This window comes from Staurois parvus, unplaced genomic scaffold (assembly GCF_062004578.1).
Source record: "Staurois parvus isolate SC_StPar_1 unplaced genomic scaffold, SC_StPar_1.0 ptg000096l, whole genome shotgun sequence".
Lineage (NCBI taxonomy): Eukaryota > Metazoa > Chordata > Amphibia > Anura > Ranidae > Staurois > Staurois parvus.
In genome coordinates, this window is record NW_028317892.1 from 5,609,916 (window position 1) to 5,682,004 (window position 72,089).

General features: G+C 42.6%; 1 protein-coding gene across 1 annotated transcript; it reads right to left on the bottom strand.

The window, feature by feature from the left end:
• Positions 1 to 3,972: 3,972 nt before the first annotated feature.
• Positions 3,973 to 51,822, bottom strand: SRP72 (signal recognition particle 72). The gene is made up of 19 exons (XM_089670867.1): positions 51,662 to 51,822; positions 49,125 to 49,245; positions 44,923 to 45,046; positions 42,836 to 42,979; positions 40,628 to 40,739; positions 36,838 to 36,869; positions 33,537 to 33,661; positions 33,393 to 33,450; positions 33,175 to 33,306; positions 31,918 to 32,046; positions 23,047 to 23,119; positions 22,905 to 22,969; positions 17,457 to 17,552; positions 10,244 to 10,347; positions 10,088 to 10,165; positions 9,828 to 9,962; positions 5,808 to 5,845; positions 5,561 to 5,720; positions 3,973 to 4,466 (listed from the first exon to the last, which is right to left on the bottom strand). The coding sequence occupies exons 1-19, from the start codon at positions 51,774 to 51,776 to the stop codon at positions 4,283 to 4,285; spliced, it is 2,025 nt and encodes a 674-aa protein (XP_089526993.1). The 5' UTR covers positions 51,777 to 51,822; the 3' UTR covers positions 3,973 to 4,282.
• Between the last annotated feature and the right edge of the window lie 20,267 nt (positions 51,823 to 72,089).

Genomic DNA, 72,089 nt, shown 5'->3' on the forward strand with positions numbered 1-72,089 from the left:
ACTACCAGAACAGACTTTTTTTGGTGCACGTTTTTCCCCACTGGATAGAGCTTGGCTATGATTTTTGGAGGGAAGAAAATCTTTCCTAAATTGACCCAATCGTCATCAATTGCTCATTATATTTATGAATGAACTGGGAATGTCTTTTTAGATTTTGCAGGTCTCCTTGTAGCCACAGGGACATGACAAGAGGGGTGAGATCAATGCTGAGGCTTTTCACTCAAAACAGAAGGGAACCTTTTGGCATGCACATTTTGTGACCCTATAACATAAGGTGCATAGTAGCCTGAGGGTGCTAAATCTTTTGTGACATCCTTGAACACCTTTGTTGGTATTCTTAAGTTTCTTCTATGTATGCCTCATTTGTTACCCTGAGCTTTTGTTGTGGCTCCCTTTCCCCTGGTTTCTTCTATTACTACAGGTGAGGTTATTCCCCTGTAGGGTACTCATGGATTGGAGTGTCAAAATAGTAAATGAGTCCAAGGTGGAGCAACAACTCAAGAGCAGATTGTCCTGTAGCAAAGTCCTCATGGGAAATGTGAGGAAGTGTACATTTTATAAAGGCCTCTAGGGGGAAGAAGCTGCAAAGTGTGCAACCTGTGGTGTGGTGTAACACCTGGTCCTACCCCTGAGACTAAGATCTGAGAGGTTTTTATAAGAACGGTCAGCAATACAGGATGACCCTGTCTTACCTGTCCACAAACGGTCTTATATAGAGTGCAGGCTTTGCCCTTCACAGTGGGCATACCCCCCGGAGGGGGGTCTTCAGTGTCCAGGTTTCATAGGGATGGACCATTGTCCTGGGCCTGTATAGCAACTACACGTGTTTCACTAAGGTGAGCACCAATGCAGGATTCAGTTCCTGAAGCAACATTACATGCCATCCCCACACCGTATAGTTCATGTATGGTTCCCAAGGTTGCACCGGGCCAGATGCACTGTTTTTATTAGAAGAGAAAAAAAATTAAGCTAAGAGTTTTTTCTCTGTGAGGGAGAAAAGGTCCATCACCTTAAGACACTAACAAAAAAACTGAAGACTCACGGTGTGGGGTAGGGTTATAGGGGGGGCAGGTCAGCAAAAGCTTGCTAGTGTCCAGTCACCTGACGGTACTAGCATATTGCCCAGGGTCTATGAATGCTCAGCCTGTGTCACTCCAGAATCAGATGGAGTGGAAGCCTGGATTCAGATGACTTTTTCCTGAACTTCCTATGCTGAGGCAGGTATATTCTTGATAGTAATATCAAGAATATGACAGATGAGATGGCATACCTCACAAACTAAGTAATTCAAGCCATTCTGGGATGAATATATGATCTGCATCCTGGTATCTTAAAGATAGTGCTCCGTGCATCTGTATGGACATCAGACCCATATAGGACACACGTTTAGAAGCTTAGAAAACAGGCTATCACAACTTAACTGCAAGGCTTCAACCATCTGCTCTATTAAGAAGGGGTCTACCCTGGCACTGGAGGGAACTTCGTAGGATCTAACCCATTCGGTCATAGTTTTACAGACTGGAGTCACAGCCAAATTAGGGCTGCCAGAGAAAAATGGTCTAATGACTTCCCTTTTAGGATGGTTCACTGGCAGATCTGCAGTGGGTATAGATCACCTGAAAACAAATTCCAGCTCAAAAGGGAACAGTCCCCACACTCTCATGTAGGGCTCAGGACACTTCAGGGTGCTTCCAGTTCTCAAAGAAAAGTACATAGAACAGTTAGTATAATAAAAAATCCTGGGAAGCTGTAGAAGCTAAAAGATCCAAGGCTGGAGTCAGCACGGTGATCCTCAAGGAAGTGTGTACTGCCTCAATAAGAGCCAAAATAACCTATTATAAGTCTGAGGTGACTCATTGTGCCTCAATAACCAGTCTCAAGTGTGAGAATGGGAACTTTGGGTCTGAGTCAGAGAAGGTCACTGCCACTATCACTCTGGCCTGTTCCAAGGCCTCAGGAAGACCAGAGATTAAATTCTGTAGGGGGGGAGACACAGGAGTGTACTGAGAGCCCCATGGTCAATAGCCACAAAGATTCGGGTGAATTTGGCAACAAATGTTTCAGTAAAGGCCCATGTGAACAGGGTAGGAATGTAACCTCAGCTGGCAGAGCTAAGGGAGACTCCAATGAGGAGACCATAGTGTCACTGAATTTCAGGCATAATTATCTTAGAGTAAATGTCCCTGGGACCACTAGAATGTGTTCTAGGGTCATCCATAGCAGAGGAGACTTTCCCCTCAGTGTCTGTATAAAGACATGTTGCAACTAAACTTAGAGTTTGAGGCAAAAGGTGGCAAGGGTCACTATATGCAGGCAAGAGGAACTGACCAGAGATTGGAGGTCTCATGGTTCCTGTGCAAAGCAAGAACAGCAGTCCAACAATGCTTTCTCTATACTAAATGGGTGAAGCATTCCACCCAATCGATGACATCAGTACTCAGTTTCTCAACGTTAACCCCTTCCTCTGTAAAAATGGGACTAGTGGGAAAGTCCAAAGACTCCCTGTTCACAGCCTGATCAGCTAACTCAACAAAGTGAATCTTTATACATAGGGCAAGTGCCAAGGCAATTCCATGGTTCTGGCCCTGGAAAGTACTCTGCAGCACATTTTTACCAGTACTTGGTCTGGAAAGCGCCACAAGTAGAGCCCAGTGCCCGAAGGTCATTTCTGGGCTAGCTCCACAATGTCCTTTCCAGCAGTGTCTGGGTCCTGCACTCCAGAGCTAGACTGAGGAAAGGCTGATCAGACAGCTGCCAAGAAGAGACCAACTCAAGCAGCAGTGCAACGATGAATGTTGATCTACATAGATTTAACAAAAGTAAAAAAAAAATTATACCGACAGTATCTTCATTCGTGGATACACTGAACGTATCTATGCTACTACTACAGTGATTTATAGAGCAGTGTCTATCTATACATACATACATACATACAGGGGTTAAACAACAAAACAGAAACACTACAATATTTACAGGTGTGAAAGTGACATGTTTCACATTGAAAGTGGAAGTGAGGTAACATTCTTCTGCTTCTGCTCTGTGATGAGACACCTAGTCAACAGGTAGAAATCCTCACTTTCATCATGCACGGGGACGGACATTGAGCTCTGCAGTCACTTTTGCAGCAGTTGTTTTCTTATTCTGGGACACAATCCTGCGCACTGTCCTTTTGTTTCTTTCGGTAGGTTGAGCATGTTGACCACGCTTTTGCTTATCAGATGACGTTTTACCGGAAAATGTATAAGCTGTCATAACCTTTAATGCTGTACCTCAGGACAAGACAAATAAATTAGCAACTTCAGCCACAGAGGAGCCAGCTAAGCAGGCACAAACAATTTGCCCTCTTTGAAGCTCAGTAAGGTCTAACATGACTCCCTATTACTAGCAGCACACGCAATGAATGACAAAAGGCTTCCCACCTGTTAGGTGGCTCATCACACAGCGAAAGCAAAAGAATGTTATATCACTTCTGCTTTCAATGCGAAACGTCTTCACTTTCACACCTGCAAATCATGTAGTGTTTTCATTTTCTTTTGTCTAACCCCTGTACATACCAACAATCAAAATTAAATTTTACACTGATCTCACTGCAATAACCAAACAGTTTCTGTGGGTTAGTGCAGTTTGTCTCCTATTCTGAAATTACAAAATGTTTATAAAACTGCAGCCATTTCTAAGTCAGACCTTTGCAGAAAGGAATACTTTATTTGTTAAAAAAAAAAAAAAAAAAAAAGGATACTTCAGTGTGGATCAGTCAAAGCAAAAGTTCTGATTTTAATTTTCTTTTCTGATTCTATCTGCCGTGATGGTTCAGCAACAATACTTTAGTATATATAAAATCAATTATACATCAAGCCCTTTAGCTGTTTGTACAGAGTCTGGCCTCCAGCAAAGACCATAAATGTCACTGATCACGCATATATTTTTGTATGCATAGCTTTACATGTATGACTTAAAAACAGTACAACAGACTTGGAGAATGTTTGCATTTAATGCATAAATTAATGAACACACCTTCATACAACTGATGCATCTTCCTCATGAGAGGTGGTCCTAATCTTTAAATCTGACCAGATCAAGCTAAAACAAAGCCAAAATAAAATACCAAGAAAACGTAACTGCTTGTGATTGTTGTAGAAGTGAAAAAAAAAAAACTGAAAAATACAATTCCAAAAGGGAGATCCACCTGTTTAATGCAATAAAGTATGTGTCTCAAATTGCACATGGTAAGACATAAATAAGAGTTGGTGGCAGTTATTTTGAATTATTTGCCATTTTCCCATCACCAGTTGTTTTTCCCTCCTTTCTTTTTCTTTTGTTGCTGTTTTTTCTTTGTGCCAGCAGCTCCCACGGGCTTTGACTGTCTGGGAGGGATGACATTGCTTGTAGAGGATGAACCAGCACCTGCTGCTGCCACCCCAGGCCTTGGAGAGGTTGGAGGACTACTAGCAGTTTTACTTGCATCCCTAGGATTAATAAAAACAGAATTCTTATAACTGAATTAAACAGAAAACAAGCAGGGAAAGATGACAACCATTGCAGGGTCCATACATTGAATTCTGTGAAACCATGAGCTTACATAAATAGAACAAGGTGTTAATAGGAAGTTAAAAATCAGCAATGTCTGCTGAGAGACTTCTATCAGTAAAGTTGGTCATACATGGCCTAAAAAATAACTGATTATTATACTAAGTGGTGGAGAGTGTAGAAGAATGCATTGGAGGTCAGTAGGAGTGGCACAGCATGTGGCAGTAGAGTGGCAGAGTGCTGTGGTGTGTGGCAGAGTAGGGGCAAAGAGGCAGACAGTGTGGTGGTACAAGATAGGGCAGTGGCAGAAAGTGTGGTAAAGCAGTGAAGGCTGTGCCATAGGAAGTGAAGAGGGTGTGATAAAAGGGGCATGCAAGTTAGCTCAATGTTGTATAGGAAAGGTCAATGGAATCTTGCAGGAGGTGCTCTGTGAACTAGGGTTGACATTTAAATGAACCATGGCGCAAACAGGCATGGGTGTGAATATGCTCATGCAGATCAGGGCGGCGGCTGGCAGTAATGCAGACACACAAGTTCCCAGGCTTTAGGCACACACCCCAATCAGAAAAACCCTCCAGTCCACTATAGTGTCAGGGGAGGTCACTTCCCTGCTGTGCTAAAGGGAGTGACCTCCACCTGCATCAGAACTACAGGGAGTGTTGGGCAAAGATCTGCTGACACTTCCTGTGAACATACAGTACTGTTCAAAGTGCTTGTGGCCACCATTGCCATGAAACCCTTTCAACATGTCCTGAACACTTGCGGCTCTTGGTTGCTATAAAGCAGCCAGGAGTCACAAAACCGGATGCCGTTCTGGCAATTGCCCAAGACGAGAGAGGGAGGAAGCAGCAAGCTATCCATCCTTACTGCCGAGGTTTTCCTTTAAAAAAAACAACAAAAAAACCCTATAGGATGAAACAAAAGACAGCTGATAGGGTCCTGGTAAAGTAATATTTAAAATATGCAAAAGTGTTAGAATGTTTTTTAAAGCGTTTTTAATGCTCACGTCACATTCAGTTCACAGAGTACTTACAGTTCAGCTGCTGCAGCTGATGTGGCCCCTTGAGTTCCTTTTCCAATCTGCTCCTTCTTCTTCCCCTTCTTCCTACCACGGTAATACGAACGCTCTCTCATGGGAAGCCATCTTTCTGGATCTGGAGTGACTTTGGGATCACAATTCTTCGGTAGTTTACCTGTATTACAGAAGTAAAAGTACAGATCAAGGCAAGGCACTGCCTAGTTATTTTATTACTTTTTAAGTAATTCTGTTTTCTAAATACCTTTCTTCTTTTTCTTCTTTTTCTTAAGGTCCCCTTGTCTGTTACAAAACAGAGAGAAAAAAAAAAAAAAAACACTTTACTGTTTAGTAATTTTTTTTTCCGTATTAGTAGTTTATGTCTGTAATTTATGTACTGAAACCTTAAAATAAGCAAAAAGATTATCTTATACTTATAGGGAAAAAATACAGGAAATAAAATAGAATTCTTCATTTCCTACTTCGTTTCAGCCTGATATAGAAATTATTTTCAACTAAAAACAGCGCAAAACACACCAGAAAGCAATTTATAAAATCCCCACCCTATAAGCAATATTAATGCACATTAATACAATTTATATATAAGTGTCAAAAAATTTATCACTGGACTTTACTATTTTTTGTTTTTTGTATGTGCCACAAAATATTTTGTTTTTTTGACACTTAATGTGCATTAATATTGCTTATAGGGTGGGGATTTTATAAATTGCTTTCTGGTGTGTTTTGCGCTGTTTTTAGTTGAAAATATTTTTTGGTTTTATACTTATGCACAGCAGCATCTCACGTGGTTAAGTGTGTGGGGAAGGAGGTCCTGGGCGCTGAGGTTTTTTCTTTTTATTTGATATAAAAATTACATGTCCAAAATAATGACGTTGAAAGTTCAAACGGTTAGGAGAGTAGTGATGAACTGTAGTGTTGTATTGCAAATAAAATGCATATCCTTAAAAGTGTGTGTTTTTTTTTTTTTTACAGAAATTACATTTGGGATGTTGGACTAGAACAGGGGTGGGCAAACTTTTTGACTTGAGGGCCGCAATGGGTTCATATATTGGACCAAGAGTAGATATAGTAATTCATCCCCCATATATTAATTCATCCCCCCTATAGTAATTCATTCCCCATATTAATTCATCCCCAATATTAATTCATCCCCAATATTAATTCATCCCCAATATTAATTCATCCCTCATATAGTATTTCATCCCCCATAGTACTATTCCCCCCCAAGTAGTAAGCCAAGTCCCCCCTGTGTCAATTTACTTACCTTTGCTCCGCGCGTTCCTCTCGCCGTGTTCCCGCGCCGTTCCGGTCTTCAGGGCGGACTGTGAGAGGAGCCTAGCTCCCCTCACGTTCGTCACGCTGCCCTGCCTACACACATCCTGACAGCCATCCTGACAGTATCACGCTCCGCGGGCCGGATTAAAAGGTCCGCCGGGCCGTAGTTTGCCCATTGCTGGACTAGAACATATCTGTTACATTGGAGGGGTTCTGTAGCAATAGAAGTGGTGGGCAACTCTTCCTCCATACTTAACCGCTTGCCCGCAGCCCTACAGTAGAACTACAGCTACAGGGCTGCGCAAAATCACGTAAATATACACACGTGACTTGCATTTCCGGGTAGGGGGCATGCGCTGCCCTACCCGCGCTGCCATTGGTGGCTAGGGATGTCAATCACCGGGTCCTGGCCGGAGATTCCCCGCCGACACCAGGCTTTCGCCGAGTAAAACTGACAGGGAAGAGACCTGTGTGTAAACAACACAGGTCTCTCTCCTGCCAGCAAGGACATGTTGCTGTGTTTTTAATACACAGCAGCATGTTTGCCTAGTAAATTACACACAGCACATGATGTAAAACAGCACACAGTTAACCCTTTGATCGCCCCAGATGTTTTCCACTTCCTGCCCAGTGTCATTAGTACAGTGTCAGTGTTTATAATTAGCACTGATCACTGTATTAGTGTCATTGGGATGTCAGTGGCAGTTAGTTCCCACCCAGTGTCAGAATTCCTGCCACAATCCCGCTATAAGTCGCTGATCACCGCCACTGCTAGTATAAAATAAATAAAAATTCCAGTATATATACACTGCCATTTGTAGACCCTATAACTTTCGCGTAAACCAATTAAATTTACACGTATTGGGATTTTGTTTTTTTTTTAGCAAAGACATGTAGCAGAACACATTTATTTTGGCCTAAATTTATGAAGAAATTTGATTTTTAAATTTTTTTTACTGGATATGTTTTATAGAAAAAGGTCAAAAATAATGTTTTTTCTTTCAAAATTGTCAGTCTTCTTTTGTTTATAACACCAAAAAAAAAAAAAAAAAAAACCACACCGGTGATCAAATACCACCGAAAGAATGCTCTATTTGTGGGAAAAAAGGACATAAGTTTCATTTATGTACAGAGTTGCATGACCGCGCAATTGTCAGTTAAAGTAACACAGCGCTAGATCGCAAAAAAAAAAAATTATATAAAAATCGTCTGGTCAGGAAGAGGGTATGTGGTTAAAGTGGTTGTAAAGGTTCAAGGTTTTTTACGTTCATGCAGTACAGCAGCACCCCCAGCCCTCCTAATACTTACCGGAGCTCCCTCTTGATCCAGTGATGTGCACGGAGGCTCTCCCAGGTCTCTCTCTTCTCATTGACTGAGACAGAAGTAGCAAGAGAGAACGGGGGCAGGGCCAAGCCGTACTCCATGTGTGATTGGATACATAGAGCAGCGGCTCGGGAGTGAACCTGTTCAGATGCCCCAAAGCAAGCTACTTGCTATCGGAGCACTCGGCAGAGGAGAGGGGCCAGGAGCGCAGGCAGGGGACCCAAGAAGAGGAGGATCAGAGCAGCTCTGTGCAAAAACATTGCACAGAGCAGCTAAGTATAACATGTTTGTTATTTAAAAAAACAAAAGAAATTCCCACAAAGCAACAAACCTTTAATATCACTTTAATATTAAATAAACCCCGCACTATTAATGTATATATACAAATAAATTTGTGAATACATAGAATGAGAAAAAAACATAAGTAAAAATTACTACATGAGAGCTGCTACCACTGTACAGTGCAGTTACAACACAATGTAAAATATAACAATCATATTTCAATCTATTAAAAAATGAAGCACTCCACCATATATCAATGTGAAACTACAAATCTAAATCTTCACGTCCACTATTTAGATTAGTGAAGTGCACAAAAATCATGTCCAATCATTGCATAGTCCCATACACAGTCCACTAAGTCATGACCAATTAGCGGAACCCCCCCCCCCCCAAAAAAAAACAATATGCTGCTGTCTCCGCAGCATATAAGGGGAGCAGTTGGGGTTGGTAAAAACATGCTTCAAACCATGTGGTTTTACAACCCCCAATCTCCGCATGACCAAGTTCACATACGTGCAGCTGCCCATTTATTTCAATGGGATGCCCTACCTGCAGAAACTCAGGGAAGTAAGTCCCTTACCAGTTTTTTAAAATAGCACCGCACCAAGGTGAAGGTGCTAATAAGAATTAATGGCACTACTGCGCACTTGCTAAATAGCATGCACATTTGTTGGCATGTCGGGAATGCATGTGACTTTTGAGTATGTTCACGCAGTATTGTGAACCAAGCCTTAGACTGGGGTTCCTCAAACCTGAAAATACTTGTCAAGGATGCCTTAACTGCAAAAAGGTTGCCACTGCAGTGATCTACTCTCCTATATGTTCCTCATTTAACAAACAGACACACTTTTTGCTAGTAATATATTAAAATGACGTTTTCATTTCTGCATTTTTTACTTAGCAGAACCTGTTTTTCAGCTAGACAAGAGCTTGTATAATAGCTTGGCGCTGACACAGCACCTGCTACAGAATGTATATACATTCTATTGTGAATACCGTCTCATATTACAGAAATCAGAACAGTCTTCTCTGTACATGTGTTCAGGTGCATTAAAAGATTATATTCATGAATGAACACCAAAACTTTAAAAGTTATGCAATGGAAACTTTTAAGGCTTGCCCTCTACAATTTAATAGAAATCTGTTGAAATTTGAATAACGGTAAACATTTTGTATATGAACAAGCACCAAAAGTTACTTGCAAAAAGCTCAACTCTTCTATCTACAGTACATTGTTAGCTTTACGAATAAGCCCAGTCGGAGTGAAATATGTCAGAGGGCTTGGCTTAGGGCCTGTGTCGGAAGCCAATTGCTTTGATTAAAAAAAACTTTCCTGTGAGACTTTATGGATTGCGGCTTTGTCCTTTGTTTCAAATCAACATACCCTTGTTCCTTAGCTTGCTCTCCAGCAGCTTTAGCAGGCTTCTTTCGAATAAACGTGACTCCAGCTGAGTTTTCTAAGGCATCCACATCCACTTTTAAGCGCATAGTGTCTGAAGAGGGTAAATGTTCGCTTAGACTGCATTTGTTTATGTAAGGATAGAATAGAAATAGTTCATGTAGGAAAAGAGGGATGAACAACTGGGAACATGTCACAATACTAAAATAACATTCAAGTTCAGAAATAAAATATGGGAAGGATACACTTTTGCTTTATTAGCATCCACGAGTGAGTATGCAGAGATGAGTTGAGCCAAAGTATGGGTATCCTTGGGATTCTGCCTGCAATGCGCAAAAGCAATCAGTTATGGCTTGCATCCATTACAGAAGAAAAAAATTATACCATATCAAAACACCTACTTCCATATTTGCTCGAGATCATTGATTGCTTCCTTCTTTCGTCCATGCTTCAATTTGAAATTAGCAGCTTCCCTTATTAATGAGAGGTGAGCTGGAGAATTTGGCTGTCAACAAATTACAAAACTGTTACAAGAACAAATGTGTATTGTTTGCAAATGAAGCTACAATTCTCTCTGTTAAAAGTAAAGAATAAAAGCAAGACTTAGCGTAAAATGATAAGTTCACCCATATTCAGGGTGTAACAAATTACATACGGACTGGCCCCTGCAACCCCCCTGCATCCCTATTGTGACAGCGGGGGATGCTCTCCCCCCCCCCCTGCCACCACTAGCTGTCACAATTTTTTTTTAAATGTGGGCATGTCGTGCATTCACAGTACTCTGTGAATGAGAACACTACAGGTTCCATCAGCCTTAGCGGCTGTCGGCTTGTGGTTCTCAATGAAATACCATGACGATGTAGAGCCGTGGTAGTTCAAGTCTTCCTGTTAGTGTGTATCTGCTTGCCCGTATGGGATGTTCAGGCACACAGATACACAAACAGGTCTGCAAGAGACCTGCACAGCACAAGCGATCAGCTTGCATTAGAGGCTCCAGAAACAAAAAAAATAATAAATGCACTTTTTTTTTGTACAATGTACATTTATTTTTCTTTGTAAAAAGGTGAACTTACCTTCTCACCAAAAGGTGCCAGTCCTTAATGGGGAGTGGGACAAAGGCTGAAAGCGGAACTTTCCCTTTTGGGTGGAGCTCCGCTTTAAGTTTCGCTCATTTCAGGGACTATATGCTAATAGATTCACACAGCTGTTTTGAGTCTTTAATATGTTTGAAATGTCAATTTATGTTTCCTATTATCATGAGTTCCATCTAGTGGCCACAATGCATTGTCTGAAAATACAGCATTATGGCCACTAGATAGAGCTGAGGATCAGTAATAAACAGAAAATGAGATTTCACATATACACTATATTGCCAAAAGTATTGGGACACCCCTCCAAATCATTGGATTCAGGTGCTCCAATCACCTCGATGGCCACAGGTGTATAAAATCAAGCCCCTAGGCATGCAGACTGCTTCTACAAACATTTGTGAAAGAATGGGTCTCTCTCAGGAGCTCAGTGAATTAAAGTGTGGTACTGGAATAGGTTGCCACCTGTGCAATAAGGCCATCCATGAAATTTCCTTGCTACTAAATATTCCACGGTCAACTGTTAGTGGTGTTATAACAAAGTGGAAGCAACTGGGAACAACAGCAACTCAGCCACGAAGTGGTAGGCCACATAAAATGACAGAGCAGGGTCAGTGCATGCTGAAGTGTACAGTGTGCAGAAGTAGCCAACTGTCTGCAGAGCCAATAGCTAAACTATTTGTGGCCTTCAGATTAGCACAACAACAGTGCATAAAGAGCTTCATGGAATGGGTTTTCCATGGCCGAGCAGCTGCATCCAAGCCTTACATCACCAAGTGCAATGCAAAGCATTTGATGCAGTAGTGTAAAGCACGCCACCACTGGACTCTAGAGCAGTGGCGACGTGTTCTCTGGAGTGACGAATCCTGCTTCTCTGGCAATCCGATGGACGTGTCTGGGTTTGGTGGTTGCCAGGAGAACGGTACTTACCTGACTGCATGCCAAGTGTATAGTTTGGTGGAGGGGGGATTATGGTGTGGGGTTGTTTTTGTCAGGGGTTGGGTTTGGCCCCTTAGTTCCAGAGGAGGGAACTCTTAAGGCATCAGCATACCAAGACATTTTGGACAATTTCATTCTCTCAACTTTGTGGGAACAGTTTGGGGATGGCCCCTTCCTGTTCCAACATGACTGCGCACCAGTGCACAAAGCAAGGTCCATAAAGACATGGATGAGTGAGTTTGGGGTGGAGGACCTTGACTGGCTTGCACAGAGTCCTGACCTCAACCTGATAGAACACCCTTGGGATGAATTAGAGTGGAGACTGCGAGCCAGGCCTTCTTGTTCGACATCAGTGCCTGACCTCACAAATGCGCTTTTGGAGGAATGGTCAAACATTCCCATAGACACACTCCTAAACCTTGTGGACAGCATTCACAGAAGAGTTGAAGCTGTTATAGCTGCAAAGGGTGGGCCAACTAAATATTGAAGCCTACGGACTAAGACTGGGATGCAATTAAAGTTCATGTGCGTGTAAAGACAGGCGTCCCAATACTTTTGGACTCTAAAATGTTATGGGCTCTCCAGAATAACAGTGCACCTATCAAATATAAATACAGTTATAACAAACCTTTAAAAGTAAAAATCCAACACAAGGTGTCTGCTATTAGGCTTGGTTTACACCTGTATGGGTGATTGTTGCTGCAGGACCTCACCTGTTCCCACAGCTACATCCACTCGCACAGAAAACCGCAGAAGATGCGAGTGGGTGCCATTAATTATAATGGCACCTGTATGATGATGCAAAGACCTATTCCCTGCATTTTCAGAAGCACAGCAGCCCATTTTCAAATGAATAGACTGTCTCGTCTGCAAAAACCGCGGCTCGCAGAGCTTGAGTAGTGTGAACCAGGCCTTACTTCTGTAGGCCAGTAAAGCCTCTTCTGTGTGTTTCCATTAGATAAACTTCTCTGTTACAAAAGGTAGGACTTCATAGAGCTTGGACCTATCCCATGTCCAATGAAAATTGTCAGTTACCCCAAAAAAAAAAAAACAAATTAGCAAAATCCTTTTCTTAGAGTACACCACAGAGGACTTTGACATTTGTGGCCACATTTGTGGCCATTTTGGATTATGCGGCCACCTTCAGGTTAATGGACAATGGCCATTAAAAAAAAAAAAAAAAAAGAAAGAAAAATAACGGAGGCAAGATTCCCTGCCCAGGCATAAACCCTCCAGCTAAGCCACGGATTTGAAGCAAGCCATGAGGACGCAAACAAGAGACGAGGATCTCTGTGTTCAGTGACATACTCTAAGGAAAATAGTTTACAGGTAAATGAAATATCCCCAATTTCCTAAATCACACAATCACAGGATACAGAGGGCTTTGATAATTATGACTATTTGGGATGTCTCAAAAGCACTAAACATGAGGGATGAGCAGCATGCCTAAAGCAGTGAGGGGGAATATCACTTCAAAACTGCCTGCAAGACGCTCCTCCCAAAACTGGCATCCATAGAGAGGGTCTGTCAGGTAGATGTTTACCCGTGTGTGAAGAAAAGACCAGGTAGTAGTCTTACAAACTTGAAACACAGATGCTTAAAAGCCTAGGAAGCACTGACATTTCTGATAGAAGGGCCCTTGAACAGGAAAGGAAGAAGCTTGCCCTTGATACCACAGGCCTAAAAAGATAACTGACAAATCTACATAAAGTCATAAGGGGGAGAGTTACTAAAACTGGTGCTCTGGTGCAGCTGTGCATGGTAGCCAACCAGCTTCTAACTTCAGCTTGTTCCATTAAGCTTTGACAATAAAACCTGGAAGCTGATTGGTTTCTATGCAGAGCTGCACCAGATTTTGCACTCTCCAGTTTTTGTAAATCTCCCCCATAGAGTCTACCCATAAAAGCTGCCTTATGGAGTCTTCCAAGGCATCCAGGAAGAAACTCACAGCACCAGGAAAGTCCTCAGGGAACTACCAAATGGAAGATCTTCCAGGTCTGATTCCCTGGAATGGAACATACTTATCGCCCAGATTTTAAGATGGAACTTTACTCCCTCAGTCAACTATTTTTATGCTGCTAACCTTGGTAAGAAATAGGAAGGTACAGTATATTATATTTACTTGAATTAAACTTTTTTTTTTTTTTTTACAGCTTCTTCCTGGTTTCTAACCTAGACCAAAATGATGTCATACGTCCAAAGAGTCTTCATGGGTGTTTTTTCCCTCCTTTTGTTTTGAGGGTAGGAGGAGGGGGCTTGCTCAACTAAACAAGCCTCCTGCCTGGCGTTAGGGCAGATGAATTCCAGGAAATTTTTTTTTTACATGAATCACTGCCCTTACTCAAGAAGGCTTAGATAGAAATGCTAAAGGGTTATTTTTCAAAGCCATTTCTCAATGAAATAAAGCATCGAGACATGGATGGGTGAGTTTGGTTTGAATATTAAAAATTTATTAAATAGCATTTTTTTGGTTTGTGGTGCTCGGATACAGTTAAGTTTCGCTTTATGGGTTTGGCCGACTCCAACTGCAGCCACCGCAGGCTGCAGAGCCAGTCCTACCAGAGAGAATGAAAAATTAAAGAGGGCCTCTAACCTCTCGATAGCCGAGTCAACAGCAGGAGAACCCAGGGGTTTTTGTTGTTTTGTTTTTTTTTATTACCTTCTCCATGGGGTACTGATGAACAAAACACTTTGGTGTTCAAAAACCCTTATCTGGGTGAGCCCAACTGGCATACATTACACTGTTAAAGATTCAACAGCATCCACCTCTTCCTCATCCTGAGGAATTTCCTCCAATGCCGTATACTCCCTCAGGAGTGGGAGGAGGAGAGGAGGGGAAGGAGAGCACCGACAGTTGTGTTCAAGGCATTTAAAGCCAGTGAGGACCGCTAAGAGCTGGTCAAACCGTCCAGATATGGCTTCAGAAAATTTCTTCCTTTAGTGGCAAGTGGTCAGTGCCTGGGGCAAGGCATGTAATTTGTGCCCCCCCAACCCATGGGCTTTTAGATAAACACCCCCCCACTCTGATAACACCCCTAGATACCCCCACTCGGATCACACCCCTAGATACCCCCCCAATCGCTCCACTCTGATCACACCTCCAGACCTCCCACCCATACCTCCAATCTGATTACACCTGCAGATCCCCCACCAGATTCCTTCACTCTGATCAAACCCCCCATCACTCAATTTGATCACACCTCCAGATACCCCACCCATATCCTGCACTCTGATCACTCTCCCCAGATACCCTCCTCTCCTATCACACACATAATCCCCTACATCTCATTGGTCCTGCAGCACCAGGGACAGGAGGGTTAGCTGTGTTTCACACAGGCAGGAGAATATCTCCAGCAGGATTTCCGGTGGCAGCTGCAGCAACCAGCTCACTGTCTGCACACATTTAGGATCGGGATCCACCCACCACTCTGTCCTCCTCTGCATGCTTGGATCTGTTCTCCCTGCTCTGCATGCTTGGATCTGTTCCCCCTGCTTTCTCAGTGACAGCAGCTAAACAGCAGGCAAACCAAAACCTCCAAGCTGTGCCCTCTCTCCTCCTTGGTGCGGGGGGGGGGGGGGGGGCTGCCTTATGGTGATGCTGGCCCTGTCTACACCTCTCTAAATGTTGCACCTGGGGTACCCACACCAGCTGCCGTCCCCACACCAGATATGGGAATGGATCCAGAACTAGGCGGACCCTTAGGGGGGGGGGGGGGGGCTGCCTCATGGTGACGCTGGCCCTGTCTACACCTCTCTAAATGTTGCACCTGGGTTACCCCCACCAGATATGGGAATGGATCCAGAACTAGGTGGACCCTTTGGGAAGGGTTGGAATAGGAATGGGTATCCCCAAACTGTTCCCACAATGTTGGAAGCATGATATTGTCCAAAATGTCTTGGTATGCCGACGCCTTAAGAGTTCCCTTAGGAGACCTGCATGGCATCAGCGATGTACTGATTGCTGGTGCACCACTTTCCAGGCTCCTGCAGACAAAAATACTAAAATGTAAATTTTTTTGCCTGTAAAATGTGTTTTTGTCTAAAATGTGAAGTTATCCTTTAAGTCACCAAAGAGCCCCAGACATTCTTAAAAGCACCTCTGCCTAATAAAAAACATCAACCTTTCTTGCGATCAATTAATACCTTATTTAAATACAGTTTTGGTTAAAATGATCATAATTTTTTTTTTCAGAACAAGTAGATTTGGACCCCGATTTGGTCCTTTGCACAAGCATTTTTATTCTATTTTACTTTCCACACCCCTGTTGGCTGATTGATTTTATACACCTGTGGCCACAGAGGTGATTGGAACACCTGAATCCAAATGATTTGGAGGGGTGTCCCTATACTTTTTGGTGTGTGTCTGCCTGGAGTTTGCATGTTCTCCCTGTGCCTGCGGGGTTTCCTCTGGGTACTTCGGTTTCCTCCTACACTCCAAAGACATGCTGGTAAGTTAACTGGATCCTGTATAAATTGGCCCTAGTATGTGTATGTATGAATGTGAGTTAGGGACCTTAGATTGTACACCCCTTGAGGGTTAGGGACTGATGTGAATGTACTATTATATTTACACACACACACCACAGATTAATATACACTGATTTGGGTATTAACCAAAGAAATGTAGCATACTATATTTTAGCATAAATTTATGAAGTAAGATTTTGCTTGCAAAATTTTATAACAAACTAGGAAAAACGTGTTTATTTTTCCACATTTTTTTATTTATAGAATAAAAAATAAAAATCCCAGTGATTATTAAATAACACCAAAAGAAGCTCTATGTATGTGAAAAAAAAATTCTATAAAATCTATTTGGGTACAGTGTTGCATGACTAGACAACCTGTGCAAGTAACATAGTGCTGAATAGCAAAAATGCTAAATATTCGACCTTGTGGTAGAATATGAGGTGACATTTTCCAGCTTTTGACTTCCTGACTAAACAACCTCATAAAAAGCAAAAACAAGGAAAGGAGTGTTATTTTAAGTATTTACTCCCAAACCTTAGATATTTTTAAGAAATAACTTTTTCATCAAGAAATGATCTTTTGGCATACGTGTGTACCATTTTTATACACTGTTCAGGAATTATTTTGGTTTATTGCAGTCTAATATGATCTAGGTTGCACAGGGTTAGTTGGGTAATACAGAGTACCACATATTTCAAATAGTACAAACAGTCCACTACAATTACACTTGTGTCAGGGATCACTGGTGAAGGATGGGCTCTAACCTAAACTCCAGGTTTTAGCCAACAGGTTCTCATATCACATCTACCTGTTTTGCATCATCCAGTCATCCAATAGCTTTCTGAAAATGTCGATCTAGATCTGGAGCCCAATGTATGGTTCTTTCAAGCTTTGACCATATGTTTATGGAGGTCAAACCTGTCTACTGAAACCTCGGTCAAAGCAAAAAAGATATTCTGGTGTGTGTGGGCATGATATGACCTGGAGAGAGATTTCTTCAACCATTCTCAAACATGCTTTTTGGTTCTCAATACAAACATTATAGGCAACATGTTATTCTTCTGCACAAATATCCTTTTTAAATTCTGATTTTCACATAAATGAACAAAGCTCTCACTTGATTTTCCTGATACCAGCTAATAGCTTGGTTGAAGACCTCTATGGCGCTGTCAATATCCTCATCATGACTGTGCATACTAACAAGGGCAGACACCTGCATATGGGTATTAAAGAACATTTTCAGTACTTAGGGCAAAAAAAAAAAAAAAAAAAAAAAAAGTATATATAAAATTTTTAAATATATGAATATGAAATATGGCCACAAAAAAAACAAACAAACAATTTCACAAGATTTTTACATATGATTAGGAGATCTAGGTGAATTTTTCATAACAGAGATATTCCTTGAACATACTTCAGGTAATGCATGTAAAAAGAAAAAAATATACATAAAAAGCTATACCTCTATCTTAGGCTACCTAAAGATTGTGGGTCAGAGGGTTTACAGTGTCTACAGTCAGGTCCATAAATATTGGGACATCAACACAATTCTAACATTTTTGGCTCTATACACCACCACAATGGATTTGAAATTAAATGAACAAAATGTGCTTTAACTGCAGACTGTCAGCTTTAATTTGAGGGTATTTACATCCAAATCGGGTGAACGGTGTAGGAATTACAACAGTTTACATATGTGCCTCCCACTTGTTTAGGGACCAAAAGTAATGGGACAATTGGCTTCTCAGCTGTTCCATGGCCAGGTGTGTGTTATTCCCTCATTACCCCAATTACAATGAGCAGATAAAAGGTCCAGAGTTCATTTCAAGTGTGCTATTTGCATTTGGAATCTGTTGCTGTCAACTCTCAAGATGAGATCCAAAGAGCTGTCACTATCAGTGAAGCAAGCCATCATTAGGCTGAAGAAACAAAACAAACCCATCAGAGAGATAGCAAAAACATTAGGCGTGGCCAAAACAACTGTTTGGAACATTCTTAAAAAGAAGGAACGCATCGGTGAGCTCAGCAACACCAAAAGACCCGGAAGACCACGGAAAACAACTGTGGTGGATGACCGAAGAATTCTTTCCCTGGTGAAGAAAACACCCTTCACAACAGTTGGCCACATCAAGAACACTCTCCAGGAGGTAGGTGTATGTGTATCAAAGTCAACAATCAAGAGAAGACTTCACCAGAGTGAATACAAAGGGTACACCACAAGATGTAAACCATTGGTGAGCCTCAAAAACAGGAAGGCCAGATTAGAGTTTGCCAAACGACATCTAAAAAAGCCTTCACAGTTCTGAAACAACATCCTATGGACAGATGAGACCAAGATCAACTTGTACCAGAGTGATGGGAAGAGAAGAGTATGGAGAAGGAAAGGAACTGCTCAGGATCCTAAGCATACCACCTCATCAGTGAAGCATGGTGGTGGTAGTGTCATGGCGTGGGCATGTATGGCTGCCAATGGAACTGGTTCTCTTGTATTTATTGATGATGTGACTGCTGACAAAAGCAGCAGGATGAATTCTGAAGTGTTTCGGGAAATATTATCTGCTCATATTCAGCCAAATGCTTCAGAACTCATTGGACGCCGCTTCACAGTGCAGATGGACAATGACCCAAAGCATACTGCAAAAGCAACCAAAGAGTTTTTTAAGGGAAAGAAGTGGAATGTTATGCAATGACCAAGTCAATCACCTGACCTGAATCCGACTGAGCATGCATTTCACTTGCTAAAGACAAAACTGAAAGGAAAATGCCCCAAGAACAAGCAGGAACTGAAGACAGTTGCAGTAGAGGCCTGGCAGAGCATCACCAGTATGAAACCCAGCGTCTGGTGATGTCTATGCGTTCCAGACTTCAGGCTGTAATTGACTGCAAAGGATTTGCAACCAAGTATTAAAAAGTGAAAGTTTGATTTATGATTATTATTCTGTCCCATTACTTTTGGGACCTTAACAAGTGGGAGGCACATATGCAAACTGTTGTAATTCCTACACCGTTCACCCGATTTGGATGTAAATACCCTCAAATTAAAGCTGACAGTCTGCATTTAAAGCACATCTTGTTTGTTTCATTTCAAATCCATTGTGGCAGTGTATAGAGCAAAAAATGTTAGAATTGTGTCGATGTCTCAATATTTATGGACCTGACTACATACTACAGACCTAATATCCTAAAGACACGGTGCTAAAACTGGATTTCATGGATTTTCTGAAATATGGCTGAGCTACAGAGATGCATTCTTATGTTTAATTAGTGGTTGATGTTCCAACTTCCCTCTTGCGTATGGATAGCCTCAAAAGTGCATGTCAAGCCAAAAATGTGAATAGACACTACTTTAATAGTAAAGACAAATTTCTGCCCTGCAGAACAACAAAGGAGAAGTCAGTTCCCAACACTCCTGACCCAACCCATATGGCAAACCAAAAATGATATGGCATGGTGAGGGGACGGGACATGGGGAGCAGAATTAAATGCTCGCAGAAGATGACACAAACAGCACCAGGGAAGCAAGGAGGACTGACTTTCAGGATACTAGTTCCTAGGGTTGCCACCTCATCCCTTTAAACCCAAACCTGCAGCGTACTAAAGGCTAGGTGCTTGAAAATCCAATCAGAAGATGTGGGAGTTCCCAATCATCATATTAGGTAAGAACTACCCCATGTTAAAGATTGCAGAGTATGCAAGCAACCAGTATACTCCAGAGAAAGTGGGGATACAGACTTACAGGTTTTGAATTTGGTGGACATAAGCAAATTATACAGGCAAAGGCTGTACGGCAGTCATAAAACTGATAAGAGTGGCACACAAAAAGGTACCCACAGGCAGCATGTGAAGAGGAAAAAAAAAGCAGAATAAAAGCCCCAAGTACAGGGCAAGAAGTTTTTCAGTCCATATAAAACACGAATAACTTGCTAATCAGCAACCCTGATACTGGCAGGAGAGGATATATTAAGTTTAGAGCAGGACCTGAGGTTGTAACCAAGAAGATGTGTTGAGGCAGTAAGTAGTAAAAAAGGTAAAAATGTCTCTTGGTAGTGCAGCAAATTTCTCCATATAGTGAGTCAGCCTTAGTGACCATAAAGAAAAAGAAAAAAAAAAAGAAAAGAAAGGAGGACATAATCACATCTTCTGATTGTAAAGCTGCAAGGAAGTGTGGGGAAGCTTCTTTTTGTGAAGCAGTAGGTAGGAACAGGTAGTACAAAATAGCAATAGCGAATCTTTGTGTACCTTTCCAAAAGACAGAATGAAATAAAAAAGGCCAGGATTACTCTGCTCTAAGCTGCAGCAATTATCAGGAGAGGCCCCCCATCTCCATGGATAGAGGCAAACCTTCATTGTGAAGAAGGCCTCTAGCAGATTTAGTGGAATGAGAGGTGAAGGGTCTGCACTGGAAGGATGGACTTGCAGTAGATGATGATGCCTGGAAAGAGTGAACACATAGTAAGGTAGAAGGGGACAAATCAATTGGGAAGTGCAATTGTGGATAATAGGGTAGGAACTCCCCTTCCCTCCATAACCACCTCAATGTATTCTTCAAGGGATTTTTCAAAGAGGAGGTCACCTGCATAGGGCATGTGCAAACTTTCCCAAACAGGTTTACCAGGCCAAGCTTGAAATTTCTGCATATATGCACAGAAAGTAAATACTGGCTAGATCCACTGTGGGAACAGACCAACACTTTTTGAATTCCCCTTCCTTAGGGTGCAAAGCAGCAAATATGCTAGGAGTGAATAACCTCTGGGGGTTGAGCCAGTCTAAAAACATAGAACCCAATTGGCTTGATCAAGAATAGGGAAAAGCTTTCTATGTATTGCTTTCTTTCTTGAGCCTAATGGAATGTAGATGCTGTGCAGGACTAGGGGCATCTAGCCAGCAACTAGTATGTACTGCCTCAAACAATGAGTCCACTGTACAAAACTATGATGAGAAGCTGAGGATTAACTTCACGAAATTGTGGTGGTAAAAATAGTCAGCCTGTACTTAAAAAAAAAAAAAAAAAAAAAGTTACATTCTGTGAATATAAGTATACCAAGCAATTGAAGTGCTAATGCATAAATATAGTCAGAGAGGCAGGAATGCTGTACCCGCCATTTCCAGAAGTGGCTATAGCCTTTGGAGTAGATCAGATATAGGAGCATTGAATTCTGCTTTAGTCAGTCAGGCCGCATGTTGTGCATCTGTGAGGTAGCCCGCTTCTGGGACTGGAACAGCATCATTTTAAGACCTTGCTCCAGAACAAGGGAACAGCTATGAACAGAACAGGAGTTTCCTCAGGACCTGCAGTAGAATTCTCATTACCTGTCCCATATGTTCCTATGCGCATGTAATTTGCATTGCTATGTGAGATACTTCCCCTGTGGAGTACTCACAGAATGGATGCAGATTGAGGGGGTTTCAGCATGTCTGTATGAAGGAATAAGAAGAACTCAGGTGGTAACCGAGTTCTTGTAATTGTCTCTAAAGTATTAGATAGCAGGTGAGACTGCAAACAATCAACTTGTGTGGTCAGCTGAAAGTGTGTCTGGAAGAGTCTTATTGTGTCTTTAAAGGATAAAGGCGTGTCTTTTAGGATAAAGGAGTTAATGGGAGGTGCAGGGAAACCCTGTCTTCCCTTTCCATGTTGCTGGTCCCAGCCAGGGGTCCAGGCTTTGCCCATCACAGTGGGCATACCCCTGAAGGGGTCTTCAGAGTTTGGGTGTCATAGAATTAGACCAAGGCCATGAACCTGTGTAGCACTCTACACCTAACTACCCTCTTAGATTGTAAACTCCAAGGATCAGGGCCCTCCTATCCCTCTTGTATTGAACTGTATTGTTGCTGTATTGTCTCCCATTATATTGTAAAGCGCTGAGCAAACTGTTGGCGCTATATAAATCCTGTATAATAATAATCTTAGATTGTAAGCTCCCAGGATCAGGGCCCTCCTATCCCTCTTGTATTGAACTGTATTGTTGCTGTATTGTCTGCCGTTATATTGTAAAGCACTGAGCAAACTGTTGGTGCTATATAAATCCTGTACAATAATAATTACATTCATTGCACCATAACATAGGATCCAGTACCCGAAGCAAAAAACATTACAAATTGGCCCTGCCGCCATGGGCTACTGGTACAGTTCCTAAAGTTTACACTAAGGGTAACTGATCCAGAAACTGCTACTGAGCCCTAAGGCAATAAGTAGCCAGGTCTTGATAGAAAAAAGTCAGTCATAGAAAGGAAAACTGTTAAAAAAAAAAAAGTCAATCACCTAAAAACACTAGCAAAATACTGCAGCCTCACAAGAGTTGTTAAGGTTATATGGATACACTGGGGGATGACCAGTATCCTGTCGCCTGGAGGTAATAGCATATAACCCATGGTCTTAGAATCAATCAAGTACACAATGTATGGAAGACTAACATAAGTAAACATACAGAGCTATTGTGGAGCAATGTTTTTCTAAGTGTGCAGGTTTAACATGTGCATGTTGGTAGCATTACCCATCCATATATCAACTGAAGTATTTCACTGTACTTTTGCATTAACTGAGAGACACTGGCTTATTTAAACTTACCATGCCAGGCTTATGTTCCAGTTCTTTGATACTTTTCATAATTATACATGCCTTGGTTACATTACCTGCACAAGAAATATTACAAGTTAACATGCAAGAAAAGGGTAACATACTCCAAAATTTTATAGAATTAAACACAAACCTTGTGCAAGTTTTAGCTGTGCCATTGTAAGTTTGATTTGTGCTGCATTATCAGGATGCAGGTCAGCGAATTCCTGTGAAAAAAGGAAACATTAAAAGAGAAGAAGGGGGGAATATCAGAAAGCTTAGTCACTTAACCACTTGCCTACCAGGCACTTATACCCCCTTATTTACCAGGCCAATTTTCAGCTTTCAGCGCTGCCGCACTTTGATTGACAATTGCGCGGTCATGCAACATTGTACCCATATGAAATTTTGATCATTTTTTTCTCACAAATAGAGCTTTCTTTTGGTGGTATTTAATCGCCACTGGGCGCTTTACTTTTTGTGCTATAAATAAAAAATTTCCAAAAATTTGAAAAAAAAAAAAAAAAGTTTCTTTGTTTCTATTATAAAATTTTTCAAACAGGTAATTTTTCTCCTTCACTGATGTGCGTTGATGAGGCAGCACTGATGGGCACTGATAGGCGGCACTGATGGGCACTGATAGGCAGTACTAATGAGGTGTCACGGATAGGCGGCACTAATATGCAGCACTGATAGGCGGCACTGATAGGTGACACTAATGATGGGTACTGATAGACGGCACGGACTGGCATCACTGCTGGGCACTGACTGGCGGCACTGACTGGCACAACCGCTGGGCACTGACTGGTGGCACTGACTGGCTGCACTGGTGGGTGGCACTGGTGGGCAGCACTGGTGGGTGGGCACAGGTGGGTGGCACTGGTGGGCACAGGTGGGTGGCACTGGTGGGCACAGGTGGGTGGCACTGGTGGGCACAGGTGTGTGAAATTGCAGGGTGGCACAGGTGGGTGCACTGCTGGGCACAGGTGGGCGGAGCTAGTGGGCGCACTGCAGGGCACAGGTGGGCGGAACTTGCGGGTGGCACTGCTGGGCACCGATCATCAGTGCCCTGATGATCGGTGCCGATCCCCGCTCTGACAACTGCCGGTTCTCGGCAGTACTTTCCTCACGATCTGACAGCGTGAGGAAAGTGCAGCCGAGAACCGGCACTTGCATTTCCCTCTGATCAGCGTGTCATTGGACACCGCTGATCAGGTGGTAAAAGGCCGCTGTGATTGGCCTTTTACCACATCACGTGATCAGCTGTGTCCGTAGGACACAGCGATCACGGAGATCGCCGGGTGCGCGCACCCTGGGGCGCGCAGGAGAGCGCGTTCTGGGGGGACGTCATATGACGTCCACTCAGAACTGGCCGGCTGCAGTGCAGTCGTCATTCGGCTATCTGCGGTCGGCAACAAGTTAATATATCAGTCTCTTGTAATATCCTGTACAGCATTACTATAAGTGTCTGTTAATCAATTATGCTGCATGGCAAGGAATTCCCTGACAGAAGAGAGCAATGTGAGCAGGTGGTCAGCTGCTGCTGCACTTCACCTTCAAATCTCAGATTGGAAGTAAAATTGACTTCGCTTTAATGCATAAGTGCAGAGGAAATCAGGTCACTAGCCTGACTGTACAATTACCATGTTAGCCATTTATTAATGCAGAAAGTTTGCAGGTTAAAGTATAAAGGCAAAACTTTTTTTTGGATAGAGTGTGGAAAAATTAGAACCCCTGGTCAGAGTTTATTGCTGTCTGTGTCCCCCATTAGGGATATTCACCATCTCTGTCTGTCCTGTTTACTGTTATCACTGAAAGTGAAAGAAAATATAAAAATTTTGGGTAGTCACCACAAAAGCAATATAGGAAAAATGTTCCAACTGGGACACTAGTTCTCACCTAAAATGAGGGTACTTCTAAAAATGTTCATAAACCAGGGAAAGCGATTAAGTAAAACTACAGTGGATATAAAAAGTCTACTCACCCCTGATAAAATGTCAGGTTTCTGTGATGTAAAACAATGAGACAAAGATAAATCATTTCAGAACTTTTTCTACCTTTAATGTGACTGATAAACTGTACAACTCCATTGAAAAAACAAACTGAAATATTTTGGGGGGTAAACATAAACTAAAATAATGCGATTGCATAAGTGTGCACACCCTCTTACAACTGGGGATGTAGCTGTGTTCAGAATTAAGCAATCACATTCAAAATCATGTTAACTAGGAGACAGTACACACCTGTCATCATTTAAAGTGCCTCTGATTAACCCCAAATAAAGTTCAGCTGTTCTAGTAGGTCTTTCCTGACATTTCCTTAGTCGCATCCTACAGCAAAAGCCATGGTCTGCAGAAAGCTTCCAAAGCATCAGAAGGATCTCATTTTTAAAAGGTGTCAGGAAAAGGGTACAAAAGAATTTTCAAGGCATTAGATATACCATGGCACACTGTGAGGAAAGTCATCATCAAGTGGAGAAAATATGGCGCAAATCTGTGGGGTGATCTGAAGAGGGCTCTGTGCACAGGAGATGCCCTCACAATCTGACATATTTGGAGTGTCTTTGCATGGAAGAGTGGGCAAATATTGCCAAGTCAAGATGTGCCATACTGACAAACTCACACTCAACTCAGACTGAGTGCTGTAAAAAAAAAAAAAAAAAAAAGGGAAAAAGGTGCTTCAGCAAAGTGGGGTGTGCACACTTATGCAAACACATTAATTTTAGTTTTTGTATTTCTACTTCCCTCCACCTAAAATTTTCCAGTTTGTTGTTCAACTGAATTGCACAGTTTAGAGGTCACATGAAAGGTGGAAAAACTTCTGAAATTATTTATCTTTGTCTCATAGATTTACATCCCAGAAACCTGACATTTTAACAGAGGTGTGTAGACTTTTTATACCCACTGTATATTTTAAACCTGAATGGTATTAGGTATTGTAAGTAACCTGAGCTAGTGTTAGTGTATTTTGGGCTGACTAGGAAATACAGTGACTTGAAAAAGTATTACTTCCCCTTATGTTACAGCCAAAAGCGTAAGATGTATTTTATTGGGATTTTATGTGATAGACCAACACAAAGTGGCACATAATTGTAAAGTGGAATGAAAAGGAGAAATGGTTTTAAATTTTTTTTACAAATAAATATCTGAAAAGTGTGGCGTGCACGTGTATTCAGTGCCCTTTTCTATGATACCCCTAACTCAAATCTAGTGGAACCAATTGCCTTCAGAAGTCACCTAATTAGTAAATAGAGTCCACCTGTGTGTGATTTAATCTAAGTACAAATACAGCTGTTCTGTGAAGCCCTCAGAGGTTTGTCAGAGAACATTAGTGAACAAACAGCATCATGAAGGCCAAGGAACACACCAGAAAGGTCAGGGATACAGTTGTGGAGAAGTTAAAAGTAGGGTTAGGTTATGAAAAAAATCCCAAGCTTTGAACATCTCACGGAGCACTGTTCAATCCATCATCCGAAAGTGGAAACATACCAAGACATGACCGTCCACCTAAAACGGACAGGCCGGGAAAGGAGAGCATTAATCAGGGAAGCAGCCAAGAGGCCCATGGTAACTCTGGAGGAGCTGCAGAGATCCACAGCTCAGGTGGGAGAATCTGTCCATAGGAAAACTATTAGTCGTGCACTCCACAAATCTGGCCTTTATGGAAGAGTGGGAAGATGAAAGCCATTGTTGAAAGCCATAAGAAGTTCCATTTACAATTTGTGAGAAGCCATGTGGGGAATACAGCAAACATGTGGAAGAAGGTGCTTAGGTCAGATGAGACCAAAATTGAACTTTTTGGCCTAAAAGCAAAACGCTATGTGTAACTAAAAACTAACACTGCACAGCACCCTGAACACACCATCCCCACCGTGAAACATGGTGGTGGCAGCATCAGGTTGTGGGAATGCTTTTCTTCAGCAGGGACAAAGAAGCTGGTCAGAGTTGATGGGAAGATGGATGGAGACAAATACAGAGAAATCTTAGAAGAAAACCTGTTAGAGTCTGTAAAAGACTTGAGACTGGGGCGGAGGTTCACATTCCAGCAGGACGACGACCTTTAACATACAGCCAGAGCTGCAATGGAATTGTTTAGATCAAAGCATATTCATGCTAGAATGGCCCAGTCAAAGTCCAGACCTAAATCCAATTGAGAATCTGTGGCAAGGCTTGAAAATTGCTGTTCACTCCATCAAATCTAACAGTGCTTGAGCTATTTTGCAAAGAATGGGCAAAAATGTCACTCTCTAGATATGCAAAGCTGGTAGAGACATACCAAAAAAGACTTGTGGCTGTAATTGCAGTGAAAGGGGCTCAGAAGCAAGTTCTACAAAGTATTGACTCAGGAGGGCTGAATACAAATGCATGCCACACTTTTCAAATATTTAGTTATTCTGTTATTTTTCTAAACATTGAAAATCATTTATCATTTTCCTTCCACTTCACAATTATGTGCCACTTCGTGTTGATCTATCAGTCATCTTTCAGGACAGCATACCTGAGGCGATAAGCAAGGAGCTCAGGCCTACCTTAGGGTGGGACTACTGGCTGTAATACCTTCTTGCCGAACGCCAGGTCCTGAGGTGACAACAGCTCTATTCTGTAGTGTCTCACAAAGGTGTCCCACCTTGTCCATGTGGCTACTCGGCTGATCTGTTCGATGGATGCTCCGGCCCTCTCTGCCCAAGAGGTCGCCAATGATCTAGTGAAGTGAGCCCTCAGGTGTAAAGGAACTGAGACCACTGATTGCTCATAAGTTAAGGAAATCGCTTGTCTAATCCATATGGCTATTGTTGGTTTAGAAGCTTGCTGACCCTTCCTCGGACCACTAAATAAAATCAAAAAAGGTAACTCGACTTCCTGAAGTCACTCTAAATGTCATCAAAACACATTCTGACATCTAAAAAAAAAAAAAAAAAGAAAACACCTCTTTCCTTTCATTTTTAGGGTTTTGACAAAAGGATGGTAGGACAATCTCTTATGTCCTGTGAAAACGTGATGCCACATTGGGCAAATAAAAGGGGATCCTGTCCAAGCACTACCCTGTCCTCTAATACTACCAGGAAGGATTCCTTGATCGACAGGCTCTGAAGGTCGCCTATCCTCCTGGCTTTAGTGATAGCTAACAGGAAGGCTAACAATAACAACCTAACTGAAATCTGTGCCACTGGCTCAAATGGTGGCTTGGTTAACGCCTCTAACACCAAGATTTGATCCCAAAGCCGGAAAACTATGAATCTTAACAGGAGTTACTCTCTCCCTGGCCCACAGAAACCTTTTAATTGGGGCTCAGAAGCAAGTTTATGGTCTAAATAAACCAATAAGGCTGCCACTTGCACCCTTTGGGTGTTTACCGCTACATCTTTATCCACCCCTGCCTGGAGGAAGTCTAAGATCACAAGAACCATGGGAAGACAGACTCCATTTTTTTTTTTTACACGAACTAGAAAATACCCCCCACAGCTTGGCGTATATCTTCCTGGTTAATTGTTTCCTACTGAAGAAGAGAAGCGTGTATCACCTTCTCGGAACACCCCCTTCTCTTGAGGATCTCCCTTTCAAGAGCAAAGCCATTAAGCAAAAAAGCTCCGGATTGAGGTGCAGTGTTGGCTCCTGAAAGAGGAGATCCTTCCTGACTAGAAGATGCTGCGGGGGAGCCATGGACCACCTCTTCAAGGTGGTGAACCAGGCTCTTCTTAGCCACCATGGGGCTAGTAGGATCAATCTGCAACTGGACCGGCTCAACTTCTGTAGCACTCGCGGAATCAATGCCAAAGGGGGGGAATACATACGCCAACCCGAAGTCCCATTCCTGCACGATTGCGTTCAGACCCTCATTCCCGGGCCATGGAAAAATAACGCATTACTTTCCTGTTTTTCCTGCAGATAAAAAGGTCTATTTCCGAGTTGCCAAAAACCAGACTTAACTGAAAAAAAGACCTCGGGATTGAGTTCCCACTATCCCTGGTGGATTAACTGTAGGTTGAGAAAGTCTGATTTCGTGTTTTCCGTGCCCTTTATGTGGACCGCAGAAGATACTGAAAGAACTCTGCTTCCTGCCCAGCCTAGAGTCTCCTGAGCGAGGTCCAGGCATTTTTGGGATCTGGTGCCCCCCTGATGATTCAGGTATGCTGTTGTCGACGTATTGTCTGACAGAACTTGGACATCCTTTCCAACAATCCTGTCCTCAAAAGACTTCAAGGCCTGACCTACTGCCAACAACTCCCTGTATTTGGAGGAGATCCCCCTTATGTGCGGCTCCCATGGGCCCCGAGCTTGTCAATCCTCTATATAAGCTCTCCAGCCCAACTGGCTTGTGTCCAAGGTTACCCGCACTGGGTCCCACTGCACCCACGGTCTTCCTCCCCCCAAATTCTAGGGCTTGATCCACCATCTTAGAGAATATTTGGTATTCTGTGAGAGCGATACCCTCTCATCCAGCGAACCAGTCTTCCTGTCCTACAAGGATAGGAGGAAGGACTGGAGCTCCCTGGAATGCAGCTGCGCCCACTCCACAGCCGGTATAGAGGCTGTCATGAGCCCTATGACTCACATGATGAGCCACCAGGAGCAATCTAGAGACGTTATCAACCCAGAAATGGCCCCCACTACCTTGTCGATCTTTTCTCTGGGTAAGAAGAGCCTCTGGACCTTGGAGTCCACTATGTAACCCAGGAACAGCTTGGTCTGGGAGGGAGTCAATTAAGGACTTTTCCCGATTGACGATCCATGCCAGCCACTCCAAGGTGAGGATTACTTTTTCCATATCTCTCAGAACTTGTTGCTGTGAGAACCTGTAGATCAACAAGTCATCTAGGTAAGGGATGATGGAAATTCCCTGGGAGGTGTAAATACTCAGCCAGGACTTTGGTGAAGATTCTCGGACTGGCTGCCAGCCCGAATGGAAGGGCTCCGAACTGGCAATGACTGACCCTTTCCTGCGTGAATATAGCAAAGGCTTGGTATTCCAGGGCAATGGGAATGTGGAGGTAGGCGTACCCGAGTTCCACCGTGGCCATAAACACTTGAGTAGAAGCTTGTGTACACTGTAAATAGTCTCCATCATACGGAACTTTTTGTACAGCAGGAACCCGTTAAACTTTTTTAGGTTTATGATCAGTCAGAATTTTCCCGACGGCTTCGGGACCACAAAGATGTGGGAATAGAATCCCTGAAAAAGCTGGTCCATCTGTACCGGGACAATTACCTCCTGATCTGCTAAATCCCTGATCCCTCCCAAGAGACCCCTGCCTTTTCCCTGTCTCTGGGGGGACAGGTTTGACTTTTTTGGACACTTGCAATAGAGCTGCGTCCAAACAGGGGGTCTTGAAGAATTTCTCTTTTTCCTCCTCCCCAAAGGGGTAGTGTCTTTTCCAGGGGTTAGTTTTAAGTCTCTCCTCTCAGGATCCTTCCATTCTCTCAAAACAATATCTTTGAGAGTCTGGTGTATGGGTAGTACCCTGGTATGCGGCTTCACCAACCCTCTATACATCCTGTCCTGGGCTGAGGCCTGCGTCGGTGGGTCAGGGATGTCCTCTGAGGCGTAAATAGCCATTAGGAGCTGTTCTATCTCATCTGTAACTTTTCAAAACAAGTGGTTTTAGATTAGGTTTGCCAATGTGCTAGGAGAGGTGGTTCAGGAAAGATTTCTTAAAGTTGTTCATCTTTGTGTAGATGAGGATGGAGTCCTTTTGTGATCTTTCTTGGATAGATAGAGATATCTATTTCTTAGTTATATATTTTTATAAACATTTAGAGTACAAAACCTTCCAAAGTAAAAATGCCTTTGTTAACCAGGACAAAACTGGTAAAAAAAAAAAAAAAAAAAAAGGCCTGGATTCTTTCCTAAATGCACATATTATAACTGGATACTAATAATTATAGGTAAAGTTGATCCAGGGAATATCGGATTGCCTCTTGGGGATCTGAAAGAAATAGTTTTTCCCCTGCTGGAGCAAATTAAGTCATACTTTATGGAGTTTTTTTTGCCTTCCTCTGGATCAACTGTAGGTATAGGATAATGTATATGGGTTTTTTAACCAACCACTTGCCCTCCAGACGATTTTCCCCCCTTGCTGACCAGGCCATTTTTTGCGATATGGTGCTGCGTTACTTTAACTGACAATTGCACGGTCATGCAACTCTGTACATAAATTAAATTTATGCAACCCCCCCCACATATAGAGCTTTCTTTTGTTGGTATTTCATCATCTCAATTTTGAAAAGAACAAACAATATTTTTGACTCTTTGCTATAAAACATCAAATAAAAAAATAAAAATAAAATGTATTCTGCTACTAAAAAAATCCAAATACATGTGAATTAATTGGTTTATGTGAAAGTTATAGCGTCTATAAAAATTTTTTTATACTAGTTATGGCAGCAATCAGAGACTTATAATGGGACTGCGGTGGGCATTCTGACACTGGGTGAGAACTAATTAACAACCACTGACATTTCCAGTGACACAAATACAGTGATCAGTGCTAATAAAAAGCACTGACACTGTACTAATGACACTGGGCAGGAAGGGGTTAACATCTGGGGCGATCAAAGGATTAACTGTCTGTTGTGCTTACACTGTGTGCTGTTTTACTAGGGAGACATGCTGCTTTCTCTCTCTCACAGAGAGAGAGAAAGCAGCTTGCCCATGTTGACAGGAGAGAGATCTGTGTTGTTTACACAACACAGATCTCTCAGCTTTAGCCACAATCACCAAATGCCGGCTGAGAAATCACCGGCCGGGACCCGGTGACAAACATCTGCTGCAACCAATGGCACACTCGCCCCCTATCCAGAAATGCAAAATCACGTATATATTTACATGATTTTACGCAGAGCGGCCACCCTGTAGCAGTAAACCTGCTATAGGGTGGAGCTTAACTGGTTAATTTGTGTGTCTTTTTTTTTCCTCTGTTGGTTGAACTGGATGGACTTTTTCAACTATGTAAAAAAATTGCCCCGTTGTTATAAATGCATCATTTGATCTGAATCTGAAAAAATATAAAAGGGAACAACAGTTCTACCTGCAGCAACTCTATAGCTTTTGCATGCTGCTTCTCCCGACACAGCTGAGCAGCTTGAATGAGCACAGGAAGGAGATGTTCAGGTTTCTGATTTTGTAAAGCGGTAGCTAACTTTCGACACTGTTCAGCCTAAAAACCACAACACAAGTACACATTAGAAAACATCATGAAACCAAAACATGTAAACATATAACAACTGGAAACAAACACTACAAATTATTAGGAGTATTGAAGGGGATTCTCTCCCCAGCTGTAGCTCAGGTTTTTTTTCAGTTAAATTTTCTCCTATAGCTTACTTCCATGTCATGATTGGTATCTTTATTCATTTTGTCACCATGCTGATTTTTTTTGGTTCTGTTGAATGGTTTCTTACCATTTCTGTATAATCTTTATACAATGCAATTATTTGTACTGCTATATTCTGTTTTATTTTTATTCAAAAGATTTTGCCTTCTTGGTAAAAAAAAAAAAAAAAAAATATAATAATAATAAAAATACTACTACTACACACACAAAGTTTGCATACCCTGGCAGAAATTGTGAAATTTTGGTATTGATATTGAAAATATGACTGATCATGCCAAAAAATGCTCTTTTATTGAAGGATGATGATCATATGAAGCTATTTATTGTCAAACCGTTGTTTGGCTCCTTTTTAAATCATAATAACAGAAATCACCCAAATGGCCCTGATCAAAAGTTTACACATCCTGGAATGTTTGGCCTTGGTACAGACACACACGGGTTAAAATGCCAATTAGAGGTTAATGTCCCACATCTGTGGCTTTTTAAATTGCAATTAGTGTCAGTGTATAAATAGTCAATGAGTTTGTTAGCTCTTATGTGGAAGCACTGACTAGGCTAGATACTGAGCCATGGGGATCAGAAAAGAACTGTCAAAAGTCCTGCGTAACAAAGTTATGGAACTTTTGGGTTTTCCTTATATGTTTTGAAAATGTTTATGAATTTTTGAAGTTGAAAAAGACCCAAAATGGATTAGAAAAAAAAATGCAAAATTTGCTATTAAACACTAATTAACAAAAAAAACCAAAAAAACAAAACACACGAGTCTGAATGTACAGCAGTATTATTGGATGCTGAAGCCAAAAGACAAGCTGGTGGTTTATTGCACTCCAACCTTTAACATGCATAGAAGCAAGGTCATTACATATAGAACAGCACACTAGAAAGCAAAGACACTGACACTGGTTTGTAGGATGGATAAATATATATTTGGAGAATAAACAAAAACCATACCTGGTTTGTATGCATGGACAACAAAGCTTTGTTAAATTCTATGGCTTGGAGTTGTTTCCTGGCCAGTTTATGCTCCACTCCCTCAGCATTTGTAAGTTTTACTTTCTTCTTTGAATCAAATACATTTTGGTCCTTGTTAAATAAAAAGACAAGTATTTGTAAATACATAAAATCATTCAAAATAAGAGCTAACTGAACAGTTATACAACTGTAGATACCTTGTTAATTGTGATGATGTTATTTGCCACAACAGCCAACAGACCGACATCAGTAGGCCTGTAAGAAAGAAAGGTCACAACACCAAGCACAAATGTTTAAAATGCATACTGAACAGACAAGCTTGTATAAATTCAACATCTTACTTTAATTTGATAATTTGGTTATAAAGCTGAAGAGCATCATCAATGGAACCCTGCAGCTGCTTGACATAGGCCATCTGTCCATGAATTATTGCCAGTTCTGACTCTATATCTTCTTCTGTCAAGTCCTGAAACCATAATAAAATGATCATCAAACAAAGTTAATTAACAATATGGTAAACACTGCAACATCAATAAACTAAAATCAGGCACACGTTTTTTTTTTTGGTTTTTTTTTTTATCAACCTAGCCAAACTCAGAACAAAGAAAAAAAAATCCACTTTTATGTCCCAAATGTGCATGTCTTTGCATAATGCAGAAATCAAAGTGCCGTTTCTATCTCAAGAGAACAAGGCTACCAGCCAAGAAACAAAGCTGTAGCAACCATTGTTTCTATAGATTTCATTGAATTAAACAGGTAATGTTAACAAAGTAATGTTAATCTCAAATTAGAGACCATCAATTCAACAGGTAAAGTTCAACTTTTGTACCATGTTACATCTGTATAAATACATATGTACAAACAGGCAGGCAATACAACACCTCCTCACCGCCTGTCAATTACGCTCTGTAGAGTGATCTGAAAGTGGATCACTCTTCAGAGAACAACCCAAGTGTAAATGAGGCTTTATTGTGGCTCACAGCACTTGCCCTAGTTTCCTGTATAGTTATAAGGGCGCAGGGAGCTTAGTTAATTCCCCAGTTTGTGTCTTCTAATTAAATATATACCCCTGCACTCACTGAAGATGGCAAGTAGCAGTTTTTTAGTTTAATCACGTGCCGCCTGCCATATAGTGCAATGATGGGCGCAAGGTGGTTCTCTCGTTCTGGGATGACGTCATATGGCGTCGTACCATGCGAACCGCGCATGCACGGCTCCGGGAGTATGCAGCACGGTGATCGGTGGTGTGCTGCGTCCCTCGGACACAGCGGATCACCGATCAATGGAAAGAGCCGAAGATGTCGGCACGGTCATGTGATTAGCTGTGTCCAAATCACAGCTGATCACATGTAAATAGGGAAATACCGGTTAATCTGCATTTCTCTCCTCACGAGCTGTCACGCTGACAGCTCGAGAGGAGAGGAGAGCCGGTAATCGGCATCCCTCAGAGGGGACATCTACACTCATCATCAGGGCACTGATGATCAGTGTGCCCTGATGATTTGTGTAGCCCCAGCAGTGCCACCTGTCAGTGTCCCTCAGTGCCACCTGTCAGTGCTCATCCATGCTACCTGCCAGTGCCCATCAGTGCCACATCAATGCCACATAGTGCCTACCAGGGCACATCAATACCACATATCAGTGCCCATTTGAGCTGCCTTTCAGTGTCACCCATCAGTGTGCATCAGTGCCAGTCAGTGCCACCTGTCAGTGCCACCTATCAGTGCCCATCACTGCAGTCTATCAGTGCCCATCACTGCAGCTTCATTAGCGCACATCAGTGAAGGAGAAAAATCACTTATTTACAAAATTTTATAACAAAAACTAAGAAAAAACGTTTTGGTTTTTTTTTCAAAATTTTTAGTGGTTTTTTGTTTAAGAAAAAATAAAAATCCCAGAGGTGATTAAATACCACCAAAATAAAGCTCTGTCTCAAAAAATGATAAGAATTTCATATGAGTACAGTATTGCATGACTGCGCAATTGTCATTCAAATTGTGATAGCGCTGAAAGCTAAAAATTGGCCTGGGCAGGAAGGGGGTATAAGTGCCCGGTAGGCAAGTGGTTAATATAGGTTTACTGAAAAATTTTCACGGAAAGAGTATAGAGACACCATTATGGTGATCAGATAAAGCGGAAATTCTCCTTAAAAGGGAATTGCTAATGATCTTCCTCACCACTTCTGTTCTACTCTTGACGGTTTCTTGTGTTATATAAGCTGAGCTCTACCCAAAAGGGGAAGTTCTGCTTTAAGGCCTCGTCCCACTCCCAGTTAAGGACTGGCACCTTTGGGGAGCAGCTCCCACTTCCGCTGCGATCGCTAAGGCAACCGGAAATTCTCCTCCCCCTCTCCACCCTTAGGCAGTCTTCCGGGACACATGATATTCACAATGTGCAGCGCATCAGTTACAAAGCTGCAGGGTATGTGAATGAACTACAAAAGGCACTCATCAGTGCCCTTGCAGTTCATTAAAATCTACAAGCAGTCGGTTGTGGTGGATGATGGTAGTTGTAGTTCATTCATTTACAGGAAACTTTGAATGAATGATGCAGACACGTGGGTGGAGCCCTGCATAGCTGTGCTGTATTTGAATTATGACAGCAGATGCAAGGAGAAGATCCCCCACCAGCTGTCACACCAAAGGAAAGGGCTGTCAGGTATGTTACATGTTCCATAAAAAAAAAAAGTGGACTTATCCTTTAACTGAATCTCCATCATTCAAAGCAAGTATCTGTGTGTCATTTTTATACTATACAGTCCAATAGAATAATACATATTGGGGTTGATTTGCCAAAACTGGGAGAGTGCAAAATCCAGTGCAGCTCTGCATAGAAACTAACCAGCTTCTAGGTTTTGTCAAAGCTTAATTGATCAAGCTGAGGTTAGGAGCCAACTGGCTACCATGCACAGCTGAACCAGATTTTGCACTCTTCAGTTTTAGTAAATATTTGATATTTGTACAAGTTTGTCTGTAGAAGTTACTACAATAGCATGAAAGTAGCTGAAAACTTTTATCCGATAGGCAAGTGCAGTCCCTTCATCATTTTCAGTAGCCAACAATGAGGGTGGAAAGCTTTTTAAGAAATAGTAGGGCGTAATTTGTGGACAGCAAGTTACAAGACTATGTGCCACAGTTTTTACGGTTTTAGTTTACCCTACCCAAATTTTCAGCAGTTGACGTGCAGCTGCCCCCAAAAGGGGAAGTTCCATTTTAAGGCTTTGTCCCCCCGCTCACCCGAATTTGATAGGTACCTGCTCCAACTTCCAGGGGGATCGCCTAAGGCGATCGGAAGTTGTCCTCCCTCCCTGTAGTTTTCTGGGACACGGGACAGGTCCCAGAAGACTACGGGACCAGTCACAAAGCGCAGCACTACTCACGCATGCGCAGTGGTCACCTGGCTGTTAACCTGCAAGCTGTCACAGCTGGGTGCCCAAAATGAAAATGCCAGCGCCGGGCAGAGAAGACAGTGTTTAAACCAGCCAGGGTGAGGACGCCACTGGACCAAGGGACAGGTAAGTGTCTGTATTTTAAAAGTCAGCAGCTACAGTTTTTATAGCTGCTGACTTATTTTTTTTCAATTCAACTGGAACTCCACTTTAATTTAAAAATGTAGAACAGTATTGAAAAATAATAAACTTACCGAGTCTTCTGAAATTGACTCTCTGCAGAGCTCTAAAAACCAAAAGAAAAAAAAAACAAAAAACACAATAACATTGAGATCAGTTTCAGCCTTAGCAAAATGCTTGTCGCACAAATGTATAATAGAGAGAGAGAAGAAAAAAAAAAAAAGACTTAATTATGAAATATGGAGCAAAAAAAAGGGGGGAAGGTATTAAGTGGTTAGCATTATCAACTAGATTCCATGGGAACGGTTTTGATATAGCAGCCCAATCATCTACTTTTGTGCTTCTCCTTGTCGGTGATGGCAATTTCACTATTCATTGCTAAAAGGATTACATCAGAACTAAAGGGGTTAAATTCACTTTTTCAACAGTCCCTCGCAGGCATCTTTTGTGTGCCAGTCTGGTTGTGTTCATTGGCTGGCAAGGGATTACGACTGCGCAGGAGGCTTTCATTCCGACACAGAGAATGGCCTGGTGCTTTAAGCTGAGCTGCTCATGCACAGCTTAGTTTACAAAGCCAGAGAAGGCCATGAGCAGGCAGGAAGGGTCATTTTTCTGCAGAAATTGCATATCTGTTCTACAAAAAAAAAAACTCTCGAAAAAAAAAAATAGAAATTTTAAACAACTGTATTATCAGGCTGCAACACAGCAAAAATTTAAAAAAGTGAAGGGGGTCTGAATATTTTATGAAAACACAGTAAACCTATCTACCGAGGCTGTCACTGCTGACTTTTCATTCAGCAAAAGGTTATATTTTCTGCCTGTAATACTGACCCTTTACACCGTGGTCCAAATTATTATGCAAATTGTACTTTTCTCATTTACCTAAATAATTGATGTAAATAACAGTCAGCATAATTCTCATGTTATCAACTATTAAGAGTACAATTCAAATTTTATTGAACAAACCTCCTAATGATAACAGTATTTTTTTAAACATAAAAAACTTACAATGCACTGTTCCAAATTATTACGCACTGTAAGTTTCAAAACACTTTATAGGTTGTAAAGAACCGAAAATTGTCATTTGTTGTGTTTGCAGCATATTTACTGAAATCAAAAGCTATTTCAATCAAAAACTTTTTAGACATTTTAACAGGTCATGTTACATTGTAACATAGGACCCCTTATTTGATAGCAGCTTCACAAGTCTTGCATCCATTGAACTTGTGAGTTTTTGGACAGTTTCTGTTTATCCCAGAGCTGCTGTTTGGATGTAAGCTGCCTCCCACCCTCATAGATCTTTTGCTTGAGGATGCTCCAAAGGTTCTCAATAGGATTGAGGTCAGGGGAGGATGGAGGCCACACCATGACTTTCTCTCCTTTTATCCCCATAGCAGCCATTGATGCAGAGGTATTCTTTGCAGCATGAGATGGTGCATTGTCATGCATGAAGATGATTTTATTACGGAAAGCATAGTTCTTCTTTCTGTACCAGGGAAGAAAGTGGTCAGTCATAAACTCCACATACTTTGCAGAGGTCATCTTTACACCTTCGGGGGCTCTAAAGGGGCCGACCTGCTCTGTTCCCATGATTCCGGTCCAAAACATGACTCCACCACCACCTTGCTGACGTCACAGCCTTGTTGGAACAGGGTGGCCATCCACCAACCATCCACTACTCTATCCATCTGGACCATCCAGGGTTGCACGGCACTCATCAGTGAACAGGACTGTTTGAAAATTAGTCTTCATGTATTTTTCTGCCCAATGCAGCCGTTTCTGCTTGTGAGCATTGGTTAGTGGTGGTCGAATAGAAGGTTTATGCACAGTTGCAAGACTCTGAAGGACTCTACACCTCGATGTCCGTGGGACTCCAGAGGCACCAGCAGCTTCAAATATCTGTTTGCTGCTATGTAATGGTATTTTAGCAGCTGCTCTCTTGATCCGATGCATGGATCTGGCAGAAATCTTCCTCAATCTGCCTTTATCTGCACAAACCCGTCTGTGCTCTGAATCAGCCACAAATCTCTTAATAGTGTGATGATCACGCTTACGTTTGAAATATCTAATGTTTTCATACCTCGTCCAAGGCATTGAACTATTTCACTCTTTTCGGCAGCAGAGAGATCCTTTTTCTTCCCCATATTGCTTGAAAATGGTGCTCTGCTTAATAATGTGGAACACCCTCCTTTAGTAGTTTTTCCTTAAATTAGGCTCACCGGCCAATCTAATTATCACAGGTGTCCGAGATTGTTTTCAGTGATCAAAAGAGCCCTGACACACAATGCCATCCATGAGTTAAACTGAAAAACAAAATATTTCATCTTTGTGACACTTAAATAGTATTTGCATAATAATTTGGAACGTGGTGTAGTTGTTATAGGTGGAGTCTGATCGTGATTAAGTATTCAGATAAGGACTTCAGACTTTATTTCTTGATACGCATACACTTTCCAGACATTCAGTATTACAACCAGGCAACCAGCCATACCATAGGAATTCCTCAAATGTCAGCCCCATATAGATCTCATAGGAAAGGTTTATGTAAATAATTAAAGTTCTTCTAAAGGTTTATTGTTTTGGCTCCCACTGCTGTGACTGACAGCAGTGGGAGCCATTGGCTCCCACTTCTGTCTCAGCCAATGAAAAGGACTCCCCGGATAGCCGATACATCAGTGCACAATGCTGGATCGAGAGGGGGCTTAGGTGAGTATTAGAGGAGGCTGGGGAGGATGCTGCACACAGAAGGTTTTGTAACCTTCATGCATAGAAATCCCTGGATTGGTGGAGCGGATGTGGGAGCCCCTTACAGCTGAGGATCACTGGAAAGGGGTGGGTGGTCCTCTGTTAGGTCACCTTTTAAAGTTTGTCTGTAAAGGTGAACTAATACTTTAAAGTTGGCACCATAACTACAGCTCCAGATTTCCTATTTCAGGGAGGCTCATTTCTCTTGTAGAATCCAACAGAGACACCCTTGCAAGCAGGGACTGGATCTGTGTCACCTGACACTGTGTGCATCAATAAAAACACACAACCTCATAGGTCTAGGATGGCAGGGCTCTCTTTAGCTCCTACTCAATATTTAACAGACTGACTGGAGACTGCATGGTCAATGCTTTCCTGAGAAGACCAGAAGTTCAGGGAAGCAGCAGTCAGAGAACAAAAGCCAGCAACATTGGAAATTGTAAACTATAAGGCTTTGCGTAAGAATTTTAATAAATAGTTTACTGAGGAATGTTTATGCTCAATGGGTTAAGTTACAAATTATTCAGGATATACTACTACTTTAGGCTATAACAATCAAAAGATTAATCCAAAAGGAGGTCATTTTGGCCATTTAGATCCATTTGTGTGGCCTTAATCTTGGGAGTTTTTATTGCCATACCCTGTTGGGGATAAAATATTAACTTAGAATGTTCTGGTCTTTGCATGTTTCTGCTTATCATAGCCACTAGAGTAAGTTATATTTACTGTAACAAAGAACTTATGCCTTTTTTTCCCCCATAAACAGTTAAGCACTTGTAATCAGGCAGATTGGTCCTGACAGGGCTTATAAGCTTTGCAGGTTCTCCCTTCCCTACACAAAAAAGAAGATGGTTTCTCTGTTAGACTAAAACTAGTGCTGGTCCACAAAACAAGTCACATTTTGGTTTCCACAGTGTTTGGCACATCCTACTAAATTCTTTATGGCTTCTGCCTATTAAACCTGTACAGAGGCCTGCATAAACAAAGTGTAACAAACCAAAAAAACACAAGGGGTGATATGCAACAGTACGATACAAAGTAACTTAGATTAAAAACAAATCTGTACATCATTTCCAACCCAAGTTACAAAGCATGCCAAGGTTTACAAAAAACACTTACGTTCTGCTTCCCGCAGTTTTTCTAATGCTTCATTCAGCTTTCCCTGCCCTAATAAATCGCAGGCAGCATTGAAGCATAGTTCATAAGAGGTCTCTTGCAAACCGTAGTCTTCCTAAATCAAATTAAAAAAAAAAAAATACACATAAATATTGCTTACAATAAAAGTTACATTTTTTTTTAAAGGAGGAGGACTCCAAGAACTATCTTTGGGAAGGACAGTGGGAGGTAAATGTAATGTGGCAAGTACACTTACTTCTATGCTGTCCTTTCCAGCAGAAAGCTCCCCCAGAACTCAGATGGTAGTGCAACAGTAACAATAGCTCACTGCCACTAGTCCTATTTATTTGATTGAAATTATTTGCTACAACAGAATTCCATAGAACCACCATGGCAGTGCCCAAATCCAATGAAATATGTGCAGGACTGGAAGCAGCCAGCTAATGTTAATGTTGTATATGCCCATCAGAGGTTTTGGACACCTGTGTACTGGAATGGACAGCATGAATGCAGTGGTAAATAACAGAAAAAAAAAAAGTTTTGTTACCAGTCGTCAATTTACACAACGCTTTACGCACACACACTGTGCGTTTACATCAGTCCCTAACCCGCAAGGAGCTTACAATCTAAGATCCCTAACACACATTGGCCATAGGGCCAATTTAGAAAGCAGCCAATTAACCTACCCCAATCTGTCTGACTATCTCCCACTCTGTTTGCTTTTAGAGGATCCTTGAAAACCCTTCTCTTCAGAAAAGCCCAGTCGGCCCCCATCTAACAACATTACTTTTATTTTCAGCTCATACCTCACAGCTATTACCTTTTTTATCACTTGACCCTCCCTCTTAGATTCTGAGCTATAACGAGCAGGGCCCTCTGATTCCTCCTGTATTAAACTGTACTGTCTGCCCTCATGTTGTAAAGCGCTGTGCAAACTGTTAGAATAGTAATGATTCCTGGCGGTCTGTATTAAATGGTGTGATATTTACCCTGTCTCTTATCTGATATTTCAGTTTGTAGATTTAACCCCCCCCCAGTCAAAACAAGGGTACATATTTAAATTCTGATTTCATGACATTGCGGACAAGAGGGCACTATGCTCCATATATGGTGGAAATATCCGGTAGTTCATAGATTTTGGATCCGAATATTTAACTTGATTTATTCGGTAACGGAAATTAATATTCGTAAATCACCGGAAGTAGCCTTATTTCATTTGTTGCCCACTGATATTCCCAAGAAATCAGTTAAATTAATCCTTTATCTTCTGTTGGCAGCACAAATTATTATAGCTAGATGTTGGAGACAGTCATCAATTCCGCTAGACTTGGTCAAACAGAAACTTAATTGGATTATGATAAATGATAAACTTACGGGTATCGTTAATAATAATACTTCTAAATTTGAGGTTACATGGGAGCCATGGATTAGGTATATCTCTATTATCTAATGGACTTATGGCTGGCCCTCTTCTCTTTTTCTCTTCTCTCTTTTCTTTCCTTCCTCCTTTCCTTTCTTCTCTTTTGTTTTTTTTTCCGTTGTATTCTTTACGCTCTCCTTTGCTTTTTTTGTTCAATTTTTTCGGTCTTCTTATTTTGTCAGATGACTATCTGAAACTGCCCAGGTTTACTGACCAATGGAGTATGTTCTACCATCATTGGTTGATGTATTCTTATGTGCCTATATACTCTAAGAATCTGTTTATTTGCCCCAACTCACCTTGTAGGTGGGGTATGTTTCCTATTTTTTCTGTATACACTTTCTACAGTTTTTCAATAAAAATAGTGCAGTAAAAATTCTGATTTCATGATTAAGTATTAAATTAAGATGAAAAGCAAACTTTAGATAATTTAGTAAATTACTCACAAATTAAAGTGATCATAAACAAGAAGATAAAACCATTTAACAGAAAAGGTTAGACAGTTGAATATTTAAAGAGGATCTTGCTGTGTGTGTAGGGAAAGAGAAGGGGGGGGAGATAGGTCAAAGCAGCAAACAGCTGCCAATGTGCATCTAGATAAGTCTGCACAGACCTGCAGCTGCCTCCAAAGCCTTCTCATCATGGCCAACTGTTGGGAAGTTCATGCAGGCAAGTTCCAAGACACTTCTGGGTGGTATTGGAGCTGTCAGCTAAGACACAATTCTACACTTCTTAAAGAAGATAACATTTTTAAAAACATAAATATTAAAAAAAGTTAGAAAGTCTCTTACGGTTGTTTTCTTCTCCCAAAGACTCATAGCAGCAACTACAGCAGAAAGATTTGTTTGCCTCTCTTCATCATAGTCATCTTGTGAATTACGAATGATATCTCGATAAACTGACAAGCATTCTTCATACCGTTCCAACCTATATAGCTTAATAGCAAAAGAGATTTACTATATATCTAATATATAATAAAAATACAAACACAGAGACTGATGGCATACGACAGTAAGTTAATTTGATTTAAAGTGTTACTAAACCCAGGACCCTGCATTAACTCTATCTGGTCTCCCACAGTACACACAACATGGAAATTAAATTATTTTAGTAAATTTAAACTGCTAAATTCCTTTTCTCATCAGCAGTTAGAGCAGTCTTGTGACTTCTATCAGTGTCCAGAAGAGCACTGGTTACAGCTTGTAGGAGTTTTCATTCTCCTGTAGGAGGATGCAGAACCCCTGACCTTTGTCTGAAGAGTGCCGATTAGCCCTGTGCTAATCACATGCACTATCCCAAGAGAAAAAAAAAAACTCTCTAGGAATACACACCAAACTGAGCATGTGCACCTTGCCCCTGAGCCTCTGTTCTATCAGAAGATTTTCAGGAGACACTGGAAGAAGGGGATGATCAGAAGAGAGGATTAAACATCTTTTTTACACAATATGGAGGATTAACCCATTAGGTTCCACAGTGAGTATAACAAGCATGCTTTACTGCACATATAGACTGATTTTACTGTTGTGGGCTTAGTAACACTTTAAGCAAAACTCCATCCAAACTTTTCCTTGGTTACATTAGTGGGTAAGAGTAAAAGCTTGATTGCTCCTTAGGTCCCTGGTATCCCACCACTTCCAAGCCACATTTTTATTTATTTTTATTACAGCTACTTTTATAGTGCCGTCAATTTATGCAGCGCTTTACATATATATTGTACATTCACATCAGTCCCTAACCCTCAAGGGGTGTACAATCTAAGGTCCCTAACTTACATACACATACTAGGGACAATTTAGACAGGTTCCAATTAACCTACCAGCATGTCTTTGGAGTGTGGGAGGAAATCCACACAGGCACAGGGAAAACATGCAAACTCCAGGCAGGTGATGCCGTGGTTGGGATTTGAACCAATGACCCTAATACTGCCAGGCGGAAGTGCTAATCATTTAGTCACTGTGCTTCCCCAAATGACACAAGGGTTAAAATAATATTCAAGGGTTTCATTGACAACAACAAAAACCTGGTTCTAAGCCTTGCCTACTTACTACTAGTAACAAAAGTATTACTGCTGTGATATTCTGCTCACTCCAGCCGTTTGTTATAGCCGAGCCGCCATAACATCACTCCTGTGATAGCATACTCAGTATACCATCCCTTCAGAGCGCACTGCGCATGTGCCATCACCCGCTGCAATAATGGTGATTAACGGTGCTTGTTTAGAAAATATTTCTTAAACCTACAGGTAAGCTCTATTATAAGCATACCTGTAGGTACAATTCATCAGGCAGTGTTTACTAAAGCTTTAACCGCTTGCCTGCCGCCCTATAGCAGACGTACTGCTACAGGGCGACATGGCTGTACAAAATCATGTATATACACACACAAACACACACGTGATTTGCATTTCCGGGTAGGGGGTGTGCACGCCGCCCTACCCGCGCCGCTATTGGCTCGTGATCTTCGCAAAGGTGATGGGAAAGACCTCAGTGTAAACAACAAAAGATCACTCTCCTGTCAGCATGGACATGCTGCTTTGTATCTCTGTGCACAGCAAGAAATGTTATTTTTAAAAAAATTTTATTGGATATGTTTTATAGCAAAAAGTAAAAAAATATTGTTTTTTTTTTCAAAATGGTCGCAAAAATATAATAAAAAACAACAGAGGTTATCAAATACCACTGAAAGAAAGCTCCATTTGTGGGGGAAAAAAAAAAAAGGGACATAAAATTTAATGTACAGCATTGCATGACCGCGCAATTGTCAGTTAAAGTAACGCAGTGCCGTATTGCAAAAAATGGCCTGGTCAGGAAGGGGGGGGGGGGGTGTAAATATCTTTTCCTTCAGTAATTTATAGACAAAACAAACAAAAATCACCTACCACTTGTCCTTGGAGTTCCTTCAGTTTATCTGTCTTCTGAGGGGTGTTTTCTATGGTTTTCAAGGCATTCTCAATTTTGTTTAATCTGTACTCACAGTATGCCTTTTCAAAGGCGATTATGTCACTAAAGAAAATGGCAAAAAAAAAAAAAAAGTTCAAAACCAGCTGCATTATAGGTAGGCTGAAAGGAAGAGCAATAGGAATTTGTTGATTACACGCTTTGCAGTTTTAAAGCATTCCACCAGCATATGACATGCAGTTTCAATTATTTCTCAGTCTCTTGTAAATCAGATAGTGGAAATCTGCATGAAAATTGAGTAAAATAGGTTTTTAAAGCTGTAGTAAACCGCTGCTTTTCATATTTAAGGAAAAAAAAATCCCCTGCAAAGCAATGGCATAATGTGCTAGTATGAATCGCATGCTGGCACATTATAAAATACCTTAGAAAAAGTCTTCCAGCAGTGCACTGTCCCCGCTGACAGGGCTTCCATCTTCACTCAGGCTTCCTTCTGGGTTCGCTGGCTCCTGCTCTTTGAATGCCTGAGCTGCAATGATGTCACTCCCGAGCACATGCATCACAACTCTGAAGGGACGGCACGGGTATGCCATCTCTTCAGAGTGCAAGTGCCGGTGACGTCACCGACTACATCCAGTGTGAATATTTACTACAAATATAACTGGCCTAGCTACGGTTTCCATTTATTTACAATTTAAAGTACACTGTAGCATATGGCTGTAAGTTAAAGGATAAGTTCACCTTTTAGATAAAAATAATAAAATGCACATTTTTTTTCAGGTAAAAAAATGTGCATTTATTATTTTTGTCCGCAGGAGCCTGGAAAGCATTGCACCAGAGATTAGTAGATTGCTGATGCCATGCAGGTCTCCTGAAGACCTGTCATATCCGATTGGGATGTACGAGCAAGCAGATATTCTGACAGGAAGCTTCAGTGAACTACCACATTGCTCCACAGCCAGTGCCATGGTAGCTCATTGAAAGCTACAAGCTGACAGCCGCCAAGGCTGTCGGGACTTGCAGTTCATTCATTCACAAGTCAGCTAATGAATGATGCGACTTGTGGGTGGAGCCACGCACAGCCATGCTGTTTTCAAATTTAACAGATAGTATGGGGGGAGGGGGGGGGCAGCATCTGCGGCTATGGGAAAATGTTACATGTTCCACCCTAAAAACAGGTGGAACATGTAGCATGCTCCCAAAGGTGAACTTATTCTTTAAAGTCTGTGAGAAAGATGCAAAACTGGCAACCTGACTAAGCTGTGTGTAACTTGTTTTTTTAAAGGATTGGTTCTCCTTTGCAAAAAAAAAAGTCTCTGCTGCCCCATACTTGGCTCTGTTTCGAGTTATTATAGGGACACAGCAGCCATTGGGACCAGAGCCCCCTAGTCCCATGGGATGGAGCGTTGTATTGTTGCCCATGACTAGCTCACTGGGTGCATCAGGAAAGAGTGCAAACTACAAATATGAAGCCCAAAAGAACAGGATAGTGGTCCCTCCCATAGCACTTGGGGGTGCTGGTCCCATCAGCTGCTCTTTGCCTACAATAACCCCGTACAGAGTAATCACAGCCTCTAGAAGACTTTAAGAAGGCTTCTTTTTCAGTTTTGTCCTATATTTTTTGATCGGAAATGGAGTCCTGGCTGGAAGGTAGGTTTACCCATATGGGACAATATAGCGTGCTTTTTTTGTGAATTATAATGCAGAGTCTATGCTAGAATCCAAGTGACTGAACTGAATTGAGCAACCTGTCTCTCTGAAGAATATTTCTTAGCACACAGAAGGATGTACTCAGGTGGCAGCAAACCGTGTTATTGTGGAAAAAAAATAATTTTCTTCAGTAAAGGCTCCTGAGAGGAGTACAAACAGAAAATATAGAAGCATATACAGTATCAAGACAAAATAAAACAAAAGCATATGCAGTACTTCTCTACAATACATACACATTTCTCCATGTTTTATCCCCTTAAAGCAGGGGTGTCCAAACTTTTTTCAAAGAGGGCCAGATTGGATGAAGTGAACATGGTGGAGGGCCGAACATTTTTCCGAACATTCTTTGAACCATTACAATTAAATGCAAAAAAATTATTTTATGCCAAGTTAATTGCAAACGACATACTTTTCATTTCATAACATTAAGATCAACTGACAGCTGAGTTTTCACAATGTATTGAAAATAAATTTAAAAAAAACTTACCTGCACTAATGTGAAGGGTGAAAAAGGTAGCTGGCGCTGAAGTCTCTGCTCAGCAGCCGGGAGGGGAAGAGAAACACACTTCATGCTGGAAGCCCGGCCCTGACGTCACCACCCTCTGTCACTCCCAGCGCTGCGCAGTCACGCATACGCACTGCTCTCACGCAGAAGACTGTCTGCCATAGAAGGGAGGGCCGTGGGAGGGCCACATTACACAGAGCAGGGAGGGCTGTTAGAGGGCCGTATTAAACCGACCCCCGGGCCGTAAATGGCCCGCGGGCCGGACTTTGGACATGCCTGCCTTAAAGGATAAGTTCACCTTTATCCCATCCCATACGCACAAGCAGATGCTACTGACAAGAAGGCTTAATGAACTACCACGGCGCTGTGGTAGTTCATTAAAACTACAAGCCGACAGCCGCAAAGGCTGCTGGAACTTGTAGTTTTCATATTCACAGAATACTGTTGAGTGATGAGCTGGGCGGGAAGAGCCCCCACAGCCACGTCTTTTTTAATTTGACAGCTAGTGAGGGGGGGAGAAAAAGATCCCTCGCTAGCTGTCACAGCAGGGAGCGGGGATGAGCGGGAACCAGTTTGATCGTAATATGTTACATGCTGAATATGGGTGTAACATTTACCATGTTACGAAAGGTGAATGTCTCTTTAACCACCTTCCGCCCGCCCTACAGTACAAAGTACACGGGCGCAAGGTGGCTCTCTCGTTCTGATAGGACGTCATTCCATTCTCACCGTGCATGCGGATCATGGAAAGAGCCGAAGATGGCGGCTCGGTCATGTGATCAGCTGTGTCCAATCACAGCTGATCACATGTAAAACACGGAAATGCCGGTTATCGGCATTTCTCTCCTCTCGAGCTGTCACGCTGACAGCTCGAGAAGAGAGGAGAGCCGGTAATCGGCTTTCTGCTGAGGGGACATGTACACTGATCAACAGGGCACTGATGATCAGTGTGGCCCCAGAAGTGCCACCTGTCAGTGCCAGCAGTCAGTGCTCATCAGTACCACATGCCAGTGCCCATCAGTGCCACATCAATGCCACATATCAGTGCCCATCTGAGCTGCCTTTTAATGTCACCCATCAGTGCCAGTCAGTGCCACCTATCAATGCCAATCAGTGCCGCCTATCAGTACGCCTCAGTGCCGCCTATCAGTGCCGCCTATCAGTGTCATGTATCAGTGCTGCCTTTCATTGCCCATCAGTGATGCCTGTCAATGCCCATCAGTGCAACCTACCAGTGCCTCTTCATCAGTGCCCATCAGTGCCACCTATCAGTGCCCAGCACTGCAGCCTCATTAGCGCACATCAGTGAAGGAGAAAAATCTCTTATTTACAAAATTGTATAAGAAAAAACTTTTTTTTTTTCAAAATTTTCAGTGGTTTTTGGTTTGTTTAAAAAAAAAAAAAAATCCAAGAGGTGATTAAATACCACCAAAAGAAAGCTCTATCTGTCTCAAAAAAATGATAATTTCATATGGGTACAGTGTTGCCTGACCGCACAATTGTCATTCAAAGTGCGACAGCACTGAAAGCTGGAAATTGGCCTGGGCAGGAAGGGGGTATAAGTGCCCGGTAGGTTTGTGGTTAAAGACCCTACAAACACAAAATGCCCATTAATGTGCCAAACATGCACTCAGCTTCTAAACTCTGTTGTGGGCTGCCAAAATGCAGCATTTTTGTGGATCGCATGTTGTCATCTCTGCACAGCCTTTTATTATTCTGTAGTCCAAGGCAAGAAGTAGAATGGCTCTTTGATATACAGAAACGCTAAGGACACAGGACAGCTCAGAATATCTGGCAAGACCATATTTTCAAACCAATATAACAAAACGCTTTTACTTGTATATTTAACAGTCCCAAAAGGAGAAAATAAAAAGGGAAATATGCAGTCTTGGGGTACAATAAACGAATACTCTGCATGCTGCTGTACAAAAACAATGATTTGTTCTGTTCACAAATGCTGTAAGAGTTTACCTAGTTAGCACTTTAGCGTTGTTGTTAATTACAGTAAGGGCTTCTTTAAAGCTTCCATTCTGAATATGGCAAACCACTTTACAGTGCAACGCTTTGACATCATCCTTTGCCACCTGCAATACTGGGAAAAAGCAAGAAGTAAGAAACTCATACGTTGCTACTAAATACAAGAGACATAAATACACCAATATCAGAAAAAGCAGCAAAGACATGAAATGTGTTATAAATAAGGGAGACTTTCTTCACAATGCACACCTCATGCATGCTGCTTTTTTATAAATAGTTGTTAGTAAAGGCAAATAACGGGGGAGGAATATGTGGATTAAACTAATCAGATTTAAAACAGAAGTGCAGCCAAAATCACAAATAGAAAAATCAGCACAAGGGACATAACTTACAATCGGTAGGATGTGTTCCTTGTGCTAATTCCACTTCTGCTAGTGAAGATCTTCCTCCACCCACTTTCTTTACCTTTATGTCAAGAATGCATGAAGGTAAAAAAAAAAAATAGATTTCAGAACCACTTTTAAGAAAAGAAGGCCAAATGCAGCCCTTGCTGTGATCAGACTGCATTTAAAGTGATACTAAACCCATGACCCTGCATCCACTATATCTGGTCTCCCACAGAACATGGAAGTGCAATTATTTTAGTAAATATAAACTGCTAGAAACCTTTTCTCATCAGCAGTATATGAGTGAGTATAGTAGTCTTGTGACTTCTATCAGTGTTTGGCCGAGCATTGGTTAATGCTTGTAGGATGAGTTTTCATTCTCCTCTGACTGTCCTGTGAGGCTGCCTGACCCCTGACACTCAGTCTGGACAGTGCTGATTGGCCCTGTGCTGATCACATGCACCCTCCCAAAGAAAAAGAAAAACCTCCAGAAACACACACTAAACTGAACATGTGCAGAGTGACACCTAATGCTCTGTACTATCAGCAGATGGATTGAGGACAGTAAAAGAGGGGGAGAATCAGAGCAGACAGGATCAGCTTTTTTTTTTTTTTTTTTAACCACCTCCCGCCTGTCATTATACTATATGGTGGGTGGGAGGTACTTAAAAAAAAAAGCTGTTTGATCCTGTCTGCAAGGTGGTTCTCTCATTCTGGGAGAACGTCATATCCCTCGGACACAGCGGATCAACAGAAAGAGCCAAAGATGTTGGCTCGGTCATGTGATCAGCTGTGTCCAACCACAGCTGATTGCATGTAAATAGGGAAATGCTGGTTATCGGCATTTCTCTCCTCATGAGCTGTCACGCTGACAGAGGAGAGGAAGGGAGAGCCGGTAATCGGCATCCCTCAGAGGAAACTGATCAGGGAACTGTGCACTGATCATCAAGGCACTGATGATCAGTGTGCCCTGATGATCTGTGTAGCCCCAGCAGTGCCACCTGTTAGTGTCCATCAGTGCCAGCTGTCAGTGCTCATCCATGCCAGCTGTCAGTACCCATCAATGCCACATATCAGTGGCTACCAGTGCCCATCTGAGCTGCCTTTCAGTGTCACCCATCAGTGCCACCTATCAATGCCAGTCAGTGCTGCCAATCAGTGCTGCCTATGAGTGCCAGTTAGTGCCGCCTATCAGTGCCGTCAGTGCTACCTAACAGTGCCATATATGAGTGCTGCCTTTCAGTGCCCATCAGTGCCACCTACCAGTGCCTCCTCATCAGTGCCACCTATCAGTGCAGCCTCATTAGTGCACATCAGTGAAGGAGAAAAATCACTTATTTACAAAATTTTATAACAAAAACTAAGAAAAAACTTTTTTTTTTCAATTTTCAGTGATTTTTGGTCTGTTTAAGAAAAAATAAAAATCCCAGAAGTGATTAAATACCACCAAAAGAAAGCTCTGTCTCAAAAAAATGATAAAAATTTCATATGGGTACAATGTTGCATGACCACACAATTGTCAAAGTGTGACAGTGCTGAAAGCTGGAAATTGGCCTGGGCAGGAAGGGGGTATAAGTGCCCTGTAGGCAAGCGGTTAAACACAAAAATATAACAAACATACTTTATTGCATATACAGACTGATTTTACAGATGTGGGTTTAGTAACACTTTATAGGCAAAAGCCAGTGTCCAGCAACAGTGGCTATAAACTCAAGCCCAAAAGGTGCATATGTTTTGATGACGATTATGTGACAAATAATGTGGACAGCACAGGCAGTAGGTTCCTTTCATACTGTAGGGAGCAGATCTGTTTTTCCTGTTGATTACAGGGTGCAGGTGATATATTAAATTAAAACCTCCTAGCTTCCTCATAAAAAAAGCCTGCAGAATTCATCCACATTGCCATTACACACAATGCAGGTCAGTCTAGGGATTATATGCCTTTGCAGTAAACCCATACATACATAGGAAGGAGAATAGGTCTCATTTTTTGTCATTTTATTAAATGGATATGCTATCAATGAATGAATGAACCCCCTGATGTTATAACTGTGTTTCGCCATAGCCACAGATCCATGTTTACCTGTCACAATCCTTGGAACCCCCAAGATCTCACATGGGACAGTACAGGCTGCCCTCACTTACTTTTATTGATAGACTTCAGCGCCCTGGTGAAGTCCCCGTTCTGTCCAGCTTTGTTCACATCACTCCACAGAGAAGCCAGGGCATTAGTGCCTGCCGCACCCCCAGGATTCGCCATCTTCTGCCCCTAGAATAGTACGGGCACGTAAAGTGGATGGAGAGAACGTCTAGTAATGATGACGGAACGTTCGCGACAGCAGCTCACTCCATGTTTGTTGTGGGCAGAACCACCGAAGAACCGTTCATATATATGAAACACTTCGCTTTGCTTTTTACACCTACGTAAAAGTTACACATATGTCAACTGAATGAGCTATTCTGACTCAATACAAGTCATGGTATGTAGTAGTTACTTGTTTACAGAGTTTGGTTTGACCTCAACAAAAATGGCAGAAGGCTCTACTTTCTGAGCCAGCGCTAGCGACTGACACGTTTCAGGAGAGGCTGCTGGCCACGCCTCGTTATGGAAATACTTCATTCTGCTTCCTGTACTGAGGATTTCTCGGCAGTCTAAGCACCTTGTTTTGTTTTTCCTCTGCTGATCGCGTTACATTGTTTTACTTTTTAATTAAAGTGCCCATGTGTGACTTACGTAGGTGTAAAGGAGTTTGCTGCGAGATAATCGACCATCACCATTTAGTTTACCTAAAGCTTTGCTGAATGTTTTCTATAGCCTCTATTTTTTACTTTTTGCTATAAAACGTCAAGTAAAAAAATGTTAAAAATCAAGTTTTGTAATAAATTTGGGCAAAAATTAATTTTGCTCCATGTCTTTGCTAAAAACAAAATATCAATACATGTACATTAATTGGTTTACGTGAAACCTATAGCATCTACAAATGGTGGTATATATACTGGAATTTTTCAAAAAAGTTTTTTTATACTAGTAATGGCGGTGATCAGCGACTTATAGTAGGACTGCGGCGGGCATTCTGTCACTGGGGGGAACTGACTGTCACTGACATCCCCAGTGACACTAATACAGTGATCAGTGCTAATAAAGAAACACTGACACTACTAATGACACTGGGCAGGAAGGCGTTAACATATGGAGCAGGGGCGGACTGACAACTTATGGGGCCCCCGGGAAATAGGGGATCATGGGGCCCCTGTGTCCTTGCCCGCACTCAAAAAAGCCTATGAAAAAGGTACCAGGGGCATCTCATGGGGCGCCCTACTGACCCCGGTCCCTCGGGCAGTGCCTGAGTTTCCAAATGGTCAGTCCACCCCTGATATGGAGCGATCAAAGGGTTGTGTTTCGCTTACACTGTGTGGTTTTACTAGGGAGACTGCTGTGCAGAGAGAGAGAGAAAGCAGCTTGTTTATGCTGACAGTAAGGGGTTTACATCTGGGGCAATCAAAGGGTTAACTGTGTGCTGTGTGTGTTTTACTAGGGAGACATGCTGCTGTGTATTTTTCTGCTGTGCAGTGAAATACACAGCACCATGTTACTGCTGGCAGGAGAGAGACCTGTTGTTTATACACTGGTCTCTCCCTTGTCAATGATACTCTGCTATCGCCGGGTGGCAGCAGAAAATCTCCTTCTGGGACCCGGTGATCAACATCTGTAGCCACAAATGGTGGCGTGAGTAGGGCGGTGTGCACCCCCTATCTGGAAATGCGAAATCACGTGTATATATACAGTACGTGATGTTGCACAGCCCTGCTGCCCTGTACAGTACTTCTGCTATAGGGCGGTCGGGAAGCGGTTAAGCACCTTTCTTGTTTTTTGTCTGGTGATAGCGTTCGATTCTTTTTTTTTATTAAAGTACTTATGGGTAATTTACGTAGGTGTAAAGGAGTTTGCTGAGGGATATTTGACCATCACCATCTAGTTTGCCTGACACTTTGCTGATTGTTTTGTAAAGGGAGCGCTAGTCAATATACTTAAAGGGGTTGTCCACAGCTAAAAAAAAAAATTAAAGTCAGCAGCTACAAATCCTGTACTTTCTGACTTTAAATAAAAGGATACTAACCTGTCCATGGGTTCCAGTGCCATCCTCACCCAAGCCAATTCTTCAATCAGATTCAGGTCCAGGCACCAGCATCCTGTGGAGAGCTGGCTATACTGCTTTTAGCCTCACAGTTGGCCGCCCACTGCGCATGCGCAAGATGTGCTACACTTTGTGAATTGTCTCACAGTCTTCTGGTACCTGTGATGTGTTCTACAAGACGGAGGGGGACAATCCGAAGTGGGAGCCGGTACCTGTCAAAACTTAGTACTTCCTCCTGGGTGAGTTCTGCTTTAGGCTGCTTTCATACTGAGGAGTTTTGAAGCACTTTTGTGCTAAAAAAAAGCACAAGAAATGCTCATGAAAAATGCTTTTCTATGTATAGTATGTCTATGTATGTTTTCACTCTGGGGTGTAAAAAAACCTGTTTGCACCATTTTTGGAGCATGTTTGTTCAGTTAAAAAATGCTCCAAAAACACCTCTTCCCATTGAAATCAGTGGAAAATGTCTTAAAAATGCACCCGGGAAGCATTTATGGTGCAGTTTTTAAGTCACATGCAACTGCATTTACCGATGATCTGCTGTGTCATTGGACACGGCTGATCACGTGGTAAAAGGCCGCTGTGATTGGCCTTTTACCACATCAGCTGTGTCCGTGGGATCAGCAATCATGGAGATCACCGGGTGCGTGCCCTAAGAGGCGCACGGGAGGGCGTGTTCTGGGAGGACATCATATGACGCCCTCCCAGAACTGGCTGGCCACGGTGAAGCCGTCATTTGGCTATCTGCGGTCGGCAAGTGTTTAAAAAACACACCAAAAGCATGGTATAAACGCAGCAAAAACACATATGCCTTTTTTCCATGGATCAGTGTGAAAGTAGTTTTAAAGTGGTTGTAAAGGCTCAAGGTTTTTGACCTTCATTCTATTCATTCTACGCAGTTCCCAGCCCCCTCAATACTTACCTGAGCCCCATCGCAATCCAGTGATGTGAATGACAGCCTCGGTCTCTGCCTCTTCATTGGCTGAGACAGCAACGAGAGCTTGCTCCCACTGCTGTCAATCACAGCCAGTCAGCCAATGAGGAGAGAGAAGGGGCACGCCAGGTCATGGCTTCGTGTGTGAATGGACACAAGGAGCAGCGGGTGTCCCATAGCAAGCTTTTGCTGTGGGGGCACCCAACAGAAGGGAGAGGCCAGGAAAGCCTGCGGGGGACCTGAGAAGTGGAGGATCCATAAGCCATTACACACAGCAGGTAAATTTAGCATGTTTGTTATTTTATAAAAAAGAAAAAATGAACCTTTAGAATCGCTGTAAGGTGAAAAGGAATGGATGCTGTGTCTAGATTTGTTTTCCTCGTGAAAGCTGGGCGCACTGTTCCAAAATAACCAGTAAATTAACAGAAATTGATATATAGTAGCAAGACATGTGAGAGGATTACTAAAAGGTGTCTGGGACAAGTTCTATTGTAACTCATTGCAGTACCCATAGCAACTAATCAGCTTCTCTCTTCTGTTTGTTCCACATAGCTCAAGGTGTTTGTACATTCATGGCCAAAAATATGGGCCCCCTGCATTTTTGTCGGATGATGAACCACTTCTCCCAGTAAATTGTTGCAGTTACAAATGTTTAGGTACTCTCATGTTTCTTTCTTTTGTTTGTATCGGTATGACACATAAAAGTGGAGAAACTAAAAGCCAAATCTGACACATTCCACCCAAAACTCAAAAAATGGACTGAACAAAATGATTGGCACCCTCAATTTAATATTTTGTAGCACACCCCTTGAAAAAAATAAGTGAAATTAATCGCTTCCTGCAACCATCAATAAGTTCCTTACACCTCTCTACTGGAAGTTTGGACCACTCTTCTTTCACTAACTGCTCCAGGTCTCTCAGATTGGAAAGGTTCTTTTTCCAACTGCTGTTTTGAGATCTCCCCACAGGAGCTCCCATCATGTCATTTCCCAATACGGCAAGCGGGAGGCAGTTGAGGCTTGTCTGAGAGTTCAGAAAGCAGGAGAGCTGAAATCACACACTGCAGAGCTTAGTAAGGAGAGTTCTGAGAGCTGATTGAAGGAAAGCTACACAGCCCCCCAGGGGCGTATCATGAAATCAGTGGGTCCATGTGCAAGATCAAAAGTGGGCCCTAGACAGTGATAAAGAAAAAATGTGGTGCGCTGCAGCGAAAAGTGGGTGTGGTTTCAAAGGCACTTTTAAAATGGGCATGGCTTAAAGGGGTGTGGTTGAATAGTGTCTGAGTTGACTTACATAGTGCAGAATGAGGTAATGTTAAATAGGAAATGTACAGTGTGAAGTGTATGGCGGTGGGTAGCATGTGCAGGGAGAGGAGTGCAGAGTGTATGGCAGTGGGTAGTGTGTGCAGGATGGTATCAGTATTGCAGTGGATGGTGTCAGTAGTTCTTCATTTTTATTATTATTATTTTATTTTTTTTTACAGTTTTATGATTTTTTTTTCAATATAATGTTTTATTATTTTTATCATTTTTTCAAAATGCTTCTGGGTAGCCAGTGAATGGTGTCATTAGAGCAATGGAGTGGGTGTAAGATTTTTTATATTATTTTTTATTTATTATTTAACTTTTTTATTATTTTTTACAATTTATTTTTGTATTATTGTTTTCACAATGATTTTGTGGGGGCAGTGGATAGTGTCAGTAGGGAGTGAACAGGGAGCACTAGTATATTTTGGGATGTCGTTAGATTGGGATGAATAAACAGAACCTGTACCCCCTTATATCACACATCCCTGTCACAGTCCCCCTTACATCAGATGTCCCCACATGGGACCAACTACTACCATAGGCTGATGACACAAAACTAAACTTCTTTGGCTGCACTCATGAATGCTATTGCTGGAGAACAAAATAGGAAATAGGAGGAGAGGAGGGAGAGAGATTTGGGGGAAGGAAGGAAAGAAGTGGAGGAAGAAAGGAAGGAAATGGATGGAGGAAGGGAAGGAATGGGATGGGGGAAGGAAGAAAGGAAAGGGAGGAAGGAAATGAAGGAAGGCAAGAAATGGAGGAAGGAAGGGAAAGAAGGAAGGAAGAAAAGGGAGGGATGGAATGGATGGAGGAAGAAAGGGAGGGAGGGAGGAAGGAAGGAAGGGAGGGAGGGAGGAAGGAAGGAAGGAAGGAAGGAAGGAAGGAAGGAAGGAAGGAAGGAAGGAAGGAAGGAAGGAAGGAAGGAAGGAAGGAAGGAAGGAAGGAAGGAAGGAAGGAAGAAAAGGGAGGGATGGAATGGATGGAGAAAGGAAGAAAGTGAGGAAGGAAGAAAAGGGAGGGAGGAAGGGAATGGATGGAGAAAGGAAGGAAAGGTGGGGATGGAGGAAGGAAGGAAAGGAAGGGAGGAAGGGAATGGATGGAGAAAGGAAGGAAAGGTGGGGATGGAGAAAGGAAGGAAGAAAAAAGGAAAGAAGAAAACGGAGGGAATCAATGGAGGAAGGAAGGAGAAAAGTAAGGAAGAAAAGGAAGGGAGGGTATGGATGGAGAAAGGAAGGAAGGAAAGAAGGGAATAGATGAAGGAAGAAAGAAAGGAAGAAGGAAAAAGGGAAGGGAGGGAATGGAAGAAGGAAGAAAGAAATATAGGAAAAAAGGAAGGGAGGGGAGGGAATGGATGGAGAAAGGAAGGAAAGAGAGGAGGGGAAAGAAGGAAAGAAAGAAAGAAAGAAAGAGAAGGAAAGAAAAAAAGAAAGAAAGAAAGAAAAGGGAAGGAGGAAAATGAAAAGGGAGGGAGGGGATGGAGGAAAGGAAAAGGAAGAAAAAGGAGGGAGGGAATGGATGGAGGAAGGAAGAGAGGGGAGGAAAAAAGGGGAGGAAGGGAGCGGAGGAAGGAGGTGGGCGGGAGGAAGAGAGGGGAGGAAGGAAGGGTTGGAGGAAGGACTTACTTGGCTGGCCTCTGGTTCACTGACTCAGTCAGAAGCATTACAGAGCTGTCCGCTGCTCTGCATACAATTTCCCGCCCACACATCCCCTTCTGCACTGCACAAACTGGAGTGTGGGCGGGCACAGGGGGAGGCAGAGCTGATCCAGCGTCTCTCTCTCTCCTATTGGTGCAGAGGATGGGGGGAGGGGCTGGACACTGAGGAGCACACAGGGGGGCCCACAATGAGAAATCCAATGGACAGCTGGGTTGATTGGTGCAGCGGTGGGGGCAGTGACAAGCTGGAAGCCACTGGAGGGAGAGGAGGAGATGTGGCTTCCATCTGCTTCATTGAAAGCCATACAGGGAAATTGGTGCTTATCACTTCCCCTACTGCTGCACTGATCATCCCTGACTTTGCTCCTGATACATCTCATCACAGTTGGGCCCCCCTCGTGGCCTGTGAGTGAAAACCCTGCACTCATGGATGATACTCCACTGACACCCCCCTTCACACAGCTCACAAGAACAGAGCTGAGGCTGTCAATCTGCTGGAGGTACCTCCCTGTCAGCATTTTTTTCATGATGTTAGGAAAATTTGTCAGAAGTGACTCATGCTGATAGCAGAGGGACAATTCAGCAGACAGAAATTACACTTGGTGCTCTTAAATGAGACAAATACACGTTACAGAGGGATATGCTTTCTCCATATTTCATGTCAGAGGTTTATAACCACTTTAAGGGAGAAGTTGGGCCAAAGCTCATTTGGCCCTACTTCTCTTGAGGATCACAGGAGTGCACTTATTTTTGTACTTCTGTGGCACATTTTCAGCTGACACCAGCCAAAATCCACTGGGGGCTGACATCACAGACTCTGGAGAGATCCTGACTTTAACCACCTCAATACTGGACACTTTCACCTCCTGCCTGCCCAAGCTATTTTAAACTACTTCAACACTGTTAGACATACAGTATCTCACAGAAGTGAATACACCCATTCACATTTTTGTAAATATTTTATTATATCTTTTCATGTGACAACACTGAAGAAATGACACTTTGCTACAATGTAAAGTATTGAGTGTACAGCTTGTATAACAGTGTAAATTTGCTGTCCCCTCAAAATAACTCAACACACAGCCATTAATGTCTAAACCACTGGCAACAGAAGTGAGTACACCCCTAAGTGAAAATGTACAAATTGGGCCCAATTCATGTGACTCGTTAGTGTTAAAAGGTCTCAGGTGTGAATGGGGAGCAGGTGTGTTAAATTTGGTGTTATTGCTCTCACTCTCTCATACTGGTCACTGGAAGTTCAACATGGCACCTCATGGCAAAGAACTCTCTGAGGATCTGAAAAAAAGAATTGTTGCTCTATATAAAGATGGCCTAGGCCGGGTGTCGGCAACCCGCAGCTCCAGAGCCGCACGCGGCTCTTTTTCACCTTTGCTGCGGCTCCGGAGCACACTGCCCACCAGGTGACAGGCAATAGGGTTGCCGTAGCTCAGTGGTTGGCAAGCCGCGGGTCTTTACACACTTCAATGCGGCTCTTCTGTGTGCCGGGCGCCCGCTCCCCTCCCTCCTCTCGGGCGGCCGCCCCAAAAGTCAGGACTCTGCAGCTAGCCCAGCAATGGGCAAACTACGGCCCGGCGGACCTTTTAATCTGGCCCGCGGAGCGTGGCAAACATTGGCTGTCAGGATGTAGGCGGGGCAGCGTGACGAACTCCTCTCCTCTCACAGTCTGCCCTGAAGACCGGAACGGCGCGGGAACACGGCGAGAGGAACGCGTGGAGCAAAGGTAAGTGAATTGACACAATATGGGGAATGAATTACTATAGGGGGGATGAATTACTATATGGGGGATGAATTACTATGGGGGATGAATTACTATGGGGGATGAATTACTATGGGGGATGAATTACTATATGGGGGATGAATTACTATGGGGGATGAATTACTATAGGGGGGATGAATTACTATATGGGGGATGAATTACTATGGGGGATGAATTACTATATGGGGGATGAATTACTATGGGGGATGAATTACTATATGGGGGATGATATACTATGGGGGATGAATTACTATATGGGGGATGAATTACTATGGGGGATGAATTACTATATGGGGGATGAATTACTATGGGGGATGAATTACTACATGGGGGATGAATTACTATGGGGGATGAATTACTATGGGGAATGAATTACTATAGGGGGGATGAATTACTATAGGGGGGATGAATTACTATATGGGGGATGAATTACTATGGGGGATGAATTACTATATGGGGGATGAATTACTATGGGGGATGAATTACTATAGGGGGAATGAATTACTATATGGGGGATGAATTACTATGGGGGATGAATTACTATGGGGGATTAATTACTATATGGGGGATGAATTACTATGGGGGATGAATTACTATATGGGGGATGAATTACTATGGGGGATGAATTACTATGGGGGATGAATTACTATATGGGGGATTAATTACTATGGGGGATGAATTACTATGTGGGGGATGAATTACTATGGGGGATGAACTACTATATGGGGGATGAATTACTATGGGGGATGAATTACTATATGGGGGATGAATTACTATGGGGGATGAATTACTATATGGGGGATGTATTTTCAGTTTTAAAAATGTGGCTCTCAAAATAAATTTCAATCGTGGTTTTGGCGAGATTTGGCTCAGTTGAAAAAAAAGGTTGCCCACCTCTGACCTAAGGCTATGATTGTGACTATGACGATACACTGTGGCCCTGATTAACCCTTTGCTTACTGGGCCCTTAAACCCCCTTCATGACCAGAGCGCCTTTTGCAATATATGCAGTGTCGGATTTGTTTTAAATGTTGCAATGGTTTTGCGGCTCCCTGTCTTTTTTTCCCTTCGGAAACGGGTCCAAGTGGCTCTTTATGTCTTAAAGGTTGCAGACCCCTGGCCTAGGCTATAAGAAGATTGCCAAGACCCTGAACCTGAGCTGCAGCACGGTGGCCAAGACCATACAGCGGTTTAACAGGACAGGTTCCACTCAGAACAGGCCTCGCTAAGGTCAACCGAAAGGGTTGAGTGCATGTGCTCAGCATCATATCCAGAGGTTGTCTTTGGGAAATAGACGTATGAGTGCTACCAGCATTGCTGCAGAGGTTGAAGGGGTGGGGGTGGGGTCAGCCTGTCAGTGCTCAGACTATATGCCACACACTGCATCAAATTGGTCTGCATGGCTGTTGTCCCAGAAGGAAGCCTCTTCTAAAGATGATGCGCAAGAAAGCCCACAAACAGTTATCTGAAGACAAGCAGACTAAGGGCATGGATTACTGGAGCCATGTCCTGTGGTCTGATGAGACCAAGACCACTTATTTGGTTCAGATGGTGTCAAGCGTGTGTGGCAGCAACCAGGTGAGGAGTACAAAGACAAGTGTGTCTTGCCTACAGTCAAGCATGGTGGTGGGAGTGTCACGGTCTGAGTGCATGAGACAGCATGAGTGCTGCCGGCACTGGGGAGCTACAGTTCATTGAGGGAACCATGAATGCCAACATGTACTGTGACATACTGAAGCAGAGCATGATCCCCTCCCTTCGGAGACTGGGCCGCAGGGCAGTATTTCAACATGATAACAACCCCAAACACACCTCCAAGACGACCACTGCCTTGCTAAAGGAGCTGAGGGTAAAGGTGATGGACTGGCCAAGCATGTCTCCAGACCTAAACCCTATTGAGCATCTGTGGGGCATCATCAAACGGAAGGTGGAGGAGCACAAGGTCTCTAACATCCACCAGCTCCGTGATGTCATCATGGAGGAGTGGAAGAGGACTGCAATGGCAACCTGTGAAGCTGTGGTGAACTCCATGCTGAAAAGGGTTAAGGCAGTTCTGGAAAATAATAGTGGCCACACAAAATATTGACACTTTGGGCCCAATTTGGACATTTCCACTTAGGGGTGTACTCACTTTTGTTGCCAGCAGTGTAGACATTAATGACTGTGTGTTGAGTTATTTTGAGGGGACAGCAAATGTACACTGTTATACAAGCTGTACACTCAATACTTTACATTGTAGCAAAGTGTCATTTCTTCAGTGTTCTCACATGAAAAGATAGAAAAAAATATTTACAAAAATGTGCGGGGTGTACTCACTTCTGTGAGATACTGTTAAAAAAACCCAGTTTATAAAGTATCAGACCCATGCCCTCGTGCTCATGCACAAAGGCAAACACTTGCGTCAGCCCCACCCGCATATGTAGACAGCGATCGAACCACGAATGTGAGGTATCACCCTGAATGTTGGATTATGAGCAATACTTCTAAGGCCAGACATTTAAACTTGTAACCTGTAAAGGCTTTTAAAGCATTGCCTAAGGATAATTGAACCACTTCCTGTCTGGCCCATGTACATAAATGGCCGGATGGGAGCAGTGCAGGAGCGGGTGGCCGTTTATAAACACCCTCCCGCATTCCTTGCCTTTGCTTGCTCCCTGGGAGCGCACGGCGCCACGATCAGGTGCTCGCTGTGTCCTCCGGACACAGCGGTACACTGATCACTGTACGGGACTTCTGTTTGAGGTCCCGATCATGTGATCACTTATTGGCCAATCAGTGATCACATGAATAGTAGTAAGCAAGATGTCACTTGCTGACATCATTGCTTACTACTAGTGAAAGCTGTGAATGATCCCAGAGGTCACATGGTACATGGCTATTCACAACAGCCTTGTACCATGTGACTATCTGTGAACAATCACAGCTCTCGCAGTATTTTTCAATGGCTGCAAGAATGCAGCCAGAGAGAAGGAGAAATGATTGCATATACAGCCTTTATGGGTGTAAAAGCAATCAGTGCTAAAAAAACAAAATCCTCATCACCCCCCACAAGTAGTACAGTGTCACAATGGTGACACTGTACTGCTAGGGTGATAGTATGTTAAAACAAAAAAAAACAAATTATAATATTAAAAAATAAAATAAAAATGTAAATTTTTTTTTAAAAATTATAATTTTTGGTTATAAACTAACTTGGGTTATTTTTTTTTTTTACTAAAAAGATAGCTGAATACATTTTGTCCAAGATTTATGAAGAAAGGTTATTTGTTTGCAAAATTGTATAAGAAAAACACTTTTTTTTAAACAATGTTTGGACTTTTTCATTTATATAGCAAAAAAATAAAAATCCCAGTGGTGAATAAATACCACCAAAATAAAGTTTTATCTGTCTCAAAAAAATGCTAAAAAATTCATATGGGTACAGTGTTGCATGACTGCGCAATTGCCATTCAAAGTGTGATAGCACTGAAAGCTGAAAATTGGCCTGGACAGGAAGGGGGTGAAATTGTCCATACTTGAAGTGGTTAAAGTCAACATTCCACGGGTGTGCGCAATTTTAAAGCATGCCATATTTGGTATCTATATACTTAGCGCAACATAATTTTTTATATTTTTCCAAGAATTGGGAATAATATTGGGTTTGTGTTCACTAAAATTCATTAAAATTTTCCAAAAACTTTTTGTTTGAAAAACCGCTGCACAAATATTGTGTGACATAAAAAATTGCAACACCCATCATTTTAGTCTCTTGGGCTTTTGCTTAATATATAATGTTTGGGGGTTTTAAGTAATTTTCTAGAAAAAATATGCAGATTTTTACATGTAGGAGAGAAATGTCAGAATTGGCTTTGTAGGAAACTGGTTAAAGAGTATGTAAACCCAACATTTCATATTCCTGATATGTGCCTGCTGTACTTGTGACTTGTATGGAAACGTATCCTGTTTTCTTTCTATGTTTCCTATGTGTGAAATCCCTGGTGTTTCAGTAAGTCCCTCATTTTTCCTATTAACCACTTGCCTACTGGGCACTTATACCCCCTTCCTGCCCAGGCCAATTTTCAGCTTTCAGTGCTGTAGCACTTTGAATGACAATTGCGCGGTCATGCAACACTGTACCCATATGACATTTTTATCCTTTTTTTTACACAAATAGAGCTTTCTTTTGGTGGTATTTAATTGCCACTGGGTTTTTATTTTTTGAGCTATAAACAAACAAAGAGCAAAAAAAATTTGACAAAAAAAAGTTTTTCTTTGTTTCTATTATGAGATTTTACAAACAGGTAATTTTCCTCCTTCATTGATGTGCATTGATGAGGCTGCACTGATAGGCAGCACTAATAGGCAGCACTGATGTGCTGGAACTGATGATGGTGCACTGATATGCAGCAATGATGGGCACTGATAAGCGGCACTGATGGGCACTGATAGGTGGCACTGATGGGCAGCAGTGATGGGCACCAATGGGTGGCACTGACTGGCGGCACTACTGGGCACTGATTGGTGGCACTGCTGGGCAGCACTGATGGGGGGCACTGCTGGGCACAGGTGGGTGGCACTGCTGGGCACAGGTGAGTGGCACTGGTGGGTGGCACTGCTGGGCACTGATCATCAGTGCTGATCTGTTTTCTGACAATTGCCAGTTATCGGCAGTACTATCCTCATGGTGTGACAGGTGTCTGGACCCCTCCCCAGAGGAGAGCTGCCAACTATCCCTGCAACCCTCGAAGTTTCCACTTGCCCGCAAGTGGAAATAAGGCCGGGGTAGTGAGCAGTGCCGAGACTAAGGGTGTGTGGGAGGGGTGGCAGTGGGGGCGGTGACAAGCAGCGATCTCCTGTATGGCTTTCAATAAAGCAGCTGGAAGCTGCGGGAGGGAGAGGAGGAGAAGTGGCTTCCAACTGCTTCATTGAAAGTCATAAAGGAGATCGCTGCTTGTCACCGCCCCCACCGCTGCAAAGAACATACCTGACAGCTCAGTTTTCTTTCTGCCCCCACCGTTTTTGTGTACTTCTCAATGCCCAGCCCCTCCCTCCATCCTCCGCACCACTAGGAGAAGAGGGGAGAGAGGCTGAATCTGCTATGCCTCCCCTTGTGCCTTCCCACACTCCAGTCCATGCAGCTTCAGAGGAGGTGTGGGCGGGAAACTGAACACAGAGCAGCCGACAGCTCTGATGCATCTGAATGAGTCATGGTGAGTCTGACCTCTCTTCAATCCCACCCACCCCTCCCTTCCTTCTTTCCTTCCACCCCTCTCTTTCTTCTACCCATTCCTTTCTTCTTTCCTTCCTTCCTTCCACCCCCCCTTTTTTCCTTCCTTCCACCCACCCCTCCCTTCCTTTCATCCACCCCTTCCTTCCTTCCACCTACCCTTCCTTCCTTCCATCCACCCCTTCCTTCCGCCCCTCCCTCCCTCCCTTCCTTCCTTCCTTCCTTCCTTCCTTCCTTCCTTCCTTCCTTCCTTCCTTCCTTCCACCCACCCCTCCCTTCTTTCCTTCCACCCCTTCCTCCCACCCACCACTCCCTTCCTTCCACCCACCACTCACTTCCTTCCACCCACCCTTCCCTTCCTTCCACCCACCCTTGCCTCCCTCCCTTCCTTCCACCCACCCTTCCCTCCTTTCCTTCCACCCACCCCTTATTTCCTTCCACCCCTTGCTTCCTTCTTTCCTTCCTTCCTTCCACCCATTCCTTCCTTCCTCCCACCTACCCCTCCCTTCCTTCCATCCACCCACCCCTTGATTCCACCCATCCTTTCCTTCCATCCACCCCTTCCTTCCTTCCTTCCTTCCACCCAACACTTCCTTCCTCCCATACTTCCTTTCACCCACCTCTCCCTTCCTCCCACGCCTCCCTTCCTTCCACCCACCCACTCCTCCCTTCCTTCAACCCACCCCTTACTTCCACCCATCCCTTTCTTCCTTCCACCCCTTCCTTCCACCCACACCTCCCTTCCTTCCTTCCACCCACCCTTCCTTCCTTTCTTCCACCCACCCCTCCCTTCCTTCCTTCCACCCACCCCTCCCTCCCTTCCTTCCACCCACGCCTCCCTTCCTTCCACCCACCCCTCCCTTCCTTCCTTCCTTTCTTCCTTCCTTCCACCCCGCCCTCTCTTCCCTCCACCCACCCCTCCCTCCCTTCCTTCCACCCACCCCTCCCTTCCTTGCACCCCTTCCTTCCTTCCACCCACCCCCCCTTTCTTCTTTCCACCCACCCCTCCCCCCCTTCCTTCTTTCCACCCACCCCTTCCTGTGTGTGTGGGGGGTTAAAAATGCAGCTCAGCTGTGAGCTGAAACCCCATCCCCCAGAAAAAAAATATCTACAGCCCTGTTCTGTGGGGCTGCATGAGTGCTGCTGGTGTCGGGAAGCTGCATTTCATTGATATTGTGAAATCACAGATGTACTGCTTTATATTGAAAGAGAAGGTGCTACTATCACTCTATGCCCTTGGTCGTCGTGCACTTTTCCAACATGACAATGATCCAAAACACACATCTAAGGCCACTGTTGCATTTCTGAAGAAGAACAGGGTAAAAGTGATTCAGGGGCCAAGCATGTCTCCTGATCTGAACCCAATCGAACACCTATGGGGAATTCCTGAAGAGACAAGTTGAGAATCACTCTCCATCCAGCATCCAGGCTGTAAAAGAGGTTGTTTTTGAGGAATGGAAAAAAGATAGATGTTACAATATGTCGCCAACTTGTTCATTCCATGCCTAGAAGACTTGATGCTGTCCTTACAATTTATGGAGGTCATACAAAATACTAGATAAAGTAGTTTTTGTTGTGGGTTGTATTCATTTCTGCGCCAACTAATTTGAGTAAAACTGAAGATGTACACACTACTCAAAAAAAATTTAAGTAAAACTTTGAAAACACATCAGATCTCAATAGGGAAAAATATCATGCTAGATATGTGTACTGATATGGACTGGGTAGCGTGCTAGGAAAGTAAGGATGCCTCATCGATGGAAATGAAAATTATCAACCTACAGAGGACTGAATTCAAAAACACCCCAAAAATCAAAGTGAAAAAATTATGCAGCAGACTAGTCAATTTTGCTGAAATTTCATTGCAGCAACTCAAAATGGCATTCAGTTTGTTTGGCCCCCACATGCTTGTATGCATGCCTGACAACATCGGGGCATACTCCTAATGAGATAACAGATGGTGTCCTGGGGTATTTCCTCCCAGATCTGGATCAGGGCATCATTGAGCTCCTGGACAGTCTGAGGTGCAACCTGGCAGCGTCGGATGGACCAAAACATGATATCCCAGGTATTCTATTTGATTTAGGTCAAGCGAGCATGGGGGCCATTCAATGGTATCAATTCCTTCATCCTCGAGGAACTGCCTGCATACTCTTGCCACAAGACCAGGCATTGACATGCACCAGGAGGACCCAGGACCCACTGCACCAGCGTAAGGTCTGAAAATGGGTCCAAGGATCTCATCCCGATACCTAATGGCAGTCAGGGTGCCATTGTCTAGCCTGCAGAGGTCTGTGCTTCCCTCCATGGATATGCCTCGCCAGTCCATCACTGACCCACCACCAAAACGGTCATGCTGACAATGTTAAAGGCAGCATAATGTTCTTCACCTGTAAAACCATTCCTGTTTTGGGGGTCGTCTCATTGTTGACCATCTAGTGCACCTGTTGTTAATTCCATTAACACCAAAGCAGCTGAAACTGATTAACAACCCCCTCTGCTACTTAACTGACCAGATCAATATCCCAGGAGTTTAATTGACTTGATGCTATACTCTGATTAAAAAGTGTTCCTTTAATTGAGCAGTGTGTATATACTGTATATATATATATATATATATATATATATATACACACGCACGCTATATTGCCAAAAGTATTGGGAGGCCTGCCTTTACACGCACATAAACCTTAATGGCATCCCAGTCTTAGTCTGTAGGGTTCAATATTGAGTTGGCCCACCCTTTGCAGCTATAACAGTTTCAACTTTTCTGGGAAGGCTGTCCACAAGGTTTAGGAGTGTGTCTGGGAATGTTTGACCATTCTTCCAAAAGCACATTTGTGAGGTCAGGCACTGATGTCGGATGAGAAGGCCTGGTTCCCGCTCTATTTAATCCCAAAGGTGTTCTATTGGGTTGAGGTCAGGACTCTGTGCAGGCCAGTCAAGTTCCTTCACCCCAAACTCACTCATCTATGTCTTTATGGACCTTGCTTTGTGCACTGGTGCGCAGTCATGTTGAAACAGGAAAGCGCCATCCCCAAACTGGTCCCACAACGTTGGGAACATGAAATTGTCCAGAATGTCTTGGTATGCTGACACCTTAAGAGTTTCCTTCGCTGGAACTAAGAAGCCAAGCACAACCCCTAAAAAACAACCCCACACCATAATCCCCCCTCCACCAAACTTTATACTTGGCACAATGCAATCAGGCAAGAACCATTTTCCAGGAAACCACCAAACCCGGACACGCCCATCGGATTGTCAGACAGAGAAGTGTGATTTGTCACTCCAGGGAACACATCTCCACTGCTCTAGAGTCCAGTGGCAGCATGCTTTACACCACTGCATCCAACACTTTGCATTGTACTTGGTGATGTAAGGCTTGGGTGCAGCTGCTTAGCCATGGAAACCCATTCCATGAAGCTCTCTATGCACTGTTAAAAAATATAAAATATAGTGTTGCGCTAACTCATAACATATTTATGCAAGTGAAATGATAAATGAGAAAAAACAGAGTCTTTGTAATGTTAGAGTTCAAATCCAATAATGTGCTTATAAGTGCTTGAAGATAAAACGTGCTCCAGATAATTCCAAAAATTACAGTGCTCCACCGCAACAAAAAGTGCACATCCATCTACGAATAAGGATGGTCGCTCACCTCATGAAATCGAACTACATGATAATATAGGTCAACCAAGCATAGTAATTCAATAAAAAGGCTCCAGATGGCAGCAAAGAACTGATTGAGGCAACACCATAGATGACCATATATGCTCATATGACAAGGATCTCTTCATAACTCCATATCGACATATCAATCCATGAGGTTGGTGGCGTAACGCGTGGGCCGGAGCTTAGTGACGTCAGTTCCATTCACGGACTTGTGGACCGGACGTTATATGCTGTATACCGATCTTTGCCATCTTTTAAGATGTGAATGATACTCTGTGTGTGTTTTAAAAAAATTAAAACGTTATTTTACAATGGGAGGCTGTTTTTCTTCCTTATATTTCGATATGGAGTTATTAAGAGACCGCACTTGAATTCACTGAGCTCCTGAGAGCAGCCCATTCTTTCACAAATGTTTGTAGAAGCAGTCTGTATGCCTAGGTGCTTGATTTTATACACTTGTGGCCATGGTGGTGATTGAAACACATGAATCCAATGATTTGGAGGGGTGTCCCAATACTTTTGGCAATATAGTGTGTGTATATATATATATATATATATATATATATATATATACACACTATGTTCCCCATAGGTGTTCAATTGGGTTCAGATCAGGAGACATGCTTGGTTCCTGAATCACTTTCACCCTGTTCTTCTTCAGAAGAAGAATTTTTTTAATTGATCAGTGCTGATGTGCTGGATGTTCTTGAGGCCCTAAAATGCCAGGACAGCACAAGTAACCCCCAAATGAACCCTTTTTGGAAAGTAAACAGTTCAAAGTATTTAGTAAGAGGCATGGCAAGTTTTTTTAAAGTTGGAAATTTTTTCAAAAATGTTTGGGAAAATGGAGAAATTAAGTAAAATGTGTTTTTTTCACAAAGTTGTCATTTTACCAATTTATGTCTCACACAGCATGAGTATACTTAGAATTACACACCAAAACACATTCTGCTACACCTCCTGAGTATGGGGATACCATATGTGTGAGTTTTTTTTCATAGCTTAGCCACATAGAGAGGCTCAACATCTAAGGAGCACCTTTAGACTTTCAAGGAGCATAAATTACACATAAATTACGCATCTAATTTCCTGACTACCTATCACATTTTTGGAGGCCCTGGAAAACCAGGACAGTGGAAGAACTCACAAAATGACCCCATTTTGGAAAGCAAAAACTCCAAGGTATTTTTTAAGAGACATAATTCAAGAACACAGACTGTATAAAATGCAAACAAGCTATAATAAATTAGCCTTTATTTTGGACAATATCAGTGCTAATAACAAGATGTTCTGAATGAGTTGGCTACTGGGGCATAAATAAATGATTTACATCTCACTCTGTTCATAAATTGAGCCTCATGCACACTGCTGCTCATGTATGTGAGTTCAAGAGCTTTTCGTGTTTTTCTGCCAAAGCCCCTGAACTTAACTCAATAAAAGCCTACATGTCCATGCACACATAGACTGTTATCAGAATTTAACTGGAGCAGCGTTTAGGGCCAGTGAAACGTCCCTCTCTTGAACACAGAAGAATCAGGATCAGGAGAGGTATGTTTTGGCCAAAAATTGCTAAACACAGCAAAAATACATTTAAAAGTGTCTAAATTTGCCTAAGCACTAATGGCATGTAGTGCTTGGGCATTTATTAATTTCAGTGGCAAGTACTCTGGTACTGCGGTAGATGTGTTCACACGCGTTTTTGCCACGTTTAGCGTTTTTCTGCTGCCAGAAGAAAAACGTTCCAATGTGCAACAGGCCTTACAATGAAGACATCAGTGAATATATTTTGTTTGTATAAATAGACATTTTATGTAAGTAACAGTAGATGTCAGTGTTTACTTGAAAAGGACATTTTTATTGTATATCACAGATATCCATCTCAAATGTATCTTGTGGCTTTATTTTGTGTGTGTTTAAAGCTTGGGCTTAGTAATGTTTATTAAGTGCCAAACTGCAGACCTTACTATAATGGGTTTCTCTTTATCTCTTGTGTACAATGCTTTTGCAGCGTTTTACCTCTACTTTTTTGAATCCTTAGGGCTGAAATCACACATGGTGCAGTGGCAAGCCTGTCATCGCAAGTACACAGAAAACAATTGTTTCCTGTGCGTCCCATTCACACTGCAGCTCAGATGGGAGCTGCGCCATTATGCGGACATACTGCATATTATTGCTCTGCTGTACTTTGCCAGAAATTAAGTGTATGTTTTACTAAACCCACAACAGTAAAATCAGTCTATATATGCAGTAAAGCATGTTTGTTTTTTCTCACTGTGGAACTTAAGGGGTTAATCCTCTGCATTGTGTAAAAAGGATGTTTGATCCTGTCTTCTCTGATCTTCCTCTTCTTCCACGTTCCTCACTTCATCTCCTGATGACACAGCCTTGGGGACACTCTGCACATGATCAGTTCGGTGTGTACTGCTAGAGATCTTTTTCTTGGGAGGGTGCATGTGATAAGCACAGTTCCAATCAGCACTGTCCAGACAGAGGGTCAGGGGTTATGGAATCTCATAGGGCAGTGAGAGGAGAATGAAAACTTCTCTTACAAGCTTTAACATGTGCTCGCTGGACAAAGATAGAAGTCACAAGACTGCTTTAACTGCTGATGAGAAAAGGTATTATGCAGTTTATATTTACTAAAATAATTGCTCTTCCATGTTCTGTGTGCTGTGGGAGACCAGATTGAGTGATTACAGGGTCCTGGGTTTAGTAACAATTTAACTCTGGACACTGAGTACAAAATGTAAAAACTATAAAAAGCAGTGTAAGTACCCCTACCAAACTGTCCCGTTTTAGACTATTATTTTTTATTATTATTATAATACAGGATTTATATAGTCCGACAGTTTACGCAGCGCTTTATGAAGTCTAAGAACCTTGCCGTCAAACTAGATATCAGAGAAACAAATAACTGAATGCGATAATTTGCTTACTGTTGTGACCTGTGATTAGCCCACAGCAATCACATGGTACCTGGCTACCTGTACCATGTGATTAGCTGTAGCCAATCACAAATCAAAACCATAAGAAAGCTGTTCATAGATGTTAACCCATTCATGACAGCTAAAACTATTGCTTAAACAGTGCTCATGTATAAGCAAAAACAGTGTAAAAAAAAAAATCCTCGATCACCCCCAGAGTAGTACAGTGTTTCTGTGGTGACACTGAACTAGTCTGATGAAAGTATGTAAAAAAAAAAAAGTAAAAAAGAAATAAAATGTTAAAAAAACAAAATAAAATTTTTTTTATAAAAAAATATTTAACCACTTTCCGCTGCCCCCTCCAGGTCCTTTAAGGGGTTATAAATGCCAGGAGGCGGAGGCTGGCATTCCAACCATGTGACCGCCGTGATTGGCACTCACAGCAGTCACATGTTTGGCAAGCTCCCAATTGCAGGTATGCGTCGGGAGCTTTCCGGTACCTGCTGGTAACTGTTCTGCGCTTTCAGTACAGAAATACTGTATGTGTATTTAGGGATGTATTTATGCACCATTAAAGCCCACCCAACAAGAGGCACATCTCTCAATCTCTATCTCAGCAGCCTCAGCAGCACAAAAGGAATGGACAGGAAATAGCTCTGTACAGAGCTTCCCATTCATCCATAAACTGAAGCATAGTAAACACAGGTACCAATCAGTGACTTTAATAATTAAGACAAGGAAGGGGCTGGTAAATTACACATTTACCAGCCCTTTCCCTGGTCTCCATCCTTACATCTCCCCCTCAGCAGTCAGAGGGAGAGTGGAAGGGGGGAAATCCGACAGAGATGCAGGGGGATGGGAGTGCCAGTGGAGTACACAGGAGCCCAATCACAGCAGGTGGTGAACAGGAGGCACGGTGGGGCAACATATAGAGGAACTGTTCCCCTCCATTTTCCGAAAGGC

Bases quoted from the DNA above. Each gene is read 5' to 3' on its own strand.
- SRP72 (XM_089670867.1), bottom strand. From the start codon at position 51,776: ATGGCGAATCCTGGGGGTGCGGCAGGCACTAATGCCCTGGCTTCTCTG. The intron at 9,963-10,087 runs GTATCCTTCCCA...AAACAAATGCAG, and splicing joins GATGCTAATAAAGCAAAAGT to TCTAAGCGAACATTTACCCT. The intron at 5,846-9,827 runs GTATGTTGATTT...GTTTTGTAACAG, and splicing joins GAGCAAGCTAAGGAACAAGG to ACAAGGGGACCTTAAGAAAA.